The following is a 72,089-nucleotide window of genomic DNA, read 5'->3' as shown; positions in this document are numbered from 1 at the left end:
CATAAATCCATAATGTTTTGCAATTCCAATGCGTCCCATCCATCTATCTAACAAATGCTTCTCTCCCCATGCCGTCTATGTAAGCATTTGTACTTTGTGCACAAAAACGCCGTGGTGTTTGATGAAGGCCTGGCCACTCTGACACAGCCTCCCTCCGATAAATCAGGCTGGAGTTAGATGTATGAAGATAGAGCTGCATAGTGATGAAGCTGCTGCAGAGTTTAGAAACAAGGTTAGCTATTCATCAGCAGACATCAACTTCCACCAGCTCCTTTTCCCCGTTCGACTCGACTCGTTCCTGCAGCCTCTCTGTTTTACGCTTCATCACAGCTTCAGACACCCTGTGCACTGCAAAAACTCACAATCTAACTAAGTCTGTTTGTCTTATTTTAGTTAAAACGTCTCATTCCACTGGATGTAAGATAAATTCACTGAACAAAGACATTTCAGCAGAAGGAGGGACTTATTTTAAGACAATGCATCTTAAATATGTTGTTAAGTCAAACAATCTTGAAATGATCTTGTTCTAACCCTGGTGTCGTCCTGCGGGTCACATTGACCAGTTTTAAAGTTTGAAAATGTGGGAAAAAAATGGATATTTTCACAGTGAAAACTTCTACATTTTTAATATTCTTGGGGAAATTTTTCAGCAGCAACCTCAAAGATTTAAAAGCTGAAAGAATAAAAAATTAACTCTAAACCAAAGCGAATTTAATGTTCCTAAAGAAAATATTAGAAGTTTCATTGATATATATGGGGGGCTGCACAGTGGAGTAGTGGTTTCACCTTCCAGCAAGAAGATCCCCGGTTCAAATCCTGGCTTTGCTGGGATCCTGTGACAGACTGGTGACCTGTCCAGGGTGTCCCCTGCCTTCACCAGAGTCAGCTGGGATAGACTCCAGCACCCCCCATGACCCTAGTGAGGATAAAGCGGTGTATAGAGGATGGATGGATGGATGGATGGATGATATATATGGAATCATTTTAGATATTTTTAGGATTTTTTTTGGAAAATTTTTTATTCATTTTTTGTGAATATTTACAATTTTCATTTTTTTTCAATTTTTATTTCTTGTCAAATTTGAGGATTTCAAAAATAATTAAGGGAAACTTTTAAGGAATTTTCTTCCTGAAGATTGAGAAAAATTTGTAAAAATTTGGGGATTTTTTTTGCAGAATTTTTGGATTTTTTTCAGACAAGGAAACAATATTTTTTGGTGCCCATAAATGAGGACAACTGGAGTGGTAAGACACCTAAGCTTGACAGTCCTGGTAAAATATAACTTAAAATAAGTTTTCCAGCTAATTTTAAGATCTCAATATTCTAAATATCATATCTTATTTCAAGAAATCTTTCCAAGCCATCTTTCACTTGTTCTATCGGCACATTTTTACACTTATTTCAAGGTAAAACGTCTTTGAAATAAGATTGTTTTTCTTGTTTTGAGAGGAGCATTTTTTCCAGTGTTTCTTAGAAATGGCCCCTAATGCAGCACAAACATCATGATAGCAATAATACCAATAGTTTTTCCGATATTATAGGAGCCTGAAACTGAAGGGAAAGGTGTCTGATCTGCAGTAATACCAGGTTCCGGTCTTGGAAGCACATTCTTTTTTATCGCTCTCATCATTTTCCATCATCGTGAACCGCTGCAGTTTACCAAATGCTCCCTTGCAGACACTTTTCCCCCCTCGCTACACCGCCTGCTCGTATTCAGTGTGTGTTTACTCGAGGAGGAATAATCCATTTGTACGTTTCTTGCCATCTCAGGGCTCTGTGAATATTGAAAGCTTTGATGTTTAGTTGTTTAAAACAGTCACCTAAGCAGCTTCAGAACCGACCAGAGCTTCTCCCTCTACGCTGCCCTCCTGTTTTCTGCAGCGGGTCTGGATTGCAACAATAAAGTGTCCTTTAGAAGCCTCTCGGGAAGGTGTTTTCTGGAGATAGCGACTTATTTCAATTCAAATGAAACACACAATGACTGAAACGAGAGAACACGACAAAAACAAGAGAGAAAATGACAAAAAGGAGATAGAAAATGACAAAAATGAAACACAAGATGACAAAAACAACAGAAAATGACAAAAATGAGACAGAAAATGACAAAAATTAGAGAAAATGACAAAAATGAGACAAAACGACAAAGACGAGACAAAAGATGATAAAAAAGAGAGAAAATGACAAGAACAAGACAGAAAATGATAAAAATGAGACACAAGACGACAAAAACGAGAGAAAAAAATGAGATACAAAATGACAAAGACGAGAGAAAAAAAAATGAGATACAAAATGACAAAGACGAGACAGAAAATGACAAGAACAAGACAGAAAATGACAAAAAGGAGATACAAGATGACAAATATGAGACAAGATGACAAATATGAGACACAAGATGACAAAAAAAGACAAAACCGAGACACAAAATGACAAAAATGAGACACAAAAAGACAAGAACGAGACACAAAACGACAAAAATGAAAGAAAACGACAAAAGCAAGACAGAAAATGACAAAAAGGAGCTACAAAATGACAACAATGAGAAACAAAATGACAAAAATGAGACACAAAATGACAAAAACGAGCCACCGAATGACCAAAACAAGACACCAAATGACAAAAATGAGACAAAAAATGACAAAAACAAGACAAAAAACGACAAAAACCAGACTCAGAATGACAAAAACCAGAAACAAAATGGTAAAAAGGAGACACAAATCGACTTAAAAGGTGAATGACCCGGTCCTGTACAGAGCTACATGGAATCCTAAAAGCTGTTTCTGACCGCACAGTGCCACAGCTATCGATGGAAGAACTGAAGGGATTTTGGTTATTATCAAAAGAATCATGGAAAACGTCTGATATCAACTCAGAAATTAAACTCTTATCAGCTGTTTTTGTTGCTATCATTATATTTGTGCAAACAAACGTACCTTCAGTGGTACCAGGCATTAAAATAAACAGGGGTGGTGTCATTATTTTCCCATGACTGTATCCATGTAATTTATTCTTGCTAAAGCTTCGAGTACCTTTGAACGCTGTGACATGAATCAAACCATGACCCACTGGCAGGAGAACACATGGCAGATTTGGCCAGACGTTAATTATTCCATCTTTGTGGCAAATATAACAAAGCATCCAGGTGGCAGGAAGAGACGCAGCGTGGAGAAAACAGAAGCAGGAACATGGAAGCAGACTGGGACGGTTTCCAGCCACCGTGTGTCCATGTAGTGTTCAGTCTTAAGCACCGCTGCTGTAAACTGGCTGTAAAATAGCAAACTGTTGACTGCCACAGTTACTGGGCTCAGGGCCCAGACTAGTTCCTGACTCAGCTCTAAAAGCACGGCTAACCTGGCACAGACTCACACCAGCTGGAAGGACGATTAGCTGCCATCATCAGCCGGGACCTCACAGTGAACCCATGAACTCCTGTCTGCACACAGGAAGTACAACGTCTGAATGGAGAAATATCAGAGAAGTCAATGTTGTCACCTCTTTTGTTGGAACAAAATGAACAAAACAAGACAAAAACGAGACAGAAAATGACAAAAATGAGACACAAAATGACACAAACAAAACCAAAATCAACAAAAAAGAGGCACAAAATGATAAAAATGAGACCGAAAACAACAAAAACAAAACAGAAGTTGAGAAAAACGAGACACAAAATAACAAAAACGACACAAAAACGGCAAAAACGAGAGAAAACAACAAAAACAAGACAGAAAATGACAAAAAGGGGACACAAAACAACAAAAGTGAGACCAAAAAAAATCACAAAAATGGTAAAAAAGAGAGAAAACAACAAAAACAAGACACGAAATGACACCAATGAGACACAAAATGACAAAAATGAGACACAAAATGACACCAATGAGACACAAAATGACAAAAACAAGAAACAAAATGACAAAAACAAGAAACAAAATGACAAAAACGAGACTGAAATCAACAAAAACGAGACACAAATTGACAAAACAAGACAAAATTGACAAAAATGAGACACAAAATTACACAAACAATACCAAAAGCGACAAAAAGAGGTACAAAATGATAAAAATGAGACCGAAAACAACAAAAACAAAGCACAAATTGACAAAAACGAGACACAAAATAACAAAAATGAGACACAAAATTACAAAAACGAAACAAAAACGACAGAAATGAGAGAAAACGACAAAAACAAGACAGAAAATGACAAAAACAGACAAAATGACAGAAAGGAGTCATAAAGCGACAGAAACAAGAAACAAAATGACAAAGATGAGACAGGAAATGACAAAAATGACACAAAGAAGGCAAAAACGAGACACAAAAACGACAAAAACAAGACAGAAAATGACAAAAATGGTTAAATGAACCAGGTCATGTACACCTAACTTACAAATAAAACACTTTAACCCTCATCTGTGAGACGTCAAACTGCTCTTAGTTCAGGTTCCAGTGAGCAGTAAAATCACAGCATAATAACCTAGAAAGAACCACACCTCCACATTATAATCACAGCTATCTGGAACTGAACAATCTTGTATTTTACTTTAGGTTTAGTTTTACAGGAGTTTTATTGAGGCTGAGTTCTGCTTTCTCCACCTTTAACCTCCAAATCAGACGCTAACTTGAAAGCACCATACAGTAATTATGGTCCAGTGTGCAGAGATTTCACACTTACTGGGTAACTTCATCACTGATTCCACTGCAGACGCTGTTCTCACTCGGTTTGTTGGGTTCTAGTGGTGCCTGAAGGCGAGTCGCATTCATAAAACAAGACAGTATATAATTAATTAGTCTGTGTTGCTGGCCCTGACACATTTTAAAGTAAGAAACACAAAATTGAAAACACCTTCATGCTCCACTTTTTCCTCTTTCTTATCTTTTTTTTTCTCTCTCTTCCCTGTTGGATAATTTTATTTTTCACTGTCTGCTCTTAATGAGAGAGATTCATTTAAAGAGATTCACTGAAAAACAGCGTCAGACCGGCTAATTTAGCAGCAGGCTTTAATGCACACACTCCCAAGGACAGAATAAATGTATTGTGCCAGATTTAAAAGGCAGCAAACAGGAAAATAATCTGATTTAGAATAAAAGAATAACAACATACGGAGGCCAAGACGTGACTAAACAATAAAACAGTAAATATGCTGTGATTAGCATTCGTTCTTTCTTTAGCAAACCTTTCAAACACTCATGCTTCAAAGTGACACCCGTAAGTAAAATCTGTTGATGTATGTGAAGGAAAATAAACCGTACGGAGCATTTGTGATTTCTATCTTTTGTTAGCGCTGCCTCTCCAACACGGCAGTAATGCTGGATCAAAAAGTTTAATTAGGTCAGTGTGTTCTGCAGATGACTGTGAATGATGTTTTTCTCTTTGAACTTAATTGTGCACAACACTTTTATCACCTTAAAAGCCTAATCCGTGCATGCAGCGAGGTGCTGTCGTTTCAAAAAGGCTCAGTAACTTCTCACAGCTGCTGTTCTGTACTTTGAAACTCATCTCGTTATTCTGAGCACGTGGGTCTAATCTCTTTGTCGTAAGTTCGTATTTTTTATGCTGAAAAATGGTGTCATTTCAGAGAGGAAGACGTTCAAATTTAGTATTTAATCGTTCTGCTAAAAAAGAATAGTCTAAATTGGAGATGCTCAGATAAATCTCTGGTGTGTACCACAAACAGTGAATCCTACATTTCCCATAATGCACCTCAGTATCTTTTGTTTCCTGTCAGACCCTCATCTTTAAAAATCTCCGATTTGCGTCACACATTTTTGGAGGTTCTCAGATTTGACAAAACTCTTCCCAGAGCCCCTGAAATGCATGTTCAATTGATATTTTTACTCCACTAAGGAATGCAGTAGAGTTATGTGACGATCGGTGTTGATCTGTCCGTCTGTCTGTCTGTCAGCTACATTTCTCAAAAACAGCCCAACGGATTTCGATGAAATTTTCAGGGAAGCTCAGAAATGACACAAGGACAAAGTGACTAGATTTTGGCAGTGATGCAGCTTATAGTCTGGATCCACGGATTTGTTCCAGATTTTTGCATCATTGCCAGATCGCGTCACAGTGTCACTGTAACCATGACAACCAGTGAACACTACATCAGCTGATTGTGATCCTACTACAAATCCACCTCTGAGGACTTATTCATCAGACATGACCCAAGGAACAACTGATTAAACTGTGGGGGTGTTTCTGAGTCCCATCAATTCCTGTCGCCCGCTACATATTTAAGTCACGTGATTTGGTATCCGTACATAAAGTACACATGCAGAACACGTCTGTGCTCAGTGCAGGTCATTTTGTTTGTGGGTACATCTATATTAAATGGACACATTCTATTTCTGATCATCAACAGCTAACTTTCTGACAATGCCATAGGAGTGAGCAGCCTTGGAGGAGGACTGCGCTCTGAGTGGTTTTCTATTTTAAATAATGAAGTGTACAGTCTCAAACAGGACTGTACAACAGCAGACCTTTATGCAGAAACATACAAAGTAACACAAAACACCAACTGTAATCCATTAAACACATCATAAAACTTCAAAAGACAGATCCTTTTCTAGTTCCACCAATAAGAAGTTTCATGTATCAACACTGTCTGTTCATGACTGATTAAGCCTGTGGTTCTTTTTCAGCTAATTCATTCGTTCTGTCAACTATAAAATATTGAAAGATAATTTCAAAGTGCCCATCACAGAATCCCACAGCCCAATATCAGATCCTCAAACTGCTCGCTTTGTCTGACCAACGAAGCAACCAAAACCCTCGAGTGTTACAGCTATAATGATCTAAAACAGAGAAGATTATTAACGCCTCACATTTGTGGCACACTTTTAATTTGAAACGGGACTTTTGCTGATAAAACTGATCTCTGCTCGCTACAGCTACGGAAACACAAGAGACAAACACTCAGCAATAAGCCAGGAAATTTAATTACACCACATATATCAGGAAAAAATAAATGCAGCAATCACAGAGGACCTCAAACAATAGCAAAATTAGGAAATAAAATCACATTTAGTGAGTTTGATATTTGCAGCAGAGACAGTTCTTTTAATGAAGCTTTCTGTTAAGAGCGACGTTTTGAGGTTCCATCTGCCAGCATTACCTCAGTGGATGATCCTGTTTTATGTCCGCATTATGCTGGAAAAACCTAAACCCAGTGTTTGCATTTTTGCATCTTAAAAAACACGCACAATTATTTACCAAATCTATTGATTATTGGTTTTATGTCAGAACTCGCTCACAGGAGACCTTTCATCTCCTTCTAGAAGAACCTGGACTTATTGATGAGAAAATCCAAAGATATTCATCATGCTGGTTAGATGTTATATTCATAGAAGAGTTTCAATAAAATGATCAAAACTTGAACCTCGCCTCGTTAAATCATCCCGACTCCTGTAGAAGCTGTTTGCATTTGACATTGGATGAATCTGTTCAATCATTTTCTTGCACAAAGTAAGATGACAAGATAAACACCACACTGTTCAAAAGTTTGGTGCCACTTATAAATGCCCTCGTTTTTGAAAGAAAAGCAGTTTTTTTTTAAAATGAAGACAACATTAAATGAATGATAAATCCAGTCTAGGCATTGCTAATGTGGTTAACAGCTATTCATGGGGAATGAGCGGCCTTGAAGGAGGACTGCACTCTGAGTGCTATTCTTGCTTCAGCTATTCTAGCTGGAAATGTTTAATGGAATATCTCCATAGGGGTACAGAGGAACATTTCCAGCAACCATCACTCCTGTGTTCTAATGCTACATTGTGTTAGCTAATGGTGATGAAAGGCTCATTGATGATTAGAAAACCCTTGTTCAGTTATGTTAGCACATGGATAAAAGTGGGAGTTTTCATGGAAAACATGGAATTGTCTGGATGACCTCAAACTTTTGAACGGTTTCCTCCATTTTCTGGGTTGCCAGAAAAAACAATTTTATAATTGAAGTCTTGTTTTCCTTCATTATTTCATTAGATTTGGACACAAAATCACTTGGTTTAGGCTTAAAGAAGGTCATGGTTTGGATTTAAATAGACATTTTCTCAAGATGATGTCAAACTTCTCAACCGTAGACTCATTACCGATGTTAACAGGTCTAATAAATTACCTTGCATGTTGAAAAATGACTCTAAAGGGTTTCTAGCAGGTTTGAACATGATGCTAATGGGTACTGACAAAGCAGCAGTATGTGCTGACCTGGAATGACATCAGGCTCACACAGGCCAAGGGTAAAGGAATAATAGTTAGAGGAAATGTAAATCTGGCACAAACTAACTACCTAAACCTCAACTATCCTTCTCCACCGGTGTTCATGTAAACTTACATTTAGATTTGTCAAAACCTCTATTTTATTAACAAAGGGAAAAATAGGGCACTTTAAAATGTATTTTCTCCTTCCCAACAGTATTATAAACCACTATCTACACTGTCAAATCTAAAATGGATTTACAAGTAGACTCCGGGAGTCTTGGTTGACCTTTTTGGGACAAGGGAACAAGATGGAAAGTTCAGGAATACTACTACATACTGCTATATACTAATACTGTAGGAGTTTATATTATAACAGACACCTGCTCTATTACTGCAGGATACTGAATGACTTCACTGAGCTGGAAGTTAGAGGGGGGAATATGGGAAACTACGCTCTGAAGCACTTTATTATATAACTGTGATTTATTTCAGAATTATTCTGGTACTTTGCTTGTACTGGAACACTATAAACTGCTAAGAATTATGCTGGGCGTAGTAAGCTGTTTTCTAGAATCACAATAGGTCAACTTGAACTCTATTAACAGAAGAGATTGTAAAAAATGCTCGATTCGCGCTCAGATTCATGAAAGCTTCTTTACAAAGAGACTAAAAGGCTTTTTTCATGTCAAAACACTCTGGACCAGATCCTAGCTTCATCTCTTTCAACACAGAAGCAGGAGAATAAGTCTTATTGTGCTCTTTAACGGTCTCACATGTTCCTAGAAGATGTCAAAGACGCTTCATTTCAACATGACTGCAGCATTTCTGGTTTATCTCTGTTCTAAACAGGAAGTTTCAGCGTCTGTAGCACTAAATGCGGCTAAATTACTTTCCATTCCAACTTCAGGAAGAAGACTCTCTCTGTATTTGTGATTGACAACACAGAGCAAAACACTGACAACATAAATGAGGACTTTCTGTTGCTTCTTCTGTTCTCTCTGTGGTCATATTGAAATATGACGAATGTTTCAGTAAAGGTTTTTGTCGACCTGATTGTTTGCTGCTGATATGCGTTAGTGCTGTCCTCAATAAAAGATGTTGAACACCGTAGTTATATCTAAAAAATAAAGTGTTAATGCTTAAATACAGCATATGTGGTTCAGTATAGGTTTTACCAAAGTACAACCATCAACATTTAATCCCAGTAACTCACCCAGTCCTTGTTAATGGTTCCAGTTCTGTCTGGAAGTTTCCACCATCTCTGACCTGTGGGCAAACAATCAAAGCTGAAGGTTTATTTCTGTTTTGAAATGGAAAATCAATCCAAATATAATTGACTGTTGAAAAAACATACAATATACACAACAAGCATCTTAAATGTGTATTTTATTGAATAATACTGATAACACTATTTAATCATGTTGTAAAATAACCTGCTGCTACAAACAACAGGAATTTGAGAAAAAATGACTTGACTCAAAGCTCCGACCGGTTCAGACCGGTTCAGACCGGTTCAGACCGGTTTGGACGACGACAACAAATGCAGCAGGAATCTGAACAAACGGCACAATTCAAAGCTCTGACTGGTTTGGACCAGTTCAGACCAGTTTGGACCGGTTCAGGCCGAGCTTGAAATGACTTTAACTTTCTGCTTCGAGCTCTTTCCATCTGATATTTTCAGTGAGATGAGAAAGGGGTGATGATGGACCTCCACGTCTTCAACGATTGCTTCAGTTTGCATTTTCTCTCTCTGCTATTACTGTCTTTGCTGATTTCAGATGGAGAGCGGCTTGATAATTATTTGAGATGCTGGATAAGAAGACGCCTGGTGAAGTTCTTCTTCATTCAACACGAATAGTTTTCCTATAAAACAGAATTTTCTTCAAATTGCAAGTTCGACTTTTTGAGGGCCGTCTACAGCCTGATTGCTTCAATCCACTTTTCTCACTGAAAAGAACCTGACAATGTTGTCATTACATTTTTATTCTGTCAAGGAACACAGTGGAATTATTTTACAATTGGCGCATGTTTGTCTGTCTGTCTGTTAGCAAAGTTACTCTAAAACAGACCAACGGATTTGGATGAAATTATCAGTGAAGAAGGACCAAGGACAGAAGGACCAAGTGATTAGATTTTGGCAGGGATGCAGCTCGTAGTCTGGATTTGTTAAAGATTTCTGTATCATTGCCAGATAGCGGCACGGCGTCAATGTAACCATGACAACAAGTGAACACTATTTGATCACATGATTATGATCCTACCACAAATCCACCGCTGAGGACTTAGTCAGAAATGATACAAATGGTAAATGGTCTGTATTTATATAGCGCTTTACTATACCTGCAAGGTACCCAAAGCACTTTACAAGACACATCACATTCACCCATTCACACACACATTCACACACACATTCACACACTGATGGCGGAAGCTGCCATGCAAGGCGCTAACCACGACCCCATCAGGAGCAATTCGGGGTTAGGTGTCTTGCTCAGGGACACCTCGAACACAACGGGGCGAGGATCGAACCGGCAACCCTTCGGTTGCAAGACGGCCACTCTACCCACTGAGCCATGCCGCCCCATATACAAGGTACAGCTGATTAAATTGTGGGGGTGTTTCTCATCAATTCCTACCGCCCGCAATATATTTAGGTCACTTGATCCGGTATCTGTACATAACGTACACATGCAGAACACATGCCTGTGCTCAGCGCAAAGTCATGTTGTTTGTGGGTACATCTATGTTGCTGTGATTTCTGATCATCAATAACTAATAAACAAATTCTTAAAAAGATGCTGCATTTCTGACAGTGACATGAGGGAATGAGCAGCCTTGGAGGAGGACTGTGCTCTCTGAGTGATTTTCTTGTTTTTATTGGAACTGCTGCAATAGGAGTCAAACCCTGACCAAAGTGCAAATTTGGTTTCTGTGAAGAAACAACAGAACAAAAAAATATGGCAATTTGACACCAAAAGTGTTCATTTTTAAAAAACAGCTTCTCATTTCCACTGGCAGGAATGTCCGGAGTACAACCAGATCAAATGTACAAGTCTAAGAGTCACATATGTGGCATGTTTTGCAGTAAAATTATATGGCGGTGTCTAAATGAATTAGAAAAAAAAGTCCTCGCCTTCATGTAGGGACAGAATAAAGACTGACGACTGAAATTATAGTAATTTTTCCTCTGACGTTCATTCAGCGGCTTGAATCAAGTTCTGCAGGAAGTGACATCCAGACTCTGTTGGAGGAGACGATAAACATCCATCAGTGCCGACAGTAAGGACAGGAAGGCTGATGTCCACGGAAGGACACATCACCGTCAGCCGTGTCCCCGAAGCTTCAATTACCTGCTAGAAAATGCAGATTGTATCACAGGCCTCGTCTCCAGCGGACAGTCCACCAATCTGGGCTATTCTCTGTCGAGCTGCCAAGGTGCACAGCATGGGCCAGCAGCTTCCTTTTCATGCAGGACCAAGTGGAGAGCGTGTCCCTTTTGATTAAGCGCTCTGGATGAGTTTGTGGTGGGAGCCCAGCGCTGGTTGGCGTGGTGCCTTCACTGCACTGCAGGTCTGTGGGCCTGCTGCTGGATCCCCGTGGAGGAGAGTTCACACGTCTTCAGTCACTGGAACCGCATGGAGTCGAGGCAAACGGCCACAGTTGTCAGTTCACTGAGCCCAGAGATGCTGTACGGCATCTAACGGTGCAGTTTACGATTAAAACGCTCAATCCTCCAAATGAAGAGAGTAAATTTTGGCCAAATGTGTGGAGCAAATGAGCACTGATGGCCAAGATACCGCTGCTTAATGCGCTCAGTTATCAGATGAAGGTCAGAAACGCTGCACAGCCTCTCTGAACTGCTTTCTAAAATATTTCAGATGGAAAAGTGCTGGAAAAACAATTTTTGAGAAAACGTACAGGATGTGTTGTTCAGAGGTGTCTATGTCAGACTGAAGTAGTCAAATACTGAACTAAAAAACTTATGACATGCGTCAGATTTGGATTTCTCTGAGGATTAATAACTTATCCATCCATCAACCTATCCATCCAACCATCCATCCATCCATCATCCATCCATTCATCCATCTCTCCATCAACCTATCCATCCATCCATTCATCAACCTATCCATCCAACCATCCATCCATCCATCATCCATCCATCCACCTATCCATCCATCCATCAATCCATTTACTCCTGACCCCTGAGTTTTCGCTTAAGAATGATTTTAACAATAAATCAGTCATTCCATCCATTCGGTCACGTACTTAATGAAGCAATAAACTGTTTCAGGTCTTGCATGCTGTTTGGCTTCTGGTTGCCTGAAGGAACAATGACTCAGACATGTACGGATCACACAGTAGGAACCTAACATACTGCAATTACTTTTAGCATCTTGGATTTCATATTTGCATCCTTTATAATACTTAAGAAACATGAATCTTAATTGCATTGCTTTCGTACATGTAAACTTGTCGCCCTCATTCATCGTGATTATCTTCCAGGCTTCATATGTGTCTTATTCTCATTTACATCTTATTCGATAACCTGCAGAACAAGCAGCAAGAGGCTAATACGCCGCCCGTCCAAAAAAAAACAGCCGCCTTCTGAGAAAACCACTGATCAGTGAGGCTGATCTGGAAAAAAGGCTTCAGTTTGCTATGGAGCATAAAGATTGGACTCTGGATCAATGGAAGAAGGTCATGTGGTCTGATGAGTCCAGATTTACCCTGTTCCACAGTGATGGGGGCATCCAGGGAAGAATCTGGGGTTGGTCAGGTTCACCAACGTTATGTTTCCAAAGAATGAAGTCAACTGATACATGAAGACACTGAATGACTAGGTCTTTCCATCAATGTCTTCCCTGATGGCATGGACATGTTCCAAGATGACGATGCCAGGATTCATGGGGCTCACATTGAGAATGAGTGGATCAGGGAGTATGAGTTGGATTGTCCTCCACAGAGTCCAGACCTCAGACCCACTGAGAACCTTTGGGATGTTCTGGAGAAGGCTTTGTCCGACTCTCCCATCAACTCTGCACAGGAATAAATGCACTGATAACCCACAGTGCTTTCTGTCGCCTTTTCTTCAATTTTTCTCATTTTTATCTTGTGCAGCAGTCTTACATTCCATTTGATTTTCTTAATAGCATCTCAGGCTGCTCATTTGCTTGAAAAACCCTGAAACTCTCAGCTTGCCAGAGGTCCCAAAACTTTTTTCACTGCTTCTCCGTATCATTTTCAAATCAATACTAATTCCGATAAATACAACCTACATACACATCTGCAGGCGTGTGTTGAAAATGAAAAAGACAAAAACAGATCAACAGAAATCCCCAAACCAATCCAATCACGGTTTCCAGGAAGCTCCGGTTCCATTACTGGGAGCCGTGTACAGTCGGCTGATTCAGCACTTCCCAGGGGTTATTTCTCATAAGGCCTGTGTGGAGCCCGTCAGGGACCTCGTAAATATCCCAGCCGCACAGCCAGAACAACACCAGCCTCGCTTCACGGCACAAGACACTAATGCACACTCTTTCTCCAATTTTAATCATCTGTAGAGGAAAGAGAATATCTTGCAAGAGGCCCTATAGACCAGTGGTGTCAAACTCATCTTAGTTCAGGTTACACGTTCAGCCCAATTTGATCTCCAGTGACCAGTAAAATCACTAAATGTTGTGTTCCTTTGTAGACACTCTGGAAGTTGTAATGTGGAAATGATAAACTGAGGCTGAATGTTGCTGAAATTTCATTTTCTTCACAAATTTCAGGTTGTTCATGATGTTTTGTAAAAAGATAATTCTTAAATGTGGACATCTTTGCACTAAAACAAAGCATAAATGTGGTTATTTATCGGTTAGTATTCTGTGGTTTTACTGGTCTGGATCACTGGAGATCAAACTGGGCTGAATGTGGAACCTGACACCCCTGTTGTCCACACACTGAAGACCAAACTCTTATCCAGATTAAGTGGGTGTCAGAGCAGAGGGGGTTCAGAGAGCATCCAGTCCTGAAAGAGGATTGAATCGAATACATACCAAAGTGCACCCAGGTTAAATCCCTTGATGGGAGCATCTTAGGCAAAATAACAAAAGCTTTTGATCAGCGCGGGCTTAAAGGAAATCCGTTACTGAGGGCTGAAATGCCTTCAGCTTCAGATCCACCAGGGTGGAGGAAAACCTACGTAGGACGATGACGGAGAGCACATTTCCCTCCACACACGACGCCAATTATCGACTGGACATGCTGGAATCTGTCCACGGTGCTGAAATGACTCGCCTGAGGATTTAACTCTTTCCTGCTTCCTGAGTGGAAACTTCAATTCTGTGTTCAAATTCACACTGTGGAGAACCGATTTCCAGCCTCACAACACATCAGAACATTGATTTCTATCGATCCCCTGCACACGCATAGCCCTTGTACTAATAGAAGTGGGTCATTAAAGCAATATTACAACTTTACCAGACAGTAAACGTCAAATCTGGGGCTCTAAAGTCAATTTGTGGTCACATATGTGCTGTAGAAATGATAGAAAATGAAATAAAAATGATCATTTAATCCCATTTCTGCCTGCAGCTCCTATATGAGTCTCGTTTATTTAATTCTAGCCATCAGTTTAAGCAGGACACTCACATAACAAGTGTGTGTGTGTGTGTGTGTGATTAGATGGCGCAGATGTAGATAAAGACAGCCAGACGAAACCGGAAGTTACGATGTGTGGTCTTCAAAATAAGAAGTAACAATTTGGAAATAAATTCATCAATCATCAAAGTTTACAATGAAATCTTATAAAAATACTGCAGTAAATTGTTAAAGTATCTTTGTGTATTAAAACTCATGGTTACAGATTTTATTTTTATTTTATTTTGTCCTAACATCACTAAGAATGTCAGCAATGTGAATTTACCCAGCAAGTTTAAATATTAAGCACAAGATCTTACCATTTTAAAGTTACCTGCAAAGTTTAAATATGGATTATTTTACCAGTTCAAGCGAAGTATGGCTGTTTTATTTAAAGTTTTTTTTGGGGAATACTGAATTGAAACCAAAAGGCATCAAGGGCCTCATATTAAACTAGTCTAATCAGAGTTCACCCCAATTATTTTTTAGCGAATTTCAAGGCGGTTTAAGCTGCAGAAATACAGAAAATTCAAGTTAAAGGCTAACTTTTAATCATGGCTTCACTTAGCTATCACATCCTGCTGTCATTGTGGACCTTGTTTATAATTTTTTTAACTCCCACCACTACAAAAATATTAATATGCCACAAATGAAGTGTACAAAAATGGGGAAAAAAATAAATAAGTAACAAATTCAAAAAAATACAGTGAAAAAAGCTTATAGCCCCAGAAATACTGCCTACCCCAGCTTTAACCATAACCCACAGATAAATATAAAAGAAGCGCAACACATTTTTGTCATTTAATTGAAAAACTTTGCTTATTTATTAAATATTTCTATTTGATAAAATGCAATTAATCACAATTAATTAATTACAAGCCCTCTAATTAATTACATATATTTATTTAAATCACATTCCACCATGACAAAAGTTAAAAAATGTCACAGATGAAGTGTACAAAATAATAATAAAAAAAAATGAATTAAGTGATCAACAAGTGCAATAAAAATACTGTGAAAAAGCTTTTCACTGCATACTCCAGTTTTAAATGTCACAATGTGGGCTCTAAAGTGTTTTATTTTGAAAGTCCTGCCCGGTAATCCTCCCGTTATTCGGTGCAACTTGACGCCGGTGCTCCGGGATCAGACACCGAGCAGCAGTTTGCAGGACAGCCGAGCCAGAACGCTCCTGAGGCGGGGATGTGTGTCTTCGTGCTGGTGTCTGTGAAGGAGAGAAGCGGAGAGGCATCTGGACCAGCAGTGACCAGAATGTTCCAGAGTCTGTGAAGAACCTCTGAAGAACCTCTGAAGGTCCAAGAATTAGTTTGGAAGTGGAGCGGTTCCGCTGCAGGACGAGGCCGCCCGGAGCCGGACATGTTCAGACCCGCCGCTGCTGGGACTCCGGCTCTGTGAGCACCAGGAGCTCCGAGCGCAGGATGAGAAGCGGGGGAGAAGAACTGGACTCGGAGCCGTGATTTTCAGTTCGCCACCATGGAGGAGAAGTTCAACCGACTCATCTTCATCCCCGTCGCCGCGGTGCTCTTCCTCATGATCGGGTACCAGTACGTGTGTCCGGCGGACAGCAACACCTGCTACTTCAGGACCGACGACCAGGGGCTCTTCCAGCGGCACTCGTCCGGCTTCGAGTCACTTTACCCGGAGCCGGACGCGGACGAGGACCTGCCCTCCAAGATCACGTCCCGGTTCAACTTCACGGAGCGGGACCTGGACCGGCACGTCGACTTCCACATCCGCGGGGAGGATGTGATGGTGTTCCTGCACATCCAGAAGACCGGCGGGACCACGTTCGGCCGCCACCTGGTCAAGAACATCCAGCTGGAGCAGCCCTGCGACTGCATGCCCGGCCAGAGGAAGTGCACCTGCCACCGGCCCGGGAAAGCAGAGTCGTGGCTCTTCTCCCGGTTCTCCACCGGCTGGAGCTGCGGGCTGCACGCGGACTGGACCGAGCTCACGAGCTGCGTGCCGGTGGTGATGAACAAGAGGGACAAGAAGAGCGCGCCAAAGAGCAAAAGGTGAGAAGAGGGGCTTTCATTCATTCATCCACTGATTCACGCGTTCATAGTCTGTTTATCAGCACCTTTCTGGATTCGCTAAAGTTTTTCAATCAGTAACTTTATATTCATGCGTTTCCAATCATGTATTAGGATGAATGAATGAATCAGTGAATGAATTATTCACCATCACCCAGCTGATTCCACTTATTCTGCTCATTTCTTTGTCAGTTGTGAATGAATGAATGATTTCAAGCCATCATTGACTCATTCATTCTAATAAGTCAACAGATTCAAAATGAGTTGAAAGTGAATGAATGAATGAATGAATCAGTTATGAAGGAATTCACTCATTCAATAATTGATATACAAAATAATTTCCTTTATTTTGCTCATTCCTTTGTCATTTTTTGAATGAATGAATGAATGAATGATGTGAGACTATATCCCACCCATTCACTTCCAAAGCTTCCTTTCCCCTCACTGACTTCATTTTTTTTAACATGAAGCCATCATTCACTCATTCATTTCAGTGAGTTAATAGGTAAAAAAAAGTTTGAAATGAATGAATGAATGAGTCAGTTATAAAGTAACTAGCTCAATAAGTGATACAGAAACTCGCCTAATGTCACCACTAGGCCTTTTTTCACATGAAGCCATCATTCACTCATTCATTTCAATAGTTAACTGGTTCAAAATGAGTTTAAAGCGAATGGATGAATGAATGAATGAGTTATCCACCAATGTACTCAATAATTGAAATAGAAACAGATTTCCATCATTGTGGTAATTTCTTTGTCATCATTTGTGAGTTCATGAATGAATGAATGAATGTGTGACTAACCCATTCATTCACTCACAAAACTTATCTTTTCTCACCGACGAGTGTTTTTGACATGAGGCCATCATTCACTCATTCAGTTCAATACGTCAACAGGTTAAAATACACTGAGTTTAAACTGAATGAATGAATGAATCAGTTATTAAGTAACTACATCAATAACTGACATAAAAATTTCCCTTAATGTCTTTGCTGAGTGAACGAGTGATTGATTAAATCAGCATTCAGTGATTTGAGACTATAATTCAGTCATTCACTCGGTAACGACCCTATTTATTGATTAACAGGATTTCTCACTGACTCATTTTTTACATAAAGCCATTATTCACTCATTCATTTCAGCAAATTAATGGGTAGAAATGCCTTTGAAGTGAATGAATGAATGAATGAATGAATGAATGGAAAGATGACACAGAAGCATCTCACTCATTCACGCCACCTTTTTATTGATCGATTGATTTCCTCACTATTTTTTTGTGAAGCCATCATTCACTCATTCACTTTAATAGATGAACAGGTTAAAATAGACTGAGCTTAAGGTGAATGAGTGAATGAACAGAAAGATGCCAGTAAATAAGGGACTGAGTAAAGTGAATGAACGACAGAGTGAATAAATGATAAAGCCGGTCACTGAGCTGCATTGTGATTCATCCATTCATCGTGTGAGTGAGTGAGCCAAAGGAACTCGCGGCTGAATCAAACTAAAGACCTGATTATTTGATTTTGAGGCCTTTCTTTGTAATGATTGTTGTTTATTGAGAGACAAACCCCAAACATTTGGTGGTTTTATCTCCTCACGTTGGACCTTTCTCTGCTTCTTTTCGTTTTAAATCATTTTGAATTCAACGCTTTAAAGTTTGAAGACGGAGCCGGTGGTTTGAAACCAGCACCTCGGGCTCTTTCTGACACACAGAGTTCACTAGAAATAATCATTAGCAGTTCTGGAATAGATCTGAGCCTACAGGAGGAATAATGTCAGACAGAATGGAGCGAGGTGTGGAGCTCTCTTTGCTTATCTGGAGGCACTAAATCAGCGCTAAGTGGATTTTTTCTAACAGCAGGTTGAGGCGCCGATTCTCCTCGGTTTCCAGTTTCCTCCGGGGCTCCACTCGTGTGTGTCCTCATTGGGATGTAATGCAGGGTGTGGAGGTGATAAAGCCTCGGTGTTAGCATGCACTCCACCACCGGTCTGCACGTCCAGCCGGCTAACGGGCCGCTTCCTTCCTCCAGTCGAGGTCCGTTTCAATTTCCTGTAATTACAGCAGCAACACGGCTCGGCTTAAGGGAGTAAATCACTTAAGAAGGGCAGGGTCCTCTGAGGTGTGCCGCCTCGGTGTTGAAGCCAATTTGCCTTGCAGTCGGTTCAGAGAGCAAATCTCCATATGTTACCGAGAGCGTTAAAGGGGGTCGACGAGGGCCTTCAAGAATCCTTCAAATCCATTAGCTGCCCTCAGTAGCAGCCTTCTGACCTGATTTAAGGCTCTGAAACAGCCGCACCAGCCAACACCTGTCAACTCAGTGTGCAGTGATGTGGAAAAGTATTTGACCTCTTATCAAATTCTTATTTTTTTGTATATTTTACCGACAAATTGAATCAAGAAATCACTTCAATGTAACCTGTTCAAGCTTGTCCACCAGGAGGCACTGCAACAGAGTTGATGGCTAACTATCAAAACAGTCCACCAGGTGGCGCTATCACTGTGACTCTATATCGACCTACAGATGTCATCACAGCTGGACTCTGCTCACACATGTAAAGTTTGAGGCAGATTGGAGCATGTACACGCCAGTTAAACAGCATTTCCTGTGTCATGGCAAATTGTCGAAATTCCACCGACCGCCATTTCCAAGTTCTCAGACTTTTACGGAGCATTTTGGTAACTTTTGATCACCAATGCCTGCTGTGCATCACGGCCAAATTTCAGCTACCCTGTTTGAGTGTGCAGCTTTTGGAAATGTGCAAAAATTGGTCCAAAATATGACAGCTAAAACAAAATGGCTGACTTCCTGTTGGGTTGAAGGTATGGTTATCAATTACATCTTTCATAGCTTGTTTCATAGCTGTAGGTGACACATAAAGGTAGGGCTGGGCGATAAATCGAATTAATTGGATTAATTTGCGTTTTTAAAACTTGACGATTTGAAAATTTGCCAAAGCGTAAAATCGAGGCGAGCTTAAATATATAACAATACAGATTCTTCTTCTGCCTTTCACAACTTGTGCACTGGCGTTTGCTTCAGCCTCTCATCTCCTTCCACCAAAACACTCACACCCCCATCATGGCGGACAGAACAGCAGACGAAGAGTTGGTCGCAAGAAAAGGGCCTCATGTTACATCGATTATATGGAAGTGGTTCGGCTTTGATAAGACTGACACAGAGCAAACTACAGTCATGTGCAAGGTTTGCAAAAGTACTGTGAACACGAAGAGTAGCAGCACAACTAACCTCTTTCAGCACCTCGGACAGAGGCATCCTAAAGAATGGGAAGAGTGCTGCAGCTACGGGACTAGCCATAGCAAACAGACGCAAAGAAGCAACAAAAATGGATTAAAATCGGAATTGTCCAAGATGACTTTAAAAAAAATCATATCACCCAGCCCTACGTAAAGCTCGTATTTACCGTTTGAAATTTTCCAGGTGGCGCTATTGAACCACTTTGACTCACACCTATGCAATTCCCTTGAAATACAAAATTTTTGACTGGTCCTGTAGGGTTCTCCAGTATTTTTTAGGCCTTGAAAACTGCGATTCAAAAGACAGACAAAGAATGAAAAATAATAAATTCATGAAGGTCTTCACGCCATTCGTTGCTTGGACCCTAAAAACAAGAAATTGCGAAGGGGGCAAATACTTTTTCACAGCACTCTAATGTCAAATCAGTGAAAAGTCCGTCCTCGTTAATGTTGGCACTTTGCTAGCTGACACGAGTTGGCTTCATGTTTACCAAATCTGGGTTATGTGGTGAGTTTTCTGCTATTAAAGGTCAATCATTTCACAAATTATTCTCACAAGGGAGGTGTTGATTGGAGAGTGGCCTTTATGTTCACGGAGCTAATGAGCGCTGAGTTAACTCTTGTTGGTGTTGACTTGCGGGATGATTTTTCTGGCCTTTCGCTGCACCCTATCTGATAGAGGACACCACGGCAGGAAGAGCTCAGTGATAATGTGATACGTGGCCGATCCCTGCAGGGAGAAACTCGTTCTGCTGCTCCATGTGAAGGTCAGAGGTCTCCTGAGTGGCTCCAGCGTCTTGTTTCGAGGACAGATTTCTCCCGTTTAGCGTCACTCGTTGCGCTGCTGCATGTATATTTCAGAAGAAGGTATCAGATTTGAGCCAAATGCAGCCGTGAGTCATAACTCAGCTTATACCCGTGAATTTGTCGGTGGATGTGTGAGTCATAACTCATTCGGCGGCCACAAATCTGTCACACCAAGTTCTCATTTCCCCCGAGGATAATGCCGGCTTGATTTCCTGTCCACACGCCTTTGGAAGGAAATATCGGGGAACCGTTTGGAGAAAGACGAACAATTAAGCCGAGACATCGCTGTCGTTTCAGATTAAACCTGCTGAATAAAGACTCTGCAGAGCTTTTCTGCGTCGCCACCAGGTTTCATGTTGCTGCTTCATCAACCCTGAAAGGCTCGTGTCCCGTCGCTTTGGGCGATGTCGTCCCTCCGCGATGGACGCACAGCGATGGCAGCCAGGGAACAGAGCCGAGTCTGTTTGCATTTGTACAGAAGTCGTGTAACAGCTCATAATACAATATTTAATGCTACTCTGATCTGCCCTGGAAGATTACTCTGCCTCACTGGATTTGTTTGTGTTCTGCCTTGATCCCTCTGTTCTTAAGAGGTTAAACAGTATTAGAGCCAAACATCTATAATCCCCATTGCTTTATCAACTCACAAAGAACTCCAAATGTTGTTTTCCGGGTCTGATTGCACAAGAAAATCCGACTTACTACCGGCGTGTTGGCACTGAAGGATGACTCTCATCTTATACAAGTCACATATAGCAATAAGAGTGCAGACAGGCAGCGATCAAACACGCCGGGAATGGAGGACGCCCACACTTAGCTTCAGGCTACATCCAGCAGGGTGTGATGCAGTTTGCAGGGAAGACTCGCATATCCGAGCCCTCAGACAATGCTCTGGTTTATTTAACTCCCCAGGACAAGACGGAACACAAAAATGCGCTTTACTCAGACAGTGTAGTTGTACAATTTGGAGTTCTTCCATTTGCTGCTACTTTAACCCTGTAAAAAATACTGCTCCAGAAATACAATATCGGCTTTGATTATTTTTTTGTGGACATTTTTCTATTTTTTTGGTTTATTTTATGTTTTTTGCTTATTTTTTGAATATTTGGGTTTATATATTATCACCATCATTGTCATTATTATTATTTATATATTTTTTTTAGCTTTTTTGAAGTCATTTTTTTCTATTTTTGGATATATATATATATATGTATATATATTTGCAATTTTTTCTATATTTGTTTTTCTATATTCTTTTTTTGTACATTTTTTTTCTATTTTTTATTAAAAAAGAGCTGGATTAGGAGCCTTAACGCCACATTATGTCAGTGGTAAAACAGGCTAGGTTTAAAGTTAGCATAAATGTGACACCATTTGACCAGTTTGCTGGATTTTATGCTGCGCTTTTAGAGCCCGTTTTAATTTTCTACATGTGTTTTATAAGTTTAAAGTCTCCTGGAGCGCTGCCAGCATGTCTTTCTAACCTGTCGCAATATCTGGTCTGGACTCATCGCTCTGCTCGGCCACCACCAGACCCCGCTAGCTGGGCCGCCACTCACCTCTGCTGCTGGGTTGTCTTCTCGACCAAATCGGCGATGAAGGGCGCTGTAGGGGTCACTGGACTCGACTGCCCCGTGTTCAGATGCCACCGATGCCCCGGCCGCTGGAAGAGAAGCCCAAGACCAACATTACTTTAGCGACATTACTCAAAAACAGACCAACAGATTTGGATGAAATTATCCCTGAAGGTTAGCCTAGCTGCACTAGACCCATGTTCTGACGGCACAAGGGTCTAGGGAAGCTCGACAGGGAGGGAGGCGGGCTAAAAGGTTGTCTATCAAATCCCTCTGCAGCAATTGGGTAGGTATACAACCAATCAGCGCAACGAATAGGCTGACGTAGTTCCTAGAGCGCTGGCGGATTGTGGCTAAGTCCCATTAGCTTCCCAACCAGCGGAGCCAACTGGTATATTAAGGATTTGCCATATCCCGTCGGCATAAGTCCAAATACGTCTTTCTTCTCAATGAAACACTTCAGTGCCGTCCTTTGTTTATCTTTCAAGTTGAATTTTAGCTTCAAATCTTTAAGGGCTGTGGCCAAAGCCGAGTCCAAAGATAACTGTTTATTGTGCGCCGGTTGTTTCTGTCAGAATCGTCACGCCTCTGTCGTCACTTAGTTACGCCCGCCTTCTGACTCTACACTTCATGGTGATTGGTCCGGCCAGTTTTAGGAGAATCCAGCCTCGAGCCTTATGGAGGGTAACTAGACCCACCCTGGCAGAGAATTAAATTCGTTGCCGTGGGTTGTCTAGTGCGGCTAGGCTAACTGAAGGTCAGAAATGACACAAGGACCCAGTGATCAGATTTTGGCAGTGATGCGGCTTATAGTCTGGATGAAAACATCTTGAACTGGAGCTGTTGCTGGTCAGAATCTAACATGATATCAGCTCATTCATACATAATTCAGTTCACATTGTGGAAAAGTGCAATCTGAACTGCAGATTTCCACGTGCATGAGATTATATCTGTACAGGAAGAAAGACGAAGTGAATATCTGAAATCAGAAGAACAGAATTACAGATATCTATAATAAATATACTGAGCGTCTATATGTCCACAGAACCTCTTCACCTCAGCGTAACCAGCTGCCTCATTTCCCATAAACATCCTCTGATGAAACACATTTTTCCATCAGGGAGGCTGTGAAATCAGTGTGTCTAAATATTCTCCACTCTCCCCTGAATGTGCAGAATTTCTACGGGTCTGTTCACAGCCCACATTTCAGCTAAAGCCACCTTTCTCCACGATGACATGATTCAGTGATGTCTTTTACCTGGATTCACCTCATTACTGTACCTCAGGAAACGAGGAATGTTTTGCACATTCGGTGCATGTTGCTGGTCCTGCTGGTCTGTTCTGGAGACAGAAGCACCATCTGTCTGCTTTTGAGCAGCACTTAATAGTCACCTTGAAATCACCTCTCTCCTACACACCCTGCCAGTGTAGATACTAATAACAGCAGCAGACACACAAACTGCAGCATATTATCACACAGACGTGGCCATACCTGCAGCGCAACGGCTGGAAATGCATCTTCTTCGTAATTATTCTATTTTCTGTGCTTTGCTGTGAATGTGGGGTGTTGACATCTGGAAAAAAAACGCGTCTTTATAATTGCATAAGACTAAAAAGTGAGAATTTATTAATTAGCTCCTTAGTTACCAGGAGAGTTAGCATAGCAACCAGCTATAGCAGGGGTGTCAAACTCTTTTAGTTCAGGGTCCACAAGAAAAATAAATTTAATTTCAGCACCATTCATCCTCAGTTTATCATTTCCACGTTACAACTTCCAGATCACAGAGTGTCTACAAAGGAACACAACATTTAGTCACCTGGACTTGAACCATGGAGGATTTTAGTTTATGATGAAAATGATAAAAGTAAGACAAAAAAACCCAACAAAAATAAAACCAAATATTACAAAAATGAGACAAATGACATGAAACAAAACAAGAGACAAAAATGTGATAAATGTTACAAAGCGACAAAAAAATAGACAAAAACTAAACAGAAAAAAAATCACACAAACGACACAAACGAGACGAAGAGCGGCAAAAAAAGAAATGACAAAAAATAGACCAACACCACAAGCGAGACAAAAGGAAACAAAAAAACCAACAAAAACAAGACATAATATTAGAAAAACTAGACACAAAATGACAAAAAAGAGACAAACGACACAAAATAAAAACCAAAAAAAGAGACAAAAATTTGACAAAAAAGTTACAAAGTGACAAAAAATGGACAAAACGAGACAGAAAATGACAAAACGACAAAAGTTAGTGGAAAAATGAACAAAAAGCAACAAAAACAAGACACAATGACAAAAACAAGACACAAAAAATGACAAAAACAAGATACAAAAACCAACAAAAACAAGACAAAATATTCCAACAATGAGACACAAAATGACAAAAGAACAATAAACAATTTTGTATTTTACTTTAAGATCCAAACAACTTGTCATGGTCTAGAAATGATTTTAAATTTATAGTTTTACTAATTTACAATCTGCAGTTAATGTCTTCTCTGTAATTTTCACACTTTGAGGGCCGGATTGGACCCTCTGGAGGACCACTTTTGGACCACGGGCCTCATGTTGGACACCAATGGCCTATAGCGCTGTATTATGAAAATATGCTGGCTTTAATGAATTTGATAACATCACAGGGTTTGCAATTCACCTCCTGGAGTTATATCCCCCTTCTTTTTTTTTCTATTTTCCTCCTATTCTCCATTAGCCTCTTAGCTAACATCAGCAGCGTCTCCTTGCCCTCCTCATGTAAACCTCACTGGGTAACACATCATCACTTCTAGTAGCCTCTGATGGGTACACCAGCGGTCAGAGGCTCCTGCAGGGCTTCACTCACAGCAGGAGGCGACAGCATTGGCATCGCAGCGGGCGACCAAATTGCCGGACGTCAGACCCGGTTGAACTGCCGGGCTGCTCCTCCTCGGCCTCACACTGAGCAGTCAGAGAGTGGAACCTTATTACTGACCTCATTATTTCACATTAGAGCAGAGAATGCAGGCCGGCCGGAGCGCGCTTTGATTAGCTCGGCTCGTTCTGCACACACAAGGTGGTTTTAGCCGCTAACTGATCACGATGAAAGCTGTAAAACAGGGGCGTCAAACAGTTAGAGAAGTGTCAGAGAGAAGACATGAACTGCAAAATGTAAACATGTAAAACGAGAACTGTAAAGTAATTTAATTCAGAAAGTGAAATACTAGATTGCTTGTTGTTCTTTTGTCATTTTGTGTCTCATTTTTGTAATTTTGTGTCTCATTTTTGTAATATTTTGTCTTTTTTGTAACATTTTGTCTTGTTTTGTTGCTTTTTGTCTTTTTTGTGGTACTTTTGTCGTTTTGCTTCTTGTTCTTGTTGTCTTGTATTTACTTTTTGCCACATTGTAGCTGTTTTGTCAAATTTTTGTCTCTTTTTGTTTTGTTTCATGTCGTTTGTCTCTTTTTTTGTGTCTCATTTTTGTAATATTTTGTCTCATTTTGTAATATTTTGTCTTGTTTTTGTTGCTTTTATGTTTTTTGTGGGACTTTTGTCATTTTGCTTCTTGTTGTTTTGTGTTTCCTTTTTGCCACATTGTAACTGTTTTGTCAAAAAAAATTCTCTGTTTTGTTTCATGTCGTTTGTCTCTTTTTTGTCATTTTGTGTCTCTTTTTTTGTCATTTTGTGTCTCATTTTTGTAACATTTTGTCTCATTTTTGTAACATTTTGTCTCATTTTTGTAACATTTTGTCTTATTTTGTTGCCTTTTGTCTTTTTTGTGGTACTTTTGTCATTTTGCTTCTTGTTCTTGTTATTTTGCATTTCCTTTTTGGCACATTGTAACCGTTTTGTCTCTTTTTGTTTTGTTTCATGTCGTTTGTCTCTTTTTTGTCATTTTGTGTCTCATTTTTGTAATATTTTGTCTCATTTTTGTAACATTTTGTCTCATTTTTGTAACATTTTGTCTTATTTTTGTTGCCTTTTGTCTTTTTTGTGGTACTTTTGTCATTTTGCTTCTTGTTCTTGTTATTTTGCATTTCCTTTTTGGCACATTGTAACTGTTTTGTCTCTTTTTGTTTTGTTTCATGTCGTTTGTCTCTTTTTTTTGTCATTTTGTGTCTCATTTTTGTAATATTTTGTCTGACTTTTGTCATTTATCTCATGTTTTTGTCGGTTTGTTTCTTGTTTTTGCCGTTTCTTGTCTTGTGTTGTCTGACTTTTGTCGTTTTAAACATAAACTAACATACTGTATCGTTCAGTTCCAGATATGTGTGACTAAATGTTGTGTTCCTTTGTAGACACTCTGTGATCTGGAAGCTGTAATGTGGAAATGATAAACTGAGGATGAATGTTGGTGAAATTGAATTTCTAGTTGTTCTTAATGTTTTGTTTAAAAACAGTTCCTTAAATGTGAACATGTTTGCACTAAAACAAAGGCAGACATGAGGAGCTGTGGTTATTTATAGGTTCTTATGCTGTGATTTTACTGCAGATCAAACTGGGCTGAATGTGGCTCTTGGACTAAAATGAGTTTAACACCCCTACTTTAAAATGTGAAAGTTCATGCTCAAAAAGTGACGGGATTATGGCGACAAAGATTTTATCGATGATTTAATATTTCTGCGTGTTAAATAAACTCGTGTCTTCGCTGAAACACTACAAGCCGAATGAGGAAAAGCATCTGGTTGCAAGTTTTTTCTGACATTAATCTCCCTTCAGTTCCAGCGAGTCGGTTTAAATCCTCAGCTGAAGAGAGCCATATGCAGAGACTTCAAGGAGGGATGTATGTTACTGAGAGTGTTCTTTTTATCCACTTTAAAGCAGAGTTCTTAAACGCTTTAGGCCCAAAACTGCCCTTTCGCTGTCAACTTTGCTTTTGACTGTGATTTCAGTCTCTCTGCTTACACATCAAGTTATTTTCAGGCTGCTGACGGCCACACATTGTTGTTAAACTCAGTGTGACAAGAATGCTGACAGAGAGTGTGACCCTCGGTAGCCTGAAGACACAGAAACTGTGCATCTGTGATCCCTTAGACCGAGGGTGTGCAACTTTATAAGGATAAATGTGTCATATACGCTAAATTTATTTACTAAATGGAAATGCTCCACTGCTCAGTTTTACACAGGAATGGGGTTTTTCTGGTAGAGGCCATCTGGCTGTACGTAAAGACGGACAAGGACTCCATTACGTTACCCATAGGTTTCCTGAATTTTGAAGTAACAGTGCGTAAAATCTACTTCATCTAATCAAAAAATGAGCAAAGAAATTGAGTGGAGCTGAACCTGTCACTCAAAACAGCCACAATCTTAACAAGAAAAGCACTCAGAGATGGCAGTCCTCCTCCAAGGCTGCTCATTCCCCCACACAGCATTGTCACAAATGCAGTAATGTTTATTAGTTCTTGATGATCAGAAATCACTGCTTGTGTAGGACCAGTAGCGGATGGTGGCTAGCACAGGCGTGTGTCATACATGTGTATGTTATGTACAGATACCGAATGACCTAAATATGTAGCGGGTGGCAGGACTTGATGGGACATATGGAAGAACGTACACTGTAATCATTTCAATTTTTGCAATAAACTAAGAATCAATAATGTCTCCAGCTATTATCAGTGAAGAAAATTGTTTAAAATTTGTCTTCCTGTGCAGTACTTTCCATTCCAAATCTAACAAGAAAAGCACTCAGAGAGCGCAGTCCTCCTCCAAGGCCGCTCATTCCCCCGTATGGCGTTGTACAGATACCGAACCATGTGACCTAAATATGTAGCGGGCGACTCAGAAACACCCCCACAATTTAATCAGTTGTTCCTTGTATCATTTCCAACGGACAAGTCCCGATAAGTCTACAGCAATCGATTTGTAGTAGAATCGCAATTATGTGATCGTCAACAGTGTTCACTTGTTGTCATGGCTATCTGGCAATGATACAGAAATCTTTAACTAATCCGTGGATCCAGACTAAAAGCTGCATCACTGCCAGAATCTGATCACTTGGTCCCTGTGCCATTTCTGACCTTCAGTGAAAATTTCATCCAAATCCGTTGGGCTGTTTTTGAATAATGTTGCCAACAGACAGACGGACAAACGTACACTGATCGTCACATAACTCCTTGCTGGAGTAAATATGCCAATACTAAACCTTTAATAGAATTTAAACGAGTGAGTTTTCGAGAAATTCATCCCCCGTGCAGTTGTCTTCGATGAAAAAATTAGCTATAAAGACCAAAACTAACACCAGGCCATTGACTCACTTTGGCGCCGTTCTCATGTGGACATTTGAGGAACTGCAGTTTTTGCATTTTTATCTTGTTTTACTTTTAAAGTCGCTGCTTGTGTAGGACCAGTAGCTGATGATGGCTACCATGTTAGCAGAATTTAGAACAATACTTCCACTATAACAAACATAACAAGCTAACTCGCTAAGTTAATGCTAATTTTGCAATGCACAGAGAGATCAGTAGCATTAGCTTTATCCCAGTGTAGTTGCTGCGAATAAACATTACACATGAAAAGCTTAATTTGTGACGCCATCTTGCTCAATTCAAAACACGTAGGGAGTTTACAGTGCCTGCTAGTACCAGTCGTTTATGTTGGCTAATGCTAACTATAATGCTAATTAAGTAGATATTTCTGTATAACAGACTTGACCAATTCCACTTGCTAGTGCTATACAGCAAACTGAATGCTACCTTTTACTCAAAACTGCGTAGCATTTAGCACTGGGATAGCATTTAGCGCTATCCCAGCTGTTACGCTATGCTAAATCCCATTGTTTTCTATGAACATTAGCATTTCGCGTAAAAAGTTGCGGACTGTCACTTTAAGGAAATCCACTTCACTTCTGTTCAGGAGACAGTTTTCATTTCACATGTTCTGATTCGTCACTTGGTGTGGGTGGGAATGTGGATGTACAGTACCTGACACCACAGTTTTATTTTTAGGAAGGGGCGAATGTGCAGGTCTTTTGGGAGATTCTTTGCTGCAGCCTGATGTTGTGAAGTAGGAAGATGAGGAACAAAATCTCCTCAGGTTTAGCATTTGGTGTTCGTCTTCTATCCTCACACAACCCTGGGCGCTCCAACAAACGACACAGATGATGAGGCATAAACGTTTGGTTTACGTGTTACAGTACGTCTCTTCACATACGCAGCAGCCTGTCGATGACATCTGTCTGGATTAAATATATCGCCTTTTTTATCACTTATGACTTGGAATATGGTGATTTATGTCACAGTGTGCTGTTCCAGTACCATGACCTTAATCAGAGATCTGATAGCAGAAAGATCACGACAACCTGAGATTTCTAAAGAAAAATGAATTCAGTTTCAGCAGCATTCAGCCTCAGTTCATTATTTCCACATTAAAACTTACAAATCATAGTGGAACTACAAAACATTTAGTCACAAATATCTGCAAGTGAATGATATAGTACTTTACTTTATGATTACAATGACTAAAGTCAGACAAAAAACAACAAAAACAAGACAAAATAGTAGAAAAAGGAGACAAATGACAAAAACAAGAAACAAAGTGACAAAAAATAAGACAAACGATACAAAACAAAATAAAAAAGATAAAAAAGTTGACAAAAAGTTACAAAGCAATAAAAAATGGACAGTTGACAAAAATGAGACAAAAAATTACATAAATGATTAAAATGAGACAAAAAATGACAGAAACGAGAATCCAAACAACAACAAAAAAAACAACCCAAAACGAAAGAAACACAAAACAACAAAAATGACGCTCAAAACAACCAATAAAGCGAAACACAAAATGACAGAAATAAGCCAAAAAACTAGCCTTGTCGCGCTACACAACCCACGGCAACGAATTTAATTCTCTGCCAGGGTGGGTCTAGTTACCCTCCATAAGCCTCGAGATTGGATGCTCCTAAAACTGGCCGGACCAATCACCATGAAGTGTAGAGTCAGAAGGCGGGCGTAACGAAGTGACGACAGAGGCGCGACGATTCTGACAGAAACAACCGGAAACAACTAGCCTAGCCGCGCTAGACAACCCACGGCAACGAATTTAATTCTCTGCCAGGGTCAACAACAAAAACAACAACAGTCGTTGAGCTCCATTAGCACCGACTCTGAATAATCTTTCTGTTAACATGTCTGTAATATACTTGAGCTTCACCCATTGACTGTATAAATAAGACTTCACCGAACTACCGCATCCTCTGATTTCCAGCGCGCTAGGAATTACGTCAGCCTATTCGTTGCACTGATTGGTTGTATACCTACCCAATTGCTGCAGAGTGATTTGAAAGACAACCTTTTAGCCCGCCTCCCTCCCTGTTGAGAGTTCCTAGACCCTTGCGTCTTCAGACCTGGGTCAAGCGCGGCTAGGCTACCAAAAAACATAAGCGAGAGAGAAATGATACACAAAATTACAAAGACATGAGACAAAGGACAAAAAAAGATAAAATATTACAAAAATGAGATACAAAATGACAATAGAACAATGAACAATCTAGTATTTTATTTCATAAGCTAAAATATAGTAAAATATCGTAAAATACAGTAGTGTAGGCTAGCTTACTTTGCTAGCGTAGCTGTAGAGCTACTTACAAACAGAATTCTGTTAGCCAGCAAAGCTAGTTTATATTATAAAAAGAACCCTCAGCTATTGTTCGTCTCTAATGAGGCTTGATAACCAATCAAAGTTAAGAAGTTAATTTTATTATTACCAATATTGTCAGATTAAAGGTCAAAAACGATGCAAACCCCCCCCAGAAAACTACAATATACAACATTCCTTTTTCAAATAGAGGAGTCGCCCCCTGCTGGCTGTTGAGGAATGCAGGTTTAAGCACTTCCTCACTTTTCAGACAGCACTCACAGCATTTCAAACCAGTGGAAATGTTGGGAATACAGGACCACGCTGTGTATAAGCGTTATGAAAGCACATATTTAAGTCCTGCCTGTAAACACGCACCATAAATAAGGAACGGCAGATGCGTTGCTGCTGCCTGAGTGTGAATATGATAATGAACTGATAATGATTTCTGATACCTTAAACTACCAGCGCTTGTGGATGTTGTTGTGTTTACCGCTCATGTTGACACACTTCTATAGCTGCTGAGGTCCTGTGAGAGAAGATCCCACCAGTAATTACCGCCAAGGTTATTCTACATCAATACCTAGTTATTTTGTGCTTTTTTTTATCGTGGTTTCATGTTACTTTGTGGTTCTTTTGTGCCAATTTTGGTCCTTTTTTTTTGTCTTTTTTCACCCATTTTGGTCAGTTTTTGGTGATTTTACATCAATTTCTTCAAGTTTTTGTTTGTCTAATTTCCTGCTTAGTTAAAATTCAAGCAAGAACACTTCATTTAATCACATTCTAGAGATCTAAACTGTGTCCCTGAAGCACGTATGGATGTTTTGAGGGGGATCAATAACAGCTTAAATGCCAGAAACCAGAGTACAAAGGCCTGGGTTGCTGATGAGCAGAAGTATCCCCGTTTAGATCCCAAACTGGTTTGAAGAAATAAGTTAAAGGAAATTCCTCAGACAAATGGCCTGAACCCGTCATGTGGCTCCCTTCAGGACACTGAGCAGTGGCTCTTATTCTTTGGAGAAATGGGAGATATTCAGAGGATCGTAGTAATCTCCACACTCCTTAGAGGGATTAGGGGCAGTCGAAGACAGCTTTTATTATACGAGGGATGAGGAAGGAGGGGGATTAATCCAGAAGTCCAGATTTATACAGAAACCTGTCGACTGTTTAGAAGGTTTCAGGGAACAGCGTACGTATGTGTCGCCTGGACTTCATGCTAGATAAATCATGAAATGCGTCTCTGTTGGGTTGACGGATTGATCGTCATAGAATAAGAGTGTTTAATCTCCTAGGTCAACCTCATTTAGTGTACGGCAAAATATTTTTTTAAAAAGTAGCAAACACACGTATAGGAAGCACACAAGTAGTAAATCACTCACGACTTTCAGAAAGCCCAGCAGTGAAAGCAGCCTTCACAGATTTCTGAAAAGCTTTTCAGAAATCTCTGTGCAGTTTGTGTGGGTAGACGCAACCTTTGCAGGGTACAATCTTCCATTTATCCTTCCATATCTACGCGCTCCGAGAAGCCCGGCCGACACCTCACAAAGCTGCAAAGATTAAGGTGTCAGGCAAAGGTTAAGGCTAAGACGTTAAAGCCACTAAAACTGCACGCGGCAGGTCACGGCGCAGCGTATGTCCTCGTTACCGTGTTTGTCGTCGGTGCGTTTCAGAAGCAAATGAACTCTGGGAACTCTGAGAGAACGTAGCAGCATCTATAAACATTTCTTCTTCCTATGTGGAAGCCTGCTTAATTTAATTTCAGTGTGAACTCCAGCTCCTTACACAGTCTACCACCTAGTTTCCAGCAAAAAACCCACATCTTCACACCCCGCACTCGCCCGGACACGGCATCTTTCTCGAAGCGTTCTCGGCTCCCTCGTCTCCACACCAGCAGCATCCCTGGGGCTTTTCCTTTATCGCCCAAAATAGCAACTCATATCTGCGACCGGCGAAGATCACAGTGCAGCTCCTCGCTCATCACTTCTCTGCTCTGACTCTCTGTTTAAGCAGCATTACCTGCTTCCTTTCTGTTTGTTTCTCCTGATCCTTTGTAGTCATTCTTTGTCCCACTGCAGAGCTGAAATGCTAATTAAATCGAAATGAAGTATTTCCCACTGTGGGCATTTATTTTAGTTGTTTTGGTGCAAAATTAGAGTCAAATTCGGAGCAAAAAACTATTATTTAATAACCATACAGTGAATTGGCGCCACATAAATAGAATTGAACTGAATTAATAAGAGCTTGATGCTTACAAACTGTCTTACAAACACGACTGTTCAAAGGTTTTTTTTTAATGAAGACAGCATTAAATTAATATTCTAGACGTTGTTAATGTGGTAAATGACTATTCTAGGTGGAAATGCTTAATGGAATATCTCCATAGGGGTACAGAGGAACATTTCCAGCAACCATCACTCCTGTGTTCTAATGCTACATTGTGTTAGCTAATGGTGCTGAAAGGCTCATTGATGATTAGAAAACCCTTCAGTTATGTTAGCACATGGATAAAAGTGGGAGTTTTCATGGAAAACATGGAATTGGTTAGATGACCCCAAACTTCTGAACTTTGTAAAATGTAAAAACTACAGAGAAGACATTAACTGCAGATTGTAAATTAGTAAAACTATAAATTTAAAATCATTTCTAGACCATGACAAGTTGTTTGGATCAGAAAGTAAAATACTGGATTGTTCTTTTGTCATTTTATGTCTCATATTTGTAACATTTTGTCTTGTTTTTGTCTTTTTTTTTTAGCCTGACTTTTGTAGTTTTGGGTTTCCTTTTTGCTTTATTTGTTGTATTGTGTTTTTTTGTCTTTCTTGTGTAGTTTTATTATTTTTGTCGTTTTGTTTCTTTCTTTTGTCATTTTTGTCTTGTTTGTGTAATTTTGTCTTGTCTTTGTTCACTTTTTTGTCGCTATGTAACTTTTCAATGAAATTTTTGTGTCATTTGTCTCATTTTATTTCTCAATTTTGTCATTTTGTGCCTTCTTTTTGTAATATTTTGTCTTGTTTTTGTTGTTTTTTTTGTCTTTTTTTAGTTTTTTGTCTTATGTTTGTTATTTTGTTTCTTTTTTTGGCATTTTTCTCTCATTTGTGTGAATTTTTTGTCCATTTTTTTGCTTCGTTTTGTGTTGTTTGTCTCATTTTTTGTCATTTTATTTCTCAATTTTGTCATTTTGTGCCTCCTTTTTGTAATATTTTCTCTTGTTTTTGTTGTTTTTTTGTCTTTTTTTTAGTTTTTTGTCTCATGTTTGTCATTTGGTTTCTTTTTTGGCATTTTTCTCTCATTTGTGTGATTCATTTTGTCCATTTTTTCACTTTTTTTGTTTCATTTTGTGTTTGTCTCATGTTTGTCGTTTTGTTTCTTTTTTTGGCATTTTTCTCTCATTTGTGTGAATTTTTTGTCCATTTTTTCGCTTTTTTTGTTTCGTTTTGTGTTGTTTGTCTCATTTTTTGTCATTTTATTTCTCAATTTTGTCATTCTGTGCCTTCTTTTTGTAATGTTTTCTCTTGTTTTTGTTGTTTTTTGTCGTTTTTTAGTTGTTTGTCTCATGTTTGTCATTTTGTTTCTTTTTTTGGCATTTTTCTCTCATTTGTGTGAATTTTTTGTCCATTTTTTCGCTTTTTTTGTTTCGTTTTGTGTTGTTTGTCTCATTTTTTGTCATTTTATTTCTCAATTTTGTCATTTTGTGCCGTCTTTTTGTAATGTTTTCTCTTGTTTTTGTTGTTTTTGTCTTTATTTAGTTGTTTGTCTCATGTTTGTTGTTTTGTTTCTTTTTTGGCATTTTTCGCTCATTTGTGTGAATTTTTGTCCATTTTTTTTCTTTTTTGTTTCGTTTTGTGTCGTTTGTCTCATTTTTTGTCATTTTATTTCTCAATTTTGTCATTCTGTGCCTTCTTTTTGTAATGTTTTCTCTTGTTTTTGTTGTTTTTTGTCTATTTTTAGTTGTTTGTCTCATGTTTGTCATTTTGTTTCTTTTTTTGGCATTTTTCTCTCATTTGTGTGATTTTTTGTCCATTTTTTCGCTTTTTTTAAAATTTCATTTTGTGTTGTTTGTCTCATTTTTGTCATTTGCTTTCTCTATTATGCTGTGATTTTACTTTAGATCAAACTGGGCTGAATGTGGAACCTGAAGATGAGTTTGACAGTCCTGGTTTAAATATCCAACCTTTCACCTTCCTGATGATATTTAAAGTAAAACATTCAGATGAAGCTGAACTATTAAAGGCGGTGTGGCTAGAGAAAAGCCTCTTTGAGCCAATGGTTCAGGGATCCCTTGTGGGCACAGAAACACCTTTAAAATGGATTTGCTCCCACTGTGCGAGTTATAAACGCTCTGACTGTGTGAAATCGATGTGCAGTCCTGAGCTTGTTTTCCAAATCGCTTCTTCTGCCGTAGAACCAGTGTGGAAAGTGATACTTCATCGACGGCGCTCGTTGGAACAGCTGAGCCGGAGCCGTAAACCCATACTTGAGAAAAAGCTTCAACTAAAAGCAGCGTGATGTATTTTCATTTTTAAAAAGACGAGCTAAATGAGATTGCTGTTGATCCGCTCGGGTTTTGAACGGGCGGCTTCTTCAGCGGCATAAATAGTTTCCATCAGGGCTTTTATCATGAGTCTGATGGCGTCCTTGATGGCGGTGAGTGAATTAACAAGGCAGATATTGATCTTTGGCTGCGAGTTTCCTCTGTAGCGTTTTTGATGGTGATTTAGAGAGTGAGGGAGAGACAATCAAAGAGCGACGGAGGAGAGAGGACGGTCGATAGTGTTTGCAGGTTTGCTGCGTGGAGAAAGGTGACAGGCGGAGAGAAGGGCACGGACGAGGCGTCGGATTGATCGAGAGCGAAATGCGACGAGCAGATTGAAGTTTACCTTCAGGAAGAAGCATGCGTGCTCTCACACTCACTGCTGCTGATTGTGCGATTATCTGACGCTTGCTTCGACGCTGTGGACGATCACTCGCATCTCTGAGAACATCAGGCCTTCGCTCCGTCCATCAGGAATCAGAGAACCGTAAATGTTCATCAGCCTGAAGACTTGAAAGCCGTTTAGACAGATTTAACTAAATTAAATTGATAACTTCAAGAGCTGGTTATCATGAGCACAGTTTTGGATGCTTTGGAAAACCAAGATGAATCCAAATCTTACGGGGATGAAAGGAAAAGACAGAGGTATTTACCACCATCAGCACCATTAGCTAACACAATGTAGCATTAGAACACAGGAGTGATGGTTGCTGGAAATGTTCCTCTGTACCCCTATGGAGAGATTCCATTAAACATTTACAGCAAGAATAATCATTTACCACATTAACAACGTCTAGACTGGATTTGTCATTAATACAATGTGATCTTCACAAAAAAAGTGCTTTTCTTTCAAAAATATGGACGTTTTTAAGTGACCCCAAACTTTTGACCGGTACTGTAATAAACTAGAGTAAAATATAGAAAAAAATATAGTAAAAATATAATAAAATACAGAAAAAACATAGTTAAAAATATAGCAAGAATATAGTAAAAAAATAGTAGAAATGTAGTTAAAATACAGTAAAAATACAGTAAAAACACAGCAAAAATATAGTAAAAATATAGTAAAAATACAGCAAAAATATAGTAAAAAATACAGTAAAAACACAGCAAAAATATAGGAAAAATATAGTAAAACGTAGTAAAAATACAGCAAAAATCTTGTAAAAATACAGTTTAAATGTAGTTAAAATACAGTAAAAATGCAGTAAAAACATCAAAAATATATTAAAAATACCACAAAAACATAATAAAAAATATAGTAAAAATACAGCAAAAATACAGTTTAAATGGAGTTAAAATACAGTAAAAACACAGCAAAAATATAGTAAAAATACAGCAAAACATAGTTAAAAATATAGCAAGAATATAGTAAAAAAAACAGTAGAAATGTAGTTAAAATACAGTAAAAACGCAGCAAAAATATAGTAAAAAATACAGCAAAAATATAGTAAGAAATATACTAAAATTCTGGCATGGTTCCATAGTTTGGGGTTTACTATATCTGTTCCTCAAACTCCTAAAGTTGTTCTATGACGAACATCATCAGTGGTTAAAAATGGTTTTATGAACATATGACGAACTTCCACCATATTTCATCAAATTCAACGACCAGTTTTGTAAGTAGTGAACCATTTAGCGAGTAAAAAGCCCAACGAAGGGGTTAGTGGAGACCAAACTAAAAGGTGAACAGATCATTCAGGGCAAAACGTCTCATTCTAACACAGCTTTATGTCTTGGTTGACAAATAAACCAGTTTGCTAACATGTTAGAGTTGTTTCTGCCCCAAGTGGCTAAAAACAAGCTGAAGAACATTACATTTTTAAGTTAAACGCTCCTTTCACAATCATAATAAACACCCACTGTGACTGTTCTCTGCTTTAATAAATGCTATAAAGTTGTTTCCTGCGTTCAAACCTCGGCCATGAATCCAACAAGGGATCACTGTTGACCTTCTAAGCGTGACCCTCCTCTGTCCCTGACACCGGTAAGAGGAGAGCTTTGACATTTGCTGCTCTTTGTCAATAGGAAGGCGGGCTCGCACGGACGTTTATCGATCCGGCTGTCTGGCAGTTTAGCCGTACAGATAGATGATAGGCGCGGGAGGAGGGAGAGACTGCACTCGTTTTCCAGGAAGTACAACAAAGGCCTCTTGTGCGAGCCGTTGGAGCGCGTCCATCCATCCAGCGCTGTCCGTTCAAGCCGCCAAAGATGGCAGGGTAATTCACTTAGCCTCTGCCGTGGATGGCCATTATCTCTGGGTGGTGTGTCTGTCTGCCATGAGATCATCACAGCACTCACTCGAGTATACATCACGGCTGATTCATGTCTTCTGTCTGGCAATAATTGCTAAATTGAGGACCTTTTAGGGCCGTTCGGCTGCGAGTGGCACAACCGCTCTCTCGATTAATCAAATTTCCCAGTTTGGCAGTGAAGCTGAGACCGTCACAGATGCTCTTTTTTACCTCGGAAACGCAGCGAATTTAGAAAGAAGCAGCTTCAAATGATGTTTCATATCTTGTCTTTATCTCACAGACAGATTTATTTCTGTGTGATGGAGGCCTGTCATAAGAGCTGTTATTTTTTCCTTTTGAAACTAAATCATCCCAGTGAGTTTTGGGTACGTACACACGTGGACAAAATTGTTGGTACCCCTCAGTTAAAGAAGGAAAAACCCACAATTCTCACTGAAATCACTTGAAACTCACAAAAGTAACAATAAATAAAAATTTATTGAAAATTAAATAATCAAAATCAGCCATCACTTTTGAATTGTTGATTAACATAATTATTTAAAAAAACAAACTAATGAAATAGGGCTGGACAAAAATGATGGTACCCATAACTTAATATTTTGTTGCACAACCTTTTGAGGCAATCACTGCAATTAAACGATTTCTGTATTTGTCAATGAGCGTTCTGCAGCTGTCAACAGGTATTTTGGCCCACTCCTCATGAGCAAACAGCTCCAGTTGTCTCAGGTTTGATGGGTGTCTTCTCCAAATGGCATGTTTCAGCTCCTTCCACATATGTTCAATGGGATTCAGATCTGGGCTCATAGAAGGCCACTTTAGAATAGTCCAACGCTTTTCTCTCAGCCATTCTTGGGTGTTTTTGGCTGTGTGTTTTGGATCGTTGTCCTGTTGGAAGACCCATGACCTGCGACTGAGACCAAGCTTTCTGACACTTGGCAGCACATTTCTCTCCAGAATGCCTTGATAGTCTTCAGATTTCATCGTACCTTGCACACTTTCAAGACACCCTGTGCCAGATGCAGCAAAGCAGCCCCAAAACATTACTGAGCCTCCTCCATGTTTCACCGTAGGGACAGTGTTCTTTTCTTCGTATGCTTGGTTTTTGAGTCTATGAACATAGAGTTGATGTGCCTTACCAAAAAGCTCCAGTTTGGTCTCATCTGTCCAAAGGACATTCTCCCAGAAGCTTTGTGGCTTGTCAACATGCATTTTTGCAAATTCCAGTCTGGCTTTTTTATGAGTTTTTTTCAGCAGTGGTGTCCTCCTTGGTCGTCTCCCATGAAGTCCACTTTCGCTCAAACAACGACGAATGGTGCGATCTGACACTGATGTACCTTGGCCTTGGAGTTCACCTTTAATTTCTTTGGAGGTTGCTCTGGGCTCTTTGGATACAATTCCAACGATCCGTCTCTTCAATTTGTCATCAATTTTCCTCTTGCGGCCACGTCCAGGGAGGTTGGCTACTGTCCCGTGGGTCTTGAACTTCTGAATAATGTGAGCCACTGTTGTCACAGGAACTTCAAGCTGTTTAGAGATGGTCTTATAGCCTTTACCTTTAAGATGTTTGTCTATCATTTTTTTTCGGATGTCCTGGGACAATTCTCTCCTTCGCTTTCTGTTGTCCATGTTCAGTGTGGTACACACCTTTTCACCAAACAGCAGGGTGACTACTTGTCTCCCTTTAAATAGGCAGACTGACTGATTATGAGTTTGGAAACACCTGTGATGTCAATTAAATGACACACCTGAGTTAATCATGTCACTCTGGTCAAATAGTTTTCAATCTTTTATAGAGGTACCATCATTTTTGTCCAGGCCTGTTTCATTAGTTTGTTTTTTTAAATAATTATGTTAATCAACAATTCAAAAGTGATGGCTGATTTTGATTATTTAATTTTCAATAAATTTTTATTTATTGTTACTTTTGTGAGTTTCAAGTGATTTCAGTGAGAATTGTGGGTTTTTCCTTCTTTAACTGAGGGGTACCAACAATTTTGTCCACGTGTGTAGATAATATACATAATGTTGTTTTTTTTCACACAAAAACATGAAAAAAATGACAGAATGGTAAATATGCTTTCTGTAAAGTGATGCTTCAAACTTTTTACAATATTTTAAAGCAATGTTTTTTTTAAAGAAATTAACTAAATTACATCAAAAAACTAAGTAGGTTTTATGCCAAAAAAAGTAAGTAACTGAAGAGATTGTTGATAAATATGATTTAGCCTACTACTCCAAAAAATAAAGTAAAAGACGACAAAAAATGCATCTGTGGCTAAAAACCAACCGTTGTAAAACAGAGCTACTTGTTTTTGAGCTGTGAGGTATAACAAAACTAAATTAAAGAACTTAGAGGTGTGTATTATTTACAGAAACTGTGCCTCAATAATCCACCCTGATCTGTCGTAGTGACGCTGGAGATGTTTGGAAATGGACTCTGGTTTGTTATTTACCTCCATAAAAGCAGATTCTTCCTCCCATGACCACTGAAACGTCACACAACTAGCATCTAGCAGCCATACACTCTACTTCCTTTACATTTCCTTTGAGTTTGAAAAGGAGTTATAAACAACCTACTGGTGCTTCACTTCCACCAACTGGTACAGCGACCATCTGTTGGAGGAGAAACTTTAGAACTTTGTCCATCTAAAGAAGCTCCAAACCCAAAGCCATTCTCATCAGGTCCTCCAAAACCCCCATCACCTTTTCCAAACAAGACATTCCCGTCTCATCATCAGCTACCGACCTCGGTGTGAGACTGGACTGGACTGAACAACCACAGCAAACATCTCTGCAAGTCTTCATTCTTCCACCTCAAAAATATCTCCACACTCCGTCCCACCCTCAGCCTTCCTGACGCTGAGAAACTCACACTTCTCATCAGGATCCCCTAGCAAGAGCTCCAAAAGCTCCGATATATTCACAACAACTGCTCGGATCCCGATGAGAAGGAAAAGCACATCAGCTCATCCTCCTTTCACTCCACTGGCTCCACATCTCCAGGATTAAATGGTTCTCCTCAGCTGTCAGTGCATTCATGGAACACCCCAAAGATCTCCTCAGCCAACCACCATCCAAAACAAACCCCCACACCAATAATCTTCACTTCCTCCACCTGCCAGAACCAAACTCTGGACCACTTCAGCCACCACCACATCTGGAGCTTCCTCCCTGACCACCTGAGAGCTCCACAGACAGCGGATGCTTCTAAAAGCCTTTCTTTTTAACAAAGCTTTTAATTAAACGTGCCCCTGAAATGTCTGTTTCAGTTTCAGTCTCACTTACCTGCCTGTCGCATGGAGCTGAGCGCTGCAGAATAAACACAGGTCACAGGAAACTCCAGATGTGAGAAGCTTCCAACATCGTCAACCAGAAGTTACAGGAAGCACAAAGACTTCCTCACATGAAGCTGCAGACTGGAGCCCAGGTGTGGTGATTCAGGTGTGGTTGGAGGAGGAAACCGGCCGGTGGACCAATCAGACAGGCGGGTTGAAGCTCCAGCCAATCAGCTGAGAGGGCATCCAGGTGGGGTTTGAAGCTGCTCTTCAGCTAAAATCCAGAGTCCAGACTCTCTACCAGAGGCTGTTGAGGATCCACCTCCACGAGGAAACACACCAGGAGACATAACAGCAGCAAACTGCAGACAGAAAGTTCAGTAAAATCTCTAAAGAATCATTTCTGTCCACAATGAACAGACCTGTGACTCTTAAAGTTTTGCTCTGATGAGGAGATAAGACCTTCTGAGTCACTAACGTCTTTAAAATCACTTCTGAAAACCAACTTTTATAGACGTGAACTTTAGCTTTAATTAGTTTTAATCTTTTATTCTTGTCCTGTTTATTTTCTGACGTTCTCTCTTGTTTTAGTTTAATTTTAGCTGCCTGATTCTTTGGTGTGATGTCGTCTGAAATTGTTTTTGGCATGTATTCTAATCTAGCTAATTATTCATTTAACTTATTAGCGTTTTTACTCTTTATACTAACTGGCTGCTCTGCCTTGTCTCCTTAATTCTTGCTTGATTGTCTGTTTGAGTGTCAAAGCACCTTGTGAACGCTGTTCTTAAAGGTCTATATAAATAAAGATGTTATTATTTTTATTCGTATTGTTAGCAGCTTATTAGGGACACATCATTAAAGCTAAATACATGACGACAGCAAATCCTCCCCTCATGAAGATCGTACTGTTTAGCTGCCGTTCAGAGACGTGGTTCAAACATGGAGAACAGCCGTAGACATGGTGTGTTTGGTCACACACACTCCTGATATTGAATATATGAATCAACTTACTCAATATTTACTTTGTCTAAATCATCCTTACTTTCTGAAGTCTCTCCTGATTGATGATTAAATGATTGTACTAACCTTATTCTAAGATAATGGGGAACGGTGGAAGAGTTTTTAATTTATGGCCTTAATCTACTTTCTTAATAATTCCAGCCTCAGAGGTAGAAAGCAGAGGTTTGATCACATTATCCTGTCTCTGAGAAAAGTGAGGATATACGTACAACCCTGCAGTCAGAACTCAGAGAAAAATATAAGCTGTAATATCTGAAAATCACACTTCAGCACTTATCGTTAAACTTTTTTAACCCTCCTGTCGTCCTGTGGGTCAAAATTACCCGTTTTAAAGTTTAAAAATGTGAAAAAAAAATAGATTTTCACAGAGAAACTTCTGATTTCCACATTTTCAACATTTTTGGGAGATTTTTGAACATTTTGTAGTGGAAAAAAACAAAAAATAAAAATGTTTCTTTCAGAATATTCACAAAAATAATCAACCAAAATCCAGCAAAGTTTTACTGAGATATATGGAATCACTTTGGATATTTTTACTATTTTTTGGAAGATTTTTACTCATTTTTTGAAAATATTTACAAGAATTTTCTTGCAAAATTTTGGGGTTTTTTTAATTAATTTTTTAAGGGAAACTTAAGGAATTTTCATCCTGAAGGTTTTACAAATTTCCAGAAATTTGGGGGATTTTTTAAAAATAAATTTTTAAGGGAAACTTAAGGAATTTTCATCCTGAAGGTTTTCCAAATTTTCAGAAATTTGGGGGATTTTTTAAAATAAATGTTTAAGGGAAACTTAAGAAAATTTCATCCTGAAGGTTTTATAAATTTTCTGAAATTTGAGGGATTTTTTTAAAATAAGTTTTTATGGGAAACTTAAGGAATTTTCATCCTGAAGGTTTTACAAATTTTCAGAAATTTGGGGAATTTTTTACTGAGTTTTTTTCAGACAAGGTAACAGTATTTTTTGGTGCCCTTAAATGAGGACAACAGGAGTTTTAAAGACGGTTTTCCAGAGCGTCATTGCTGCAAACGTCCATTCGTCTCCAATGTGTTTCTCGCTGTTGACTGGAAGCTCCCAGAGAATAAACTGCAGCTGTGTGGAATCCAAGAAATAAAGCCTAAAGTGTTCAGCTTTCTTCTTCTTGCAGCTTTATATTTGGCTTCTGTCTGCCGCTGTGAGGTCGCGGTGATCTCTGCACACAAGATGAACGTTTTCAATTTCCCCTTTATCTATGCTGTTTTCCTTTTATGAAAACTTTTCGAAAACGGCTGAATTCCTCCCGCTGCTGCTGACTCCTCCGGTCGCCCCGCTGCCACGCCGGTCACCGCTGGAGTCAACAGATAAGTGTGTTAGCTGAAAGGTGTGTGTGTGCAGACGGGTTACAGCAATTTGTGAAGCGCCGTTAGCGGCAGATCAGAGCGATCCAGAAACAGGAAAGGTGCCAGAGATGAAAAAAGCTCATTACTGGAGGTAGGAAGGAGCAAATTGGTGTGACAAAAACAGAAATAATTCCACATTTGCAGGATATTAAACGCCACGCATGCCTGGTTTGCGTTTCTTTCTGTGTCATTACTCGGTAACTCCCTCAGACACACTCAGTGATGTTTTTCATTTAAACCTTAATCAGACTTTCAGTGCACTCTATAGAGCTGTGCTTCTTCTTCCTGCTCATATTTCGTTTTTTTTTTACTGCAGCAGGATATGAGAAGTTTGATGTATAGTTTCATCCTCCTCGGCTGAGCTGAAAACGTGGCTTTGCTCAGAATTCTTCCACCTCTGTATCGTTCAGCGCGCACACACACACAGAGCTGCTGTGGTTCTGCTGAAGGATGAGGTTAGAAAGGAGCGAAATAAAATCCGTATTCATGCAAAGGTTAAAACAGTAATGAACCGGAGATAATCCACGAACAGCGGTCTTTGACTGAGCTGAATTCAGTTTACCTCCAACAAACGTTTTCTCAAAGCACCTCAGAGTTCCGTGAAATTATAAAACTTCACAAACTTTAGAAAGTGAAAGTATTTGCAAGATTTATAAAGTGAATCTTATGGAAGTGAATCACAGAAAGCACTGACCTCGCTTAAAATCTGCCAAAGGAAATGTAGTTTGAAGGAATAGTTCTGCATTTTAGAAGGTTTTTCATTCAGTGAGAAGTTCTATCTGAATATGATGTTTGTATGCTCGTACAATCCTGTTCACAGGTTTGGGGTTACTTAGAAAGTCCTAATTTATGAAAGATAAATATATATAAATGTGTAAAATAGCTAGACATTACTCAAATTTGTCAAAAACTTGCTCAATAAATCCTCCTTAACTGTTTAAAACCTGTCCAAAAAGAGTTAATGGTCTAGGATGGCTGAGAAGGGTTAAAAAAAATGACTAAAAATGACTTCAAAAGGTCTTCAGACTGTTAACATTTTCTTTTAAAACGTAGGAATTATTCACAGTTACAGTTTTATAAACATTTGTGGATCATAGAGGTGGATTTGTAGCAGGATCACAATCATGTGGTGTTCTCTTGTTGTCATGGTTACAGTGACACCCTGCCGCTATCTGGCAATGATACAGAAATCTTTAACAAATCCGTGGATCCAGACTAAAAGCTGCATCACTGCCAGGATCTAGTCTCTTGGTCCTTGAGTCATTTCTGAGTTTCAAATAGAAATTTCATCCAAATGCGTTGGTCTGTTTTAGAGTGATGTTGCTGACAGACAGACAGACTGATGTACTCTGATCTTCACATAACTCCACCGTTCCTTGGAGCAGAAATAAAGAACACCTCTCAGTGCTTAGATGATCTCCCTGCTACACCCTCATGTTCCTCTCTGTGTCTCTGCAGGAACTTCTACTACATCACGATGCTCCGTGACCCCGTGTCCCGCTACCTCAGTGAGTGGAAGCACGTGCAGCGCGGCGCCACGTGGAAGACCGCCCTCCACATGTGTGACGGCCGCCCTCCCACTCAGGACGAGCTTCCCGCCTGCTACAGCGGAGAGGACTGGACGGGCGTGCCGCTGGCCGACTTCATGAACTGCCCCTCCAACCTGGCCAACAACCGGCAGGTCCGCATGCTGGCCGACCTCAGCCTGGTGGGCTGCTACAACATGTCCTCCATGAGCGAGCTGGAGCGAGGCCGCGTGCTGCTCGCCAGCGCCAAGACCAACCTGCGCAACATGGCCTTCTACGGCCTCACCGAGTTCCAGCGCAAGACGCAGTACCTGTTCGAGCGGACGTTCGGCCTGCGCTTCATCCGGGCCTTCACGCAGATCAACAGCACCCGCGCCGCCAGCGTGGGAATCAGCGAGAAGGTGCGGTGGCGCATCGAGGGCCTCAACGCCCTGGACGTGGAGCTCTACGAGTACGCCAAGGAGCTGTTCCTGCGGCGCTACCAGTACAACCGGCAGCAGCAGCACCAGGAGGAGCGTCTGAGGAGGCGTCAGGAGAGGCAGCACAGGCAGCGCATGCACAGGACCTACCTGGCCCAGCTGTGGAGGCTGGGAGGAGGAGGAGGAGGGGAGGAGGAAGACGAGGAGAAGGAGGAGAAGGCGGTGGAGGAGGTGGCCACCACAGAGGACTACAGCAGCCAGGTGGTGCGGTGGTGAGGCGGACACAGGGACACTGACGCTGGTCCATCCGTCACGCTTTCCTCTCCTCCCTCCTTCTGTCTCTCCTCTGCTGTGAATCTGCCAAAACCTGCCCTCCAGACCTCATAGCGCTTCGTCAGACTGCCGGATGATGTCTTAATATTTATGATGGATGTATTTGTCATGGCAACATCAACATTTTGTATTTATGTTTTTTTTCTTATGGCTATCTTTGGCGCTGCAGTCGTGAAATGTATTTATTTATTCATTAGCGCTTTGGAAGCTCTCAAAGCGGCGGGGATGGTTCTTAAAGAGTAAGAAGACGACGGAGAAGAAGCGCAGTGACTGATGGTGGTGAAGGATCCTCAGTGTCATGTCTGTGATCAGTGAAACCTCGTAGTTGCTCTGTGGTGTTTGGCTTCATAAGAATATCAAAGCACAAACCTGGCAACAGTCTGCCGTGTGTTTTCTTCTCTCTGACTGATTTAGCTGCGACGAACAGAAACAGTCACAGGAAATGTGTTCAATAAAAACATGCAGCATCCAGTGATGGTAATCTGTACCTGACGGGCTCGTGTCCGTGCACGTGTTCTCGCTTTCTCCTTTTTCACAGCATGTTCTCGCCAGAAAAAAATCTGAAACCTTCATGTGCGCTGCAAAAACTCTAAATCTCACCAAGTCTGTTTGTCTTATTTTTAGTCAGAATGTCTCGTCCCGCTTGATTTAAGATAAATTCACTGAACAAGACACATTTCAGCAGATGGAGGGACTTGTTTTAAGGACAACGCATCTTAAATATCTTAAGTCAAACAATCTTGAATTGAATTTTACAAGAAAACTCAAAATAAGTTTAACCCTCGTGTCGTCCTGCGGGTCAAATTGATCCGTTTTAAAGTTCGAAAATGTGGAAAAAATCTATATTTTCACAGCGAAACTTCTGATGTTCACATTTTCAACATTTTTGGGAAATTTTTGACCATTTTTTGGTGGAAAAAAAAATATTAAAAATGTTTCTTTAAGAACATTCACATAAAAATCAAACAAAATCCAGCGAATTTCGCTGGATTTTGTTTGATTTTTATGTGAATGTTCTTAAAGAAAATATTACAAGTTTCACTGATATATATAGAATCACTTTAGATATTTTCAGGATTTTTTTTGAAGATTTTTACTCATTTTTTTGAAAATATTTATAAGAATTTTCTTGCCAAATTTGGGTTTTTTTAAAGGGCAACTTTTAAGGAATTATTGGAATTTTCTTCCTGAAGGTTTCACAAATATTCAGAAATTTTGGGAATTTTTTTGATTTTTTTTTTCAGACAAGAAAACAATATCTTTGGTGCCTGTAAATGAGGACACCAGGAGGGTTAACACATCTCAAATGAGGAGGTTACATGAAAGCAAAAACCTATTTTTGAGTGAGAAACAGCTTTTTAATCATGCCTGGCTTATTTTAAGACACCTAAGCTTGACAAACATGGTAAAATAAAGTTTAAAACGAGTTTCCCCAGATCATTTTAAGATCTCAGTCATATTTCTAGAAATCTTACCAAGCCATTTTCACTTGTTCTATTTTATTTATATAAGTTCTTTGAAGTAATTTTTATTTCCTCGTTTTGAGAGGGGCATTTTTTTCCCCACGTCTTCTCCAGCAGCAGAGCTTCAGGCCTGAAAGAAGCCTGTCAGAGGCACTTTGAGCGCTCTTACATCACTGAGACAGAACATTGGTATTTCCACCATTAGGGCATTGATCACGGGGCTCTTTGCTTCCAAATTGATCATTTAAAGTTCAATTAACCGTGACTCCGGCGCGGCGGAAAATAGAAGAAACCCAGCGGCGCGCTCAACGCTTTTTCCCTCCCTAATTTGACAAACATGCAGCTCAACGGACGTAGAAAAAAAACAACAACAATCTGTTCCAACATGTTTCCACAAACAGCTCGCCTCGGGATGATTGCTTGGCGTTCATATTCTCATTCTGGAAAATCGCGGCCACGCTTCCCGAAGGCTCCACTTTGCTCACGGGAAGAAAAATGAGGATGATGAGGAGATCAGTCAGGAGGCAGGAACGGAAACGTCTGCGGACCAAAATAGCCTTTCCATCTGTAGCTGCAGTCTCCCTGTCTAGTTGTAAAGCATGAAGATTAGAATGATAGAAGCCTGTGATGATGCTGCTTCTCTGTGTACACGTGCAGGAAGGTGCAAACACCTTTACATGTTGGATTATTTACGTTTTATGTCAGAAAATTCTGCTTTTCGTGTGTCACAGCTCTGTAATTATTTGAACTGCGATCTGAGCAGGATGACACACGGTATCCAGGATGAAACTATCTGCAGACGAATAACGTAAAAGCTTCCCTAATCTACAGAGGATGTGTCTGCGTTGACAGGGAGGATTTGTTCTGCATTAGATGGAGATGGTAGGACGTTCGTCTGCTCTCAGGTTTGCGAAACACCGACGCCTTCTTCGAAGATTCCAACCTTTCTCTTCCTTTGTTGTCAGAAGTCTTTGTGCAGCCGTGCAGATATCAGCATGTCGCCTTTTAAAATGGGTAATAATGTGCAGCCTGCCTCGTTAGCTCGCTGGGAAGGTGGACGCATCGGAACAGAGGACTCGGCTAACTGCTCGGATACTCGTCTTTCACAGATGAGAAGCTGCAGGAGGTGTCAGCCCGGAAAATCACTTCACTGCAACAAAGCATGATACAGTCTGAAGTGGAGCATTTCAAATAAAGGTGGAGATTATGAATCATGGCTGATCACTTCTGAGCGCTTTTTCCATTCCTCATAAAACACGCCCTGCTTTTCAAAATAGACATTTCACAAAATTATTTGTTGAAAGAGACTTCATACTAGAGATTCAGACTATAAACTCAGCAGGAAACTGTTTGACGATGTAACAGATGAAGTCGGAAGTAGGATCGTCTTCCCATTCACTTCTATACAATCAGACTTCTTTATCTAGTCACATGAGTCGCCCCCTGCTGGCTGTTTGAAAGAATGCAGATTTGGCTTCACGCTTAAGATCCAGAGGCTTCATCCACCTTTTAGAAACAATCTATGCATGATTTATGTACTCATTATCTCAGTTAATCATCTGTTTGATCAGTTAGCCGAAAAACACAAGTCTTATGTTTCAAAAAAAAGCTTTAATTTCTTCACATTTACATTTTAAGATGCTTGGTTTGATGTGTTTCGTCGCTGCTAATCATCTACTTGGGTTCAGCTCCAGTGTGGCGCTGATCGGTCCGTCATTTCATCCTGCATCCATCAGGGAATCGACTGTTTTCACGTCTTCAGCAGGAACTTTTGTTGGTGAATGAGAGACATTAGAATGGGACATGTCTGGATCTCCAAACCAAAAACAAGGAAGTGGATTCCGTGATGTACGTGCGTTACGCTGGGCACTGCTGTGATTGGTGGAACTCATGGGAGGCGGGACTAAATTGCGGAAAAGTTGAATTAACGTTAATTTGCACGATCGCAACATCATGAATTCCTGGAGGGACCGTCCTTTGCAGCCGACGTTGGCAGTGAAAGGCGCTCAGGAAGGCCCTCCTGAACTTCTCTCCTGACAGAGTGTACAGAGCCAAGTTAAAGAAGGTGTTGAATCCGGCCAGAGGTCTGGAGATGATGTAGGCGGCGTGCACTATTTCCTCCATGCACGATGCACACCCTTGGATTTTTATCCGCCACGCACGCAACACGTGATACGGCAGGAAACACGTGACGAACACCACCAGGATCAACACGGTAACACGGCGCGCTCTCATCCGAGCAGGACTGCTGGCGTCGGGCCCTTTCTCCAGCTCTTTGGCAACGCCGATGTAACACATGAACACGACCACTAGGGGCAGCAGAAACCCCAGAGCAGTGAGCAGCCAGCCGTACCACTCCATGCCACGGCCGGACATGCTGCTAGCAAAGTCCAAGCAGCTGGTCTTGTTGTCTTTCACGTCCACCGATATCACGGTTAGCATCGGTGTGATTTTGGCGGCGGCGACGATCCAGACGGCCGAACACGCAGCGACGCCCCAAAGCTTCTGCTGCACCTGCGCCGCCTTCAGGGGCTTCATCACCACCACGAAGCGGAAAACCGCCAGGCAGGTGAGGAAGAGGATGCTCCCGTAAAGGTTCAAGTGGAACCCGGAGCGCACCAAGCGGCACATGAAGTCTCCGAGCGTCCAGGCCTCCTGGTTGGTGTAGTAGTGGATGAGGAAGGGCATGCTGAGGACGTAGAGGAGGTCTGTCAGTGCCAGGTTCACCAGGATGATGCTGCTGCTCTTCCAGGGACGCAGTTTGGTTGCGTAGATGCTGATGGAGGTGATGTTTCCCACCAGGCCCACGATGAAGATGATGGAGTAGGCGACGGGTAGGTAGTAGCGGTTCATCAGCCGGTCCACGTCAGAGCAGGTAGGATCCATAGCTGTGCCCTGCTGAGGAAGAGGAACTGTTTTATAGGCCAGGCTGAGAAAATAAAAAAGTCAGAGAGGAGATGGAAACGTTCATGGAAATGTGAATAAACGACCCAAGGAATAGACCTCAGGGGTGTCACAATCGTTTTAGTTCAGGTTCCTTGTTCAGCCCAGTCTGACCTCCAGTAAAATCACAGAATAATAACCTATAAATAACCACAGCTCCACATTTTTCCTTTGTTTTTGTGCAAAAATATTCACATTTAAGGATTATCTTTCTACAAAACGTTACAAACAACCTGAAATGTCTTAAGAAAATTAAGTTCAATTTCAACAAAACATTAAGTCACAGGTATCTGGAACTGAATAATATAGTGTTTTACTTTAAAAAAAAAGACCAAAAACAACAAAAACAAGACAACATAATAACAAAAATGACACACAAAATGACCAAAAATTTGACAAAACAAAACAAATAACGGACAAAAAAGTTACAGACGAGACAAAAAATGGCAAAAGTGTGAAACAACACACAGAACACGAAAAAACGCAAAACACAAAATGACAAAAATGAGACAAAAAATACAAGAGACAAAAAAGAAACACAAAACGACAAAGATGTGGAAGAACAATAAAAGTCAGACAAAAAACTGCAAAAACAAGACAAAATATTTCAAAAATGAGACACAAAATGACAAAAATAGACAAATAACACAAAACAAAACAATGACAAAAAATTGGACAAAAAGTTTCAAAGTGACAAAAATGGACAAACAAAACAAAAAATGACAAAAGCGTGAAACATGACAAAAATGACAAAAATCAGACATAAAAAGTCCAAAAACAACAAAAAGGAGACAAAATATGACAAAAATGGGACAGAAAACAGGAAAAGAACAATCTAGGATTTTACTTTAAGATCCAAACAACTTGTTGTTTTGTTCATTTTCTAGAAATTATTTTAAATTTATAATTTTACAAATTTACAATCTGCACTTAATGCCTTCCCTCAGACACTTTACAAAGTCGTCCCATGGACCAGATTGGACCCTCTGGAGGGCCGGTTTTGGCCCGCGGGCCGCATGTTGGACACCCCTGCTCTAAGGTTATTAAACTAGACCATAATCAAACTTTCATACATCGTTTCTTAGGGGGTTGGCTGATGAGAAGAAAACTGATTTTTTCCTTTCTGGGTAAAAGAAAATAGATCCGCAAACACATCTCACATCAGGTTTTAACGCGAACCTAAAATGAGTGATTTTAGCCCATTTGTGGGTGGAGCAGTGCTAATAATGTTCTAAAACGGATATAGCGTAGCAAGCAGATGGCCGTTTTGGCTAACGTGTAAGCGAGCAGACGCTAATTTACACATTCAGAAACAGAAAGAGCGACATTAATATTCATTCTGGGTTGTGTTTCTGTTCTGGTGATGAATGGAACGGCGATATTCTCCCTGTTTTTAGCTCCGTTTTTAGTCTCCACCAACGCCACAACAGCTGTTTATAAAGCTGCTAAACATGCACTAGCTTGTTGCTAACGTGTATTCTTCTTTATTATGATCTGCTCGTATGCTTATTGCCTCAAAGTTGGCCTCCAGCTGTGTTTTAAATCACATGAAATGATTTTTTCACGCTGAGCGGTGAGCAAACAGCATAATGAGAGAGCTGAGTGTGAACAGGCCCTAAAACCAAAACAAACTCTCAGGAAAATATTGATCAGTGCAGCTCAGATGTGTTGAACAAATGCTGCTCGTGAACAACGTTTTACCTCGATGGAAAAAAATCGATTCATCTGTCTACTGCAGGAGGGTCCAACATGAGGCCCGTGGGCCAAAAGTGGTCCTCCAGAGGGTCCAACATGAGGCCCGTGGTCCAAAAGTGGTCCTCCAGAGGGTCCAACATGAGGCCCGTGGGCCAAAAGTGGTCCTCCAGAGGGTCCAACATGAGGCCCGTGGTCCAAAAGCGGTCCTCCAGAGGGTCCAATCCGGCCCTCAGAGTGGAAACATTACAGAGAAGACATTAACTGCAGATTGTAAATTAGTAAAACTATCATTTAAAATCATTTCTAGACCATGACAAGTTGTTCTGATCCTGAAGTAAAATACTAGACTGTTCATTGTTCTTTTGTTGTTTTGTGTCTCATTTTTGTCGTTTCCTTTGTGTCTCGCCTGCATTTTTTTTCTTGTTTTTGTCATTTTATGTTTTGCTTACTTTGTCGTTTTGTGAGTTTTTTGTCTCACTTGTGTTGTTCATTTACTTTTTTGTCGTTTTGTTTCTTGCTTTTGTCGTTTTTTGTATTATTTTGTTTTGGGTTTTTTGTTTCTCATTTTTGTCGCTTTGTAATTTCTTTGTCAAATTTTTAGCCTCTTTTTGTTTAGTTTTGTGTGGTTTGTCTCATTTTCTGTTGTTTTGTTTCTTGCGTTTGTCATTTTTTGTGATTTTTGTAATATTTTGTTTTGGTTTTGTTTTTTTGTCCAACTTTTATTGCTTTATTTCTCATTTTGTCGCTTTGTAACTTCTTTGTCAAATTTTTAGTCTCTTTTTTGTTTAGTTTCGTGTCGTTTGTCTCATGTTTTGTTGTTTTGTGTCTCGTTTTTGTCATAATGCGTCTCATTTTTGTAATATTTTGTCTTGTTTTTGCTGTTTTTTGTCTGACTTTCGTCGTTTGCCTCGTGCTTTTGTCTTTTTGTTTCTAGTTTTTGCCATTTTGTGTTTCTTTTTGTCACATTTTGCTTTATTTGTTGTTTTGTTTGTTGTATAGTGGATATTTTTGTCTCACTTGTGTTGCTTGTCTTCTTTTTTACAGTAAACATGTGTAGTTGTGGTTATTTATAGGTCATTATGCTGTGGTTTTACTGGTCACTGGAGATCAAACTGGGCTGAACGTGGATCCTGAATGAAGATGAGTTTGACTCTACTGCTCGACTGTATTCATATGTTGTGTGACTAAAAAGACAGAATAGGAGTGAACGAATCACGGTTCCCTTTTCCCTCAGCTGTCACATCACTGTCAGAAGCAATTACTGCTGGAGGAAGGAAGCAGAGAGCAGGAGAAGAAAGCCAGAGGTGAGCGAGACGAGCGACCAAACAAACAATCAAGCAAACTCAGTGGGAAAGAAGCAAACAGAACTCTTGTTTCCTCGTCGACAGCTCGCTTTCTGACAGCGCCCGCGGCATCGAGGCTTGATGGCAGCTTCCTGTAACGCTGTCAGAGCAATCTGCTCTCGTCATGGATGAGAGGAGACGTGTGAGGTGTCGTTTACACATCATCTGAGAAGGCAGCAACTCATTAAAACCATCACAGTTTGGAAAAACACAGGCCCTGTCTGAAGAGTCGACTTGTGCACTGGAAAAAATGCTCCTTTCAAAACAAGAGAAAAAAACTGATTTCAAACAACTTTTACTTTGAAATAAGTGAAAAAATCTGCCGATAGATATTTTACCAGGATTTTAAAGATTAGCTGTCTTGACCTTCCTGTTGTCTTCATTTACGGCACCAAAAAATACTGTTTCCTTGTCTGAAAAAAAAATCCAAAAATTCTGCAAAAAAATCCCCAAATTTATAAAAATTTACAAAACCTTCAGGAAGAAAATTCCTTCAAAGCTTTTGTTTTTTATTTTAAATCCCCACATTTGGCAAGAAATAAAACTTTAAAAACTAAAAAAATTATAAAAATTGTAAATATTTTTTAAAAAATGAATAAAAATCTTTTTAAAAAAATCCTAAAAATATCTAAAGTGATTACATATATATCAGTAAAACTTCTAATATTTTCTTTAAGAACATGCATTTTTTTTGTGAATGTTCTTAAATAAACATTTTATTTAACATTTGTTTTTTTTTGACCAAAAAAATGTCAAAAATTTCCCAAAAATGTTGAAAATGTGGACATCAGAAGATTCACTGTGAAAATAAGTATTTTCCCCACATTTTCAAACTTTAAAACGGATCAATTTGACCGACAGGACGACACGAGGGTTAAACTTATTTTGAGTTTTCTTGTAAAATTCAACTCAAAACAAGATCATTTCCAGATTGTTTGACTTAACAAGATATTTAAGATGCGTTGTCTTAAAACACGTCCCTCCATCTGCTGAAATGTCTCTTCTTTAGTGAATTTATCTGAAACCAAGTGGGATGAGACATTTAGACTAAAAATAAGACAAACAGACTTGGTAAGACTGTGAGTTTTTGCAGTGCAAAGCTTGAAACAGAGATGTCTCTACTCACTTCTAGCTGCTCGCTCCACACCGTCACCGACCGTTTTCATTTCCACTCCTCCTGCTTCCACTCTTCCCTCCCGGTTTCTCCTCCTTCAGGGGAAACTCCAGCAGCTTTTCCAGTGACCGACTGTTTCACCGTCACACGACTTCCTGGTGTCATGGTTGAGCTGATAAAGCTCAAGGGTTGCTGTGTTTACACAGTCAATAAGTGAGAAAAGGGAAATCCAGGAACGCATTCAGAGCGTCTTGATCAGGGGTGTCCAACATGAGGCCTGTGGTCCAAAAGTGGTCCTCCAGAGGGTCCAATCCGGCCCTCAGAGTGGAAACATTACAGAGAAGACATTAACTGCAGATTGTAAATTAGTAAAACTATAAATTTAAAATCATTTCTTGACCATGACAAGTTGTTTGGATCAGAAAGTAAAATACCAGATTGTTCTTTTGTTGTTTTGTGTCTCATTGTTGGAATATTTTGTCTCGTTATTTGTAGATTTTTGGCCTGACTTTTGTTGTTTGTCACACGTTTCTGTCCTTTTGTTTCTGGTTTTTGTCCTTTTGTGTTTCCTTATCAGAAAGTAAAATACCAGATTGTTCATTCTTCTTTTGCCGTTTTGTGTCTCGTTTTTGTTTTGCGTTTCCTTTTCGTCTCACTTGTGTCTTTTTGTTGTTTTGTTTCTCACTTTTGTCATTTTTTGTCTCATTTGTCTATTTTTTTATAGCTTTGTAACTTTTTTGTCAAACTTTTTGTCACTTTTTTGTGTCGATTGTCTCCTTTATTGTCATTTTGTTTTTCGCTTTTGTCATTTTGTGTCACGTTTTGTGATATTTTGTCGTGTTTTGTCGTCATTTTAAAGTAAAATCCTCCATGGTTCAGCTCCAGGTGACTAAATGTTGTGTTCCTTTGTAGACACTCTGATCTGGAAGTTGTAATGTGGAAATGATGAACTGAGGATGGATGTTGATGAAACTGAACTTATTTTTCTTAACAAATGTCAGATTGTTCATGATGTTTAGTAAAAAGATAATTCCTTAAATGTGAACATTTCATAATGTATTGTAACAGTTAGGAGTTGTGGTTATTTATCGGTTCTTATGCTGTGATTTTACTGGTCACTGGAGATCAAACTGGGCTGAACGTGGAACCTGAACTAAGATGAGTTTGACTCCCCTGGTCTTGATAAATTCTCTTGTGCTTCTTTTGTTCAGAAAAACAAATGCAGGTCTTTGTAATTTCTTCAAACAGCCGTGTGATTACCTCGCTGCGACACCGCCGAGCTAAATCTGGGACAGACAGACCCTCGGTTTGTGATTAAAGTAGAGAAGAAGTTTAGAATAATGTGGGAAACGAGCGGTTAAATATAAAGTGTCGTCTGCGTGTCATTATTTTCAGGCCTCACGCGGCATCTGTCACGTCAGTTCTCAGTGTTTATTTCACAATAAATCAAACAGAACCACAGTCGCTTTCAATCTTGTCAGAATATCCGTCAGGGAACAGAAATCAGTCATTACCGGCACACAAACTGGTGTGTGTGTCGGGCAACAGAGCTGTGATTTCTGCAGTTTTTACAGCTCCACATAAAAATCAAACCTTTTATAAATCAAGCAGTAACAGCTCGGTTTTTGGTTGATGTAAAATTAAAGTGAAGCCTGCATTAATTCACGCTGACAACAACAATGGTGCTGCAGATTATTTACAATAACGTTCTAAAGTTTGGGGAAAAGTCACAGTTTTATTCATGGGCTGACATAATTACACAAAGGTTTGCTCATCATCAATTAGCCAAAAGAAAACAACAAAAACTAAGACAAAATATGACAAAAATGAAACGGAAAACGACAAAAAGTTACACAAATGACACAAACAAAAGAAACAACAAAAATGATACACAAAACAATGAAAAAAGCGAAACAATTACAAAACTAAGACACAAAAAACGAAGCGAGACAAAAAGGAAACAACAAAAACAAGACAAAATATTACAAAAATGAAATGCAAAATGACAAAAAAATTAGACAAATGACACGAAACAAAACAACAAGAGACAAAAAATGAGACATAAAAGTTATAAAGCGACAAAAAAGGCAACAAAAACTAGACAAAAAATTACACAAATGACACAAACAAAAGAAAACAGCAAAAATGATACACAAAACAATGAAAAAAGCGAAACAATTACAAAAATAAGACAAAAAAAGGCTAAGCGAGACAAAAAGGAAACAAAATGACAAAAGAACAATCTAGGATTTAACTTTCTGATCCAAACAACTTGTCATGGTCTAGAAATGATTTTAAATTTATAGTTTTACTAATTTACAATCTGCAGTTAATGTCTTCTCTGGAATTTTTCCACTTTGAGGACCGGATTGGACCCTCTGGAGGACCACTTTTGGACCACGGGCCTCATGTTGGACACCCCTGCTTTAGTCATTCCACTTCAACACTTCATCTCCTTTCAGTGCAAACTGTTTAGTCTGAGTCACACAAAGTTCCCCCTAGTTATCCCTCTTTTCTAATGATTAATTTCAGGCATTAATGAGTATAAACTCCATCGATTGTGTGTCTTCTCACCTCGTGAGCGGCAGCAGAGCACAGGTGACTGATTTAAACCGGGTGTCATTTCCTCCGTCTGCATGCGGTAAAAGTCCTGATGGTGTGAATGAAAAACATGTAGAAACACTACAGAGATTCAGTGCCAATTTATTCCACTCCCCGCCAGGCTCAGTGGCAGAAACAGACTTTAACTTTTCTGGCTTTTTGTGTTTGACTTCCTGAACTTGTAGTGCATTAGGTATGTGTGTCGCGTGTTTTAGTGTCAGGGCAACACCTGCCGTTAACTCAGTTCCACTTCCTGGTTTGTCTGAAAGCACAAAGGAGAGACAAATGTGTGTTTTTCCTGCCCGTCTGCCCTCGATAAAAAAAGAAAACTAGACAAAAAATGAGACAAATGACACCAGAAATGATAGAAGTCAGAAACAAAATGACAAAAACATGACAAAAGTCAGACAAACAAGGCAAAAAACAGCAAGAACAGGACAAAATATTACAAAAATGAGACAAAAAATGCCAAAAAATTTTAAAAAATGACACAAAATAAAACAAAAAAAAGACCAAAAATTTGACATTAACGCCACAAAGCAAGAAAAAAATTGACAAATGACACAAAACAACAAAAAAGTAGACAACAGAAGCCAGACAAAAAAACCCACTAAATTATCCAAACGATACACAAATTAAGCAAAACATAAAATGACACAAATGAGACAAAAAGGAAACACAACATGACAAAAACCAAAAATCAGAGCAATGACTTGAAACAAAGTGACAAAAAAATGGACAAAGGACACAAAAACAAGTCACAAAACAACAAATAAAGCAAAACACAAAATGACAAAAGACTCAAGCGACAAAAGGAAACACAAACCTACAGTCAGAAGTCGTCCCTCTTTTTGAATGATTAATTTCAGGCATCAATGAGCACAAATAAACGTGTTTGTTCCTCCTCCATGTGCTCATTTTCTCTGTGATGTCATTTTTCTGTAGATCACACGGAACCAAACGCAGCACAAGTTTACAAATGTTTATTTTACAAAAGAAGAGCTAGAAAGGACGTAAACAGAGCTTCAGAGATCAGTCTGAACTCCTTTTTTCTTCCAGTACTGTGGGGATGGTGCAGTCTTTGAAGCAGCAGTTTGTGGTACAGAGAAGAACCACCAGAGGAACATGAATGTCAAAGGTCAACCCGACGAGGGCAGAGGATGCTGGGAGGGGTTGACTGAAGGAAGGAAGGAAGGAAGGAAGGAAGGAAGGAAAGGAAGGAAAGAAAAAAGGAAGGAAGGAAGGAAGGAAGGAAGGATGGAAGGAAGGAAGGAAGGAAGGAAGGACAGAAGGAAGGAAAGAAAGGAAGGAAGAAAAAAGGAAGGAAGGAAGGAAGGAAGGAGGAAAGGGAAGAAAGGAAGGAAGAAAAAAGGAAGGAAGGAGGAAAGAAAGAAAGGAAGGAGGAAAGGAAGGAAGGAAGGAAGGAAGGAAGGAAGGAGGAAAGGATGGATGGAAGGAAGGAAGGAAGAAGGAAAGAAAAAAAGGAAGGAAGAAAAAAGGAAGGAAGGAAGGAAAGGAAGGAAGGAAGGATGGAAGGAAGGAAGGAAGGAAGGAAGGAAGGATGGAAGGAAGGAAGGATGGAAGGAAGGAAGGAGGAAAGGATGGAAGGAAGGAAGGATGGAAGGAAGGAAGGAAGGATGGAAGGAAGGAAGGAGGAAAGGATGGAAGGAAGGAAGAAAAAAGGAAGGAAGGAAGGAAGAAGGAAAGGAAGGAAGGAAGGAAGGAAGGAGGAAAGAAAGAAAGGAAGGAGGAAAGGAAGGAAGGAAGGAAGGAAGGACAGAAAGAAGGAAGGAAGGAAGGAAGGAAGGAAAGGAAGGAAGGAAGGATGGAAGGAAGGAAGGAAGGAAGGATGGAAGGAAGGAAGGAAGGAAGGAAGGAGGAAAGGATGGAAGGAAGGAAGGAAGGAAGGAAGAAAAAAGGAAGGAAGGAAGGAAGAAGGAAAGGAAGGAAGGAAGGAGGAAGGAAGGAAGGAAGGAAAGAGGAAAGGAAGGAAGGAAGAAAGAAAGAGAAAGAGAAAGAAGGAAGGCGTTGTGTCTACAGTTTGGGCATCCTGGCGGCATTGAGGCGCATCGACACGCAGGAAGAACCGGCAGCGTAACGCATCTCCCTCAGCATGCCGCCCCACTGCTTCTTATCGTTCTCGTACCTGAAGATAGAAACGAGAACAACGCCACAGTCACACATCTGGAGCAGCACAGACACAAACTAAAACCTGGAATGGTTGCTTCCACAGCTGGAGAAGACTTACTGCCAGACGTCGGTGACCTCTGTGGGAGCCACCTCCTTGTTGTCCATCTGAACCATGGCGAAGCCGCCCACGGCGTACAGAGAACCGCCGGTGCTCACCAGGTTGACGGAGCTCCTCTCCTGAGGGAACTCTGTGAAAGCCTCCCACCTGAGGAGACGCAGCATCAGGAGAAGGTCATCCATGTGTCTTATTTTTCTGTTTTACTGGTTAGCATAGCGGGGATGTGCCATGTGGAAGCTTAAAGAGATCAATTTAAAATGAAAAACTGTGTTAGATAAAGTAATGCTCAGAAGTTTGGGCTCCCCCAGGCAGTTAATGTCAATCCAGATAAAATACAGTAAAAGTCTACAAAAAATTTAGGAAAAACACAGTAAAAGCATGGTAAAAAATCTAGAAAAATACAGTAAGATTCTACAAAAAATTTAGGAAAAACACAGAAAAATATAGTAAAATTTCACAAAAGATGTAGTAAAAATACAGTAAAAAATACAAGAAAAATACAGTAAAAATGTAGAAAAAATTAGAATAAATACAGTAAAAAATATGGTAAAAATCAAGAAAAAATACAGTAAAAGTCCACAAAAATTTAGTAAAAATACTATAAATATATAAAAAAATACAGTAAAAATATAGACTAATTTAGAAAAAAATACAGTAAAAACATAGCAAAAATACAGTAAAAATGTAGTAAAAATACAGTAAAAAACACAGTAAAAATGTAGTAAAAGTATGATGAAAATATAATACTAATACAGTAAAAAATATAGCCAAAATACTCCAAAAATATACAGTATCAGTCAAAAGTTTGGGGTCATCCAGACAATTCCATGATTCCAAAATCCAGTGAAATTTACGGGATTTTGGTTGATTTTTTTTGTGAATGTTCTTCAAGAAAATATTTGAAGTTTTGCTGATATATAAGTAATCATTTTAGATATTTTTAGGATTTTTTTGGAATATTTATTTCCAATTTTGGGGGACTTTTTTTAAATTAAAACTTTCAAGGGAAACTTTAAGCTATTTATTGGAATCTTCTTCCTGAAGGTTTGGCACTTTTTCCAGAAATTTTGGGAATTTTTTTTGCTGATTTTTTGGATTTTTTTCAGACAAGGAAACAATATTTTTTGGTGCCTGTAAATGAAGACAACAGGAGGGTTAATATTGGAAGTGCTTGATGCCAGAAATTGCTGCCAAATTGAGCCACTTTATGAGCTAAAGCTGCACATCACCAATCAGTCACACAGCAGCACATTAAGATGAACAGTCCAGGCTGCATGTTGTACCTGTCTAGCTGGCTAACTCACTGAGCACATTAATAATTAGCATGAGGAGCTGAAGGAAGCAGCGGATGAAGCTATTAGAGGCTGAGACGACTCAGTGAGCATGAAGTATACAGTCTGGAGGCCTGAGTTAATATTAAACATAATGTGACACTAAATGGAAGTGTCACTGGAAAAACACCACAACGGGGTTTGAAAAACGGCAAGAAAACACTCAGTACGATATGAATTCATCTAAGCAGACTCCTACTTGTTTGTGGAGAAGTCGTAGGCCTCACAGGAGGCGGTCAGGCCGTCCTCGTTCACTCCTCCGGCCACCAGGATCTTCCCGTTGTGGACGACGGCTCCGAACATGGCTCTGGGCGTCTTCATGGCCGCCAGCTCCCTCCACTCCGACTGCTTGTGGTTGTAGGCGAACATCTTGTTGAGGGCTTTGCTGCGGACACGGAGGGAGGAAATAATGAGCTGAGGGATTTTTAGTGTCAGAAGCTGTTAGACGTCAGACACCAGATGAGAGAGAACGGGCGCTGAAGCTTCATGTTCCCTCCCGTCATTCAGACAAACAAACATGTTTCCATCAATCACACGACGACACGGAAAGGCCGTCTAATAAACTGCTTTTGCAAATTTGAAATTGTCTTCATCAAGGCTGGCAGAGAGTTTCAGCATGAAGCCTTCACTAAGTTTCATTTTAAAACCTCCAAGCAGCAGGAAATCAGCTCCACCTGGGAGAGAATGAGAAGCTCCAGGGGAAGAAATAAAGAGAAAATAATGAGCAAAAAAGAAATGTATAAAGAGACAGAACAGAAATTAAACTAAACCCGAATAAACTGGAGACACAGTCCTCCTCCAAGGCTGCTCATTCCCCCATATGTCAGAAATGCAGCGTTTGTTTTTACTGATGATCAGAAATCACAGCACCATTTAATATAGACGTACCCACAAACACAGTGACCTCACACTGAGCACAGGCGTGTGTTCTGCATGTGTATGTTCCAAAATGATTAGAAATTTGGACAGAATTTGCTCAAAAAATCCTCTTTTCCTGTTCACAATCTGTCCAAAATGAGTTAAACGTCCAGGACGGCTTAGAAGGGTTCCAAAAACAACTAAAAACTCAAGTATGTTCACTAAATGTTGTCAACATTTGTCAAAAATGCCCTAAATATGTGCAAAATTACTAGAATTAGTCATATTTGTCCAGAACTTGCTCAATAAATCCTCCTTAACTGTTCAAAAGCTGTCTAAAATGAGTTAATCGTCTAGGATGGCTGAGAAGGGTTAAAAAATGACTAAAAATGGGTCCAAAATGACTTTAAAATGTCTTTAAACTATTTTAAAAAGCAGGAATTATTCACAGTTACAGTTTTATAAAGATTGGCGGTCCTCAGAGGTGGATTTGTTGTAGGATCACAATCAGCTGACGTAGTGTTCACTGGTTGTCATGGTTACAGTGACGCCGTGCGTGGAGCGTCTGATAGCAGCAACTTTTGTCCAGAAAAACTGACTCAACATGTGATAGCAGTCAGAATTAGAATAATATAGAGCAGCTTTAGCTAATATAGAGAAACCTTAGCTAATGTAGAGCAACTTAAACTAATGTAGAATAACTTTACTTCAGGTACTGTGTATATGAGATGATTTCCAGGTAGTTCTAATTCAGATATCAGCGTTCCCCATATATCTGTCTGCAGCTGAACTCTACATGTCTGTAATGATGAACACATGAAGGTCAAACGTGACATCATTTGTCCTGGAAAAAAAATGACATGTACACATGAAACGTTCTTTTTGTCCAGAATCATTTCTTTATCTTACATCAGTTTTCCGTGCTGCTTTTATGGGTTTGTGTCTGACTCATGAGAAGCTGACTGAAGAAAATCACAGACGGTGTCATAGTGGTGTCGTCGGGGTAAAACTGGATCATGACTGGAAACAATTTTCTAACAGCAGTTCTGAATTACAAACTCAACTGAGCATGAGAGGAAAATCAAAGTGGAGTGAGCGGCTCTGATTAGGATTTACTGTGTGAGTGCAGCACAGAATATGACAAACTGGAGCTCTTAAACAGCCCTTTAGAAGCTGACAGTATGAGGCCAGACCTACTTATTATGACTGGTTCTAGGGAAGGGATGTGCATCAGGTTCACCCAGCTACAAGTCAAGATGGTAAAATACACAAAAATACCATTATCTTTTTCTGATGTCTGATGGCTACAGCGGTTTTGGAAAGCACAAACACCGTCCTACTAACCAGGAGAAGTCTCACACTCAAACACAAAACCCACTAGAATGGATGGACTGGAACGATGTTGGATCAACTTTAGCTCGGTTTTCACTATCGTTTAAAAGTTTGGGGTCACCCAGGCACTTCTATCCATGTGCTAACATAACTGCACAAGGGTTTTCTAACCATCAATGAGCCTTTCAGCACCATTAGCTAACACAATGTAGCATTAGAACACAGGAGTGATGGTTGCTGGAAATGTTCCTCTGTACCCCTATGGAGGTATTCCATTAAACATTTCCAGCTACAATAGTCATTTACCACATTAACAATGTCTACACTGGATTTATCATTCATTTAATGTGGTCTTCATTGAGAAAATCTGCTTTTCTGTCAAAAAATAAGGACATTTCTATGTGACTCCAAACTTTTGAACAGTAGTATAGAGGAGGTCCTCGGTTTACGGCGTTTCATCGTTACGTCAGAACTGGTTACGTGGAACTAGTTGACGAGCGGAGTGGATGAATACATCGTCACACGGCGCTATCAGACGGGTCGGTTTTCATTCTCCGGTTGTAACTCCACTTTGGATTGTGCTACATTCACTAACTTTTTGTCCTTCATTGTGGTTCCCAAGCAGAAGTCAAACTCTTCTGATGCCGTCTCCATGGAAATGAAATTAGATGTAAAAAAAACCCAAAAAAACGCTCCGAACATGACTTTTCCAAAGAACCGATTGATATCGTGATGCACGTAACGGTTTGGTTTACATTTTCGCCGAAGTGCCGACTTACAGCCAAAAGCGACGAGGAATGGAACTCTGATGTACACCCCCTGTCAAAAGTTTTGAGACAGGTTCTAATTTATTTGAATGAGAAAGTGTCTCAAAACTTTTGTGTAAGCTGAGGACCTCCCAAACTAATGTCAACAGAGGAATCATCAGTGTCTAACCTCAGTCCAGCTACCAGTTATTACTGATCCACTCCTCTAACCTCGGGACGACCTACCTCCTGCACCTCTTACATCTTCTAGCCACTAGAATACGGTAGCCCAGAAGTTAAAAATTCCAGAGAAGACATTAACTGCAGATTGTAAATTTGAAAAAAAATATAAATGTAAAATAATTTCTAGACCATGACAGGTTGTTGTGATCATAAAGTAAAATACTGGATTGTTCAGCTGTGATTGAAATGAGGAGTTGTGGTTATTTCTCGGTTATTATGCTGTGATTTTACTGGTCACTGGAGATCAAACTGGGCTGAACGTGGAACCTGAACTAACTCCTCTGGTCTACCATCCTGCCGGCCTGCGGGGCTTCATGGAACATCACAAACAACAACACTCCTACGATCCACTGCTGCAATAATGGTAAGTAGTGGTCCTGTACGTCTCCTGTTACACTCTGAGAACATGCTCTGTTCGACTCCTCTGCCGACACACGTCCTGTGATCTCCAGCATGTTCTCTAATGCATGCAGCAGAGATGTGCCGCCTCACAGGGAAAAAACGAGGAATTTAATGCTGGAGCTATTAATAGAGCCATCAGTCAGCTGGGTGAGTTCAGCTGTCAGCGGAAGATTCTCATCAAGAGGAAACAGGTGTGCTTCTCCTGCTCTGGATCTGAAAGGAGAAGGTGTGAAAGCTACCAGCAGACCATTTCAATTCAGCAGGGAAACAATTAGGCCTGTGAGGAAGAGATTTTAGAGGTTCAGACGGAAAAATTCAGATGTGAAGTGGCTTGTAGGGGATTAAAAACCGAAAGGTCAAAATCTAACAGACTTTCAGTCCAGGAACGCCTCATTTTACATTCATCACAATGCAGCTCAGTTGTATGCTTTCACTGCAACAGAGGCGTCAAACTCATCTTAGTGCAGGACCACAGTTTGATCTCCAGTGACCAGTAAAATCACAGCATTATAACCTATAAATAACCACAACTCCACATGTTAATCAGAGCTATCTGGAACTGAACAATAGAGTATTTACTTTATGATCAAAGTCAGACAAAAACACCACCAAAAACAGGACAAAATGTTACAAAAGTGAGACACAAAATGACAAAAATTATGGATAAAACAATGAATAAAGCAAAACACAGAATGACAAGAATACGACACAAAATGGCAAAAGCGAGACAAAAAAAAAATCACAAAAATTCGACAGAGAAGGTTACAAAGCGACAAAACAGTGGACAAATGACACAAACAAGACAAAAAGGAAACACAAAACGCCAAAAACGAGAAACAAAATGACAAAAACATGAGACAAATGACAAGTCAGACAAAAAAATACAAGAAACAACGTAAACAAGACAAAATACGTCACGAAATGACAAAAACAAGAAAAAATCTGACAAAAAATGAGGCAAAGGACACAAAACAAAACAAAAAAAGACAAAAAATTTGGCAAAAATATTACAAAGCGATAAAACAATGGACAAACGACACAAAAAATGACAAAAGAGAAAAAAACGACAAAAAAGTAGACAACACAAGCGAGACAAAAAACAAAATGACCAAAACAATACACAAAACAATAAACAAAGCACAGAATGACAAGAAAAGAGAAAAAACACAAGCGAGACAGAAAGGAAACACAAAACGACAAAAAACAGAAACAAAAGGACAAAAACATGAGACAAACAACAAAAGTCCAACCAAAAAAAACCAACAAAAACGAGACAAAATATTACAAAAATGAGACACAAAACAACAAAAGAGCAATCTAGTATTTTACTTTATAATCCAAACAACTTGTCATGGTCTAGAAATGATTTTAAATTTATAGATTTCCTGGTCTACAATCGGCAGTTAATGTCTTCTCTGGAATTTTTCCACTCTGAGGGCCGGATTGGACCCTCTGGAGGACCACTTTTGGACCACAGGCCTCATGTTGGACACCCATGTGATAGACCATAAACACACACGGTTTAACTCACTTGTCGTCCGTCTTTCCTCCGATGCAGTAGACCATTCCTTTGTGGGAGACGACAGCGTGGCCGTGGATCTTCAGAGGAAGCTTTTTGGTCTCGATCCACTTCATCTTCCTGTCATCGTTTCCAACAAGTGGACTCATTAAGTGTTAAAACTGATCCATCAATGTCACAAAACACACAATTACTGAAGAAAGAGCAGCTGGAGAAGGTGAGATCACATCTAAACAGAGTTATTTATATCTAAACATCACACCTTCCCTCATAAAACCAATCTAGATGACTTCCTGAGGTTAATTACTGCCTCACAAAAGGTGAGAATCAAACTGAGAAGCGACAGGAAAAGCAGTGAAACAAACAACGCTACTGACTCGACGTCGTAGCACATCACGGTGTCCAGAGACTCGTTGGTCTGGAGGTCTTTTCCAGCCACGGCGAACAGCAGATTGTCGCTCTCTCCGATGCTGAAGAGGCATCTTGGAGAGGGCATGGGCGGCAGGGCGACCCAGTCGGATGTGAGCGGATCCAGCTGAGGAGGGTGAAAAACACATTAAAGCACGAGAGCATCCTCTTAGCACCCATTAGCTCCATGCCAATCTCCGTCTGTGCGATATCCACATATTGATTATGCCGTAAAATACAGTTATTCGTGGTGTTTAGCGTGTCCTTTAGCGTCTGCAGTGCTCAGGCCTGATGGGCAACGTGGGGAGCGTAATCCATCCGGTGTCGGGGTCGTTTTTGTGCTAAAAATGTTCATCTGTGGTTTGAGTTCCATTAAAGCACTGAAATAAAAGGCCAAAGAAGGTTTAGATGAGCTCAAATAATCCCCGAGAAGGAAACTTGGTGAGCGAACGCTAAGTGACTGATGAGGAAGATTGATAGAGCTTTTATTTTTTGGCCAATAAAAATGAAACTATGGACAGGAAACAGTAGAGAATGGATGGATGGATGACAGATGGATGGATGGATAGAAGGATGGATGATAAATAGATAGATCGATAGAAGTGTTCAGCAGCTTACATACAACATAAAACAACAAAAAGGCGTGTTAGTAACATTAAAGATTCATATTTAGTCTGAAAAATCTTCCTCTATGATACAATACTACACTACAAAGCTCTATTTATGCATGTTCACTGTCCACTTTAACTCTAAATGTGCGTCTAATGTACTCTTGTCGACTCATAAATCAACCTTTTAGCTTGGATTAGCTAAAAGACAGTAGGTAAGAGCTAACCGTTAGCATTCCACGAGCAAAAAATAAGTGAAATACCTTCATCTCAAACACTAAACATGTTATATCCTCAATAATATATCTGATTAATGTATATAAAAACTTAAAAACAACAGGGCCTTGCTAGCTACTTCCCACAGCTTCCTTTGCTAATGCTAAGCTAACTGTCTCCTGATTCGAGCTTGATGTTTGGCATGCAAAAAAAAAAGTAGCGTCAAACACTGTGTTTCAGTGATTCATTTCAAGCAACTTTTTCTGAACTCCTTACCAAGTAGAGGTAGCACTGTAGAGGCACATCTTTGTTGTCTTCGTCCACGAACAGTCCTCCGATGATGTACAGCTGGTTCTTCTGCGATGCCAGGCTGACGTGGTTGCGTGGAACCTGCTCCGACATGGCCACAAGGAAGCACTCGTTCTCGCCCACGTCGTAGGCCACCGCTGCCGTGTCGTTGATCATCACGATGAAGTCGCGGGCGTACATGCCATGTCTGCGGTTGTCGTTGAGGAAGCCGGGGAATAGGCTGTCCTCGTCCTCGCCTCCTTCCTTTCCAGCCCCCTCCTCCCCTTCCTTCTTGGATTTCTCTGGAAGCTTCCCCTTGAAGGCATCCCTGACGACCTGGATCGTCTTCTGAAGCTCCGGGTCGGCCTTGATGATCTCATCGGTCTCCACTCTGTCCTTGAAGTACTTTTCGGGAAGCAGGCGGAAGCGGATGCAATTGAAGGCGTCTTTCAGGACCTTGATGCGCTCCTTGTCATGGCGGACCCAGGACATGACCGCCTCGAACACCAGCTCCTCCTTCTCCACGTTCAGCGAGTCTCCACCGATGATGGCGAAGAGCTCGTGGGCTGCCAGCTGGAGGAACTCCTCTTCCTTGTACAGGAACTCGAAGCGGTCGGCGATGTAGTTGCGTGCTGCCACAGCGAGCCTGGGACAGCTGATGACCAGACCCATCCTGAAGATGGCCAAGCAGTTCCCCATGGACAGCTTCTTCTGGAGGTAGTTGACGCACACCGTGAAGACAGAAGGAATCTGGAATCTGTTGGCCACAGCAATGATGTCCTGAACGTTGTCATCGGTGAGGTCGATCTCAGCCGAGTAGAGATACTGGATGATCATGTCCAGGATGGAAGGGTTGACATCATCCAGGACCACCTCTTTGGTGTTCTCCACCTCCTTCCCGTCCTCGGTGAAGAAGATCTCCCTGAAGTAGGGGCTGCAGGCGGCCATGATGAGCCGATGGCAGGGGAAGCTGCGGTCGCCCACCTTCAGGGTGCAGTCCACGAACTTGTTCTCGTTGAGCAGCTCCTTGAGGCCGTCCTGGAGCAGCGTGCTCTGGAACAGGCGCAGCTCCTCCTTGATGGCGTTGGGGTCCATGTTGTGTCAGGAGGACAAACGGTGGAGAGAGGAAGGAGACGGCGGCCACAGGTCCTTTTGGCAGTTGGTCCTGGCTGGAAAAGGCAGAGCAGAGAAAAGGGTCCCGGTGTGAAGACCCTGCAATTTAATCCTGTCTAAATATAGCTGCTCTGCCCCCGCCTGCTGCAGCTCCCCAGGAATCCGACTGGACCGACTCTGGAGCAGCTGCTGCCACAGACTGAAAGAAGCAACTGGCTGGAGATCTGCCACCGTGATTCAGCTCCCAGAGGGTCATGTGGCCGGCCGACAGCGGAGACAATGCTGTCAAAACCCTCGAATAGCTGCTGAACGTATGACTGAGGGGACATTCAGGGCAGTCGCTGTCATCTTCACATCATCCTTTAATCTAACTTCTGACGGTCACAGACGCTTATGTTGGTCCTTTTTATTCACATTCCTCCCACTGACTTTAGCTTCTTCTTCAGCAGCGTCACGTTGTCCAGAAAAACACTGATTCAAGATGTGTTAGAACAACAGAGATAGCTTGAATTTGAAATACGACAAGTCAGAATGAAATGTGGAGCAACTTTAACCAACATAGAGCAACTTTAACCAACACAGAGCAACTTTAGTTAATGTAGAGCAACTTTAACTAATTTTTGAACAACTTTAACCAACATAGAGCAACTTTAGCTAACAGAGAGCAACTTTAGCTAACAGAGAGCAACTTTAACTCATTTTTGAACAACTTTAACCAACATAGAGCATCTTTAACCAACATAGAGCAACTTTAGCTAATAGAGAGCAACTTTAAAAGAGAGCAACTTTAACTCATTTTTGAACAACTTTAAACAATATAGAGCAACTTTGACCCCTTTTTTAGAGCAAATTTAACTCATATTAGAACAACTTCAACTTATTCAGAGCAACTTTAGCTAATATAGAGCAAGTTTAACTAAAATAAACTATAAATGTAACTTATTTTAGGGCAACTTTGACCCATTTTAGAGCAACTTTCACTCATATTAGAACAATTGTAATTCATTTTAGAGCAACTTTAGATCAACTTTAGCTAATAGAGAGCAACTTTAACTCATTTTAGAGCAACTTTAACCAATTTTCGAGCAACTTTAACTAATATAGAGCAACTTTAATTCATTTTAGAGCAAGTTTAACTCATTTAACTCATGAATAAAAGCATAAGTTTTCATGGAAAACATGAAGCTGACCTCAAACTTCTGAACAGTCGTGTGTACACTGATTTCTTTATACTTCACAATCCTCATACTATTACAAACAAGACATGCAGTTTTCTGTCATTAAAACTGCAGATCACACAACTAGAATCACTTTTGAATAGTCATTTACCACATTAACAATGTCTAGACTGGATTTATCATTCATTTAAGGTTCTCTTCATTGAAAAAAAAGGCTTTTCTTTCAAAAATAAGGACATTTCTAAGTGTTTAAGGGTACTATGTGACAAAGAAAGAACAGCAGAAACAACTCCAACCTTATAAACCCACTAAAAAAACCCACTAAACCAACTTTAAAATAGTCACTGATTGATTTTCTGAGGATCCTCTGCTGACTCTACATTAAAATCCACAGATGTTCCGGTTCTTATCTGTGAAATATTGTTATTTAAGCTAATTTCCTGAGGCCACAGTTCCTCAAAGAACACCAGTTATTTCCCTTTATCCTCCTACGGTGTTATTTATGTGACGAGCACAATGAAACATCGAGCTAAAGTTGGAGCAGGAAAGTCTGGATGCAGCAGCAGCTGCTGTGGAGAAACAGGTGAGAGTCGTTCATACAGGCAGCTCCGTCAGCCAATCACAATGACCCGTTCCTGGCTGTGTGTCAGGACTTTGGTCACTTTACACACATTTTGAGTCATTTTGCACCAAGTTTGAGTCATTTTGAACCATTTTTGAATCTTTTTGGACCAGTTTCAAGTCATTTTTGACAATTTTGAGTCGTTTGGGACACATTTAATTGACTTTAAATGAGAAGTTTTAAGTCATTTTGCACTTTTTAAAATCTTTCGACTAGTTGGAAGTCATTTTAGTCAGATTTGAATCATTTGGGACCCATTTAACTGACTTTAAATGAAAAGTTTTAAGTCATTTTATACCATTTTAAGTCATTTTTGACCAGCTTCAAGTCATTTTAGTCAAATTTTGAGTGATTTTGCAACAAGTCTGAGTCATGTTGAACAGATTTTGTGTCATTATGGACAAAGTTAAGGTAATTCAGGGGATTCTGACAAGTTTTGGGTCATTTTGAGAAATTTTGAGTCATTTCATACCAGATTGGAGTCATATTGCATAAATGAACCATTTTTAAGTCATTTTGAAGATTTTGGAGATCATTTTGCAGAATGTGTCTCATTTTGGACAAGTTTACAGTCATTTTGAACCAATTTTAATCTTTTTGGACTAGTTTCAAGTAATTTTAGTCTAATTATGTCATTTGGGACACATTTAATTGAATTTAAAAGAAAAGTTTTGAGTCATTTTGAACCATTTTTAAATAATTTTTGAGATCATTTTGCAGAACGCGTCTCATTTTGGACAAGTTTACAGTCATTTTTAACCATTTTCGAGTCATTTTCGACTAGTTTCAGGTCATTTTAGTCTAATTTATGTCATTTGGGGCACATTTAATTGACTTTAAATGAAAAGTTTCAAGTAATTTTGGAGCATTTTTAAGTCATTTTGGAGATCATTTCGCAGAACATGTCTCATTTTGGACAAATTTACAGTCATTTTTAACCATTTTTTAATCTTTTTGGACTAATTTCAAGTCATTTTTGACCATTGTGAGTAGTTTGTGACCCATTTTGTATAATTTTAAAGAGGTCCAGCTGCTTGTGTGTCTGAATGACATATTTTAAAACACACTTCAATCAGGGAGGTAATTAAGAGCTTAAAAATACTTCTTTCTTCCTGCAGATAAATGGCATCAATCTGTTCCCGGCCGTGAGTTTTATTGCTAAACGTGAACCGTGGTGAGCATTTGGATCGATAGCAGCGTACTTTGTGGAGTCTCACTCCTGCAGCCTGATAAAGTGTGAGGAGTGTGTAGCGTTAGGTAACGCTCCTCCCGTGGGCAGCACTAAAGATAGATCAGACTACGCCACTTGTCGAGGAGTGTCCAACGTGTAACTTAAGCAGGAGATTCATTAAACAGCATCACTGCAAACAAACGTTCATGTTTCCAGAGTGTTTAGAGGCTGTATGGAAGGTGTTGTGGCAGGAAGAGATAAAAAGAAAAACCCTCATGTTTCACTTAGGAAGAGCCTCTATTTTAAAACAACACTAGATATAAAAACTTGAAGAAAATAGAACAACTTCTGCAAGAGAAGAGATATCTTCTAGCGTCACGCCTTCATTCCATCTCCAACGGTCATCCACAGTTCTTACACCCCGTCAAAAGTTTTGAGACGGGTTCTGATTTATTTGAATGAGAAAGCGTCTCAAAACTTTTGACAGGGGGCGTATAGCTTTTATTTGTCACTAACAGACCTCTTGATTTGCTGAATTTAACCCATTTTGCGTCTCATTTTTGTTTTGTGTTGTCCATCTTTTGTCATTTAGTTTCTCATTTTTGTCACTTTGTGTCTCATTTTTTTGTAATATTTTGTCTTGTTTTTTGGCTGACTTGTCATTTTGTTTCTTGTTTTTGTCATTTTGTGTTTCCAATTTGTCTCGCTTGTGTTTTTGTCTGATTTTTGTCATTTTGTGTTTTGCTTTATTTGTTGTTTTAAGCATCATTTTTGTCCTTTTGTGTTTTTTGTAGCACTCCTGTTGGATACTTTTTGTCGTTTTGTGTCTCGTTTGTCCATTTTGACGTCGCT

The 72,089-nt window shown here is 40.0% G+C and overlaps 3 protein-coding genes across 3 annotated transcripts; 1 reads left to right on the top strand and 2 right to left on the bottom strand.

Moving 5' to 3' along the window:
* Positions 1-15,935: 15,935 nt before the first annotated feature.
* LOC110961690 (heparan-sulfate 6-O-sulfotransferase 3-B-like) lies at positions 15,936-46,394 on the top strand. Its single transcript, XM_022209395.2, has 2 exons — positions 15,936-16,840; positions 44,976-46,394. The coding sequence occupies exons 1-2, from the start codon at positions 16,299-16,301 to the stop codon at positions 45,736-45,738; spliced, it is 1,305 nt and encodes a 434-aa protein (XP_022065087.2). The 5' UTR covers positions 15,936-16,298; the 3' UTR covers positions 45,739-46,394.
* Positions 46,395-48,370: 1,976 nt separating this feature from the next.
* LOC110961691 (2-oxoglutarate receptor 1-like) lies at positions 48,371-51,818 on the bottom strand. The gene has a single exon (XM_022209396.2). The coding sequence runs from the start codon at positions 50,142-50,144 to the stop codon at positions 49,116-49,118; it is 1,029 nt and encodes a 342-aa protein (XP_022065088.2). The 5' UTR covers positions 50,145-51,818; the 3' UTR covers positions 48,371-49,115.
* Positions 51,819-57,922: 6,104 nt separating this feature from the next.
* Positions 57,923-68,724, bottom strand: LOC110961682 (kelch-like protein 41b). Its single transcript, XM_051943362.1, has 6 exons — positions 67,142-68,724; positions 66,011-66,168; positions 65,646-65,753; positions 60,733-60,918; positions 59,203-59,349; positions 57,923-59,100 (listed from the first exon to the last, which is right to left on the bottom strand). The coding sequence occupies exons 1-6, from the start codon at positions 68,246-68,248 to the stop codon at positions 58,989-58,991; spliced, it is 1,818 nt and encodes a 605-aa protein (XP_051799322.1). The 5' UTR covers positions 68,249-68,724; the 3' UTR covers positions 57,923-58,988.
* Positions 68,725-72,089: the final 3,365 nt, after the last annotated feature.

Source organism: Acanthochromis polyacanthus, chromosome 22, assembly GCF_021347895.1.
Source record: "Acanthochromis polyacanthus isolate Apoly-LR-REF ecotype Palm Island chromosome 22, KAUST_Apoly_ChrSc, whole genome shotgun sequence".
Taxonomy (NCBI): domain Eukaryota; kingdom Metazoa; phylum Chordata; class Actinopteri; family Pomacentridae; genus Acanthochromis; species Acanthochromis polyacanthus.
The sequence above is the reverse complement of the archived record's forward strand: the minus strand, read 5'-3'. Positions and strand labels throughout refer to the sequence as shown.

Coding starts and splice junctions, on each gene's coding strand:
- LOC110961691 (XM_022209396.2), bottom strand. CDS start 50,144: ATGGATCCTACCTGCTCTGACGTGGACCGGCTGATGAACCGCTACTAC.
- LOC110961690 (XM_022209395.2), top strand. CDS start 16,299: ATGGAGGAGAAGTTCAACCGACTCATCTTCATCCCCGTCGCCGCGGTG. Junction 16,841..44,975: donor AGCGCGCCAAAGAGCAAAAG/GTGAGAAGAGGG, acceptor GTGTCTCTGCAG/GAACTTCTACTACATCACGA.
- LOC110961682 (XM_051943362.1), bottom strand. CDS start 68,248: ATGGACCCCAACGCCATCAAGGAGGAGCTGCGCCTGTTCCAGAGCACG. Junction 66,169..67,141: donor TACAGTGCTACCTCTACTTG/GTAAGGAGTTCA, acceptor CACCCTCCTCAG/CTGGATCCGCTCACATCCGA. Junction 59,350..60,732: donor TACGACTTCTCCACAAACAA/GTAGGAGTCTGC, acceptor GCGTCTCCTCAG/GTGGGAGGCTTTCACAGAGT.